The sequence below is a fragment of the Nipponia nippon genome, unplaced genomic scaffold (assembly GCF_047370975.1).
Source record: "Nipponia nippon isolate SJK-2023a ecotype South Korea unplaced genomic scaffold, ASM4737097v1 scaffold_15, whole genome shotgun sequence".
Taxonomy (NCBI): Eukaryota; Metazoa; Chordata; class Aves; order Pelecaniformes; family Threskiornithidae; genus Nipponia; species Nipponia nippon.
In genome coordinates this window covers 11,782,003-11,833,736 of record NW_028262331.1, presented here as the reverse complement: position 1 = coordinate 11,833,736, position 51,734 = coordinate 11,782,003, and the positions used below count along the sequence as shown (strand labels likewise).

At 61.4% G+C, this 51,734-nt stretch overlaps 9 protein-coding genes across 9 annotated transcripts in view; all 9 read left to right on the top strand.

The window, feature by feature from the left end:
- LOC148056345 (C-C motif chemokine 5-like) overlaps positions 1–607 on the top strand; it is a 1,196-nt gene extending 589 nt beyond the window's left edge. The window contains exons 2-3 of the mRNA XM_087751899.1: positions 1–50; positions 225–607. The exon at positions 1–50 is cut by the window's left edge and continues 59 nt beyond it. Coding sequence (XP_087608025.1) covers positions 1–50; positions 225–318 — 144 coding nt within the window. The 3' untranslated portion in view covers positions 319–607. The remainder of the gene's footprint in view (positions 51–224) is intronic.
- Positions 608–4,695: 4,088 nt separating this feature from the next.
- Positions 4,696–6,776, top strand: LOC148056344 (E3 ubiquitin-protein ligase PHF7-like). The gene is made up of 8 exons (XM_087752091.1): positions 4,696–4,807; positions 4,991–5,082; positions 5,203–5,304; positions 5,610–5,734; positions 5,817–5,979; positions 6,099–6,205; positions 6,330–6,443; positions 6,647–6,776. The coding sequence occupies exons 1-8, from the start codon at positions 4,696–4,698 to the stop codon at positions 6,774–6,776; spliced, it is 945 nt and encodes a 314-aa protein (XP_087608217.1).
- Positions 6,777–11,075: 4,299 nt separating this feature from the next.
- Positions 11,076–13,155, top strand: LOC148056343 (E3 ubiquitin-protein ligase PHF7-like). The gene is made up of 8 exons (XM_087752089.1): positions 11,076–11,187; positions 11,371–11,462; positions 11,583–11,684; positions 11,989–12,113; positions 12,196–12,358; positions 12,478–12,584; positions 12,709–12,822; positions 13,026–13,155. The coding sequence occupies exons 1-8, from the start codon at positions 11,076–11,078 to the stop codon at positions 13,153–13,155; spliced, it is 945 nt and encodes a 314-aa protein (XP_087608215.1).
- A 4,306-nt stretch (positions 13,156–17,461) lies between these two features.
- On the top strand, positions 17,462–19,542 carry LOC148056342 (E3 ubiquitin-protein ligase PHF7-like). Its single transcript, XM_087752088.1, has 8 exons — positions 17,462–17,573; positions 17,758–17,849; positions 17,970–18,071; positions 18,377–18,501; positions 18,584–18,746; positions 18,865–18,971; positions 19,096–19,209; positions 19,413–19,542. The coding sequence occupies exons 1-8, from the start codon at positions 17,462–17,464 to the stop codon at positions 19,540–19,542; spliced, it is 945 nt and encodes a 314-aa protein (XP_087608214.1).
- A 4,297-nt stretch (positions 19,543–23,839) lies between these two features.
- LOC148056341 (E3 ubiquitin-protein ligase PHF7-like) lies at positions 23,840–25,920 on the top strand. Its single transcript, XM_087752087.1, has 8 exons — positions 23,840–23,951; positions 24,135–24,226; positions 24,347–24,448; positions 24,754–24,878; positions 24,961–25,123; positions 25,243–25,349; positions 25,474–25,587; positions 25,791–25,920. Exons 1-8 carry the CDS (start codon positions 23,840–23,842, stop codon positions 25,918–25,920), a joined length of 945 nt encoding a protein of 314 aa, XP_087608213.1.
- Positions 25,921–30,218: 4,298 nt separating this feature from the next.
- On the top strand, positions 30,219–32,298 carry LOC148056340 (E3 ubiquitin-protein ligase PHF7-like). Its single transcript, XM_087752086.1, has 8 exons — positions 30,219–30,330; positions 30,514–30,605; positions 30,726–30,827; positions 31,132–31,256; positions 31,339–31,501; positions 31,621–31,727; positions 31,852–31,965; positions 32,169–32,298. Exons 1-8 carry the CDS (start codon positions 30,219–30,221, stop codon positions 32,296–32,298), a joined length of 945 nt encoding a protein of 314 aa, XP_087608212.1.
- A 4,298-nt stretch (positions 32,299–36,596) lies between these two features.
- Positions 36,597–38,678, top strand: LOC148056339 (E3 ubiquitin-protein ligase PHF7-like). Its single transcript, XM_087752085.1, has 8 exons — positions 36,597–36,708; positions 36,893–36,984; positions 37,105–37,206; positions 37,512–37,636; positions 37,719–37,881; positions 38,001–38,107; positions 38,232–38,345; positions 38,549–38,678. Exons 1-8 carry the CDS (start codon positions 36,597–36,599, stop codon positions 38,676–38,678), a joined length of 945 nt encoding a protein of 314 aa, XP_087608211.1.
- A 4,307-nt stretch (positions 38,679–42,985) lies between these two features.
- Positions 42,986–45,066, top strand: LOC148056338 (E3 ubiquitin-protein ligase PHF7-like). The gene is made up of 8 exons (XM_087752084.1): positions 42,986–43,097; positions 43,281–43,372; positions 43,493–43,594; positions 43,900–44,024; positions 44,107–44,269; positions 44,389–44,495; positions 44,620–44,733; positions 44,937–45,066. Exons 1-8 carry the CDS (start codon positions 42,986–42,988, stop codon positions 45,064–45,066), a joined length of 945 nt encoding a protein of 314 aa, XP_087608210.1.
- Positions 45,067–45,968: 902 nt separating this feature from the next.
- On the top strand, positions 45,969–51,376 carry LOC148056337 (uncharacterized). The gene is given in 6 exon segments (XM_087752082.1): positions 45,969–46,556; positions 46,594–47,483; positions 47,485–47,696; positions 50,559–50,695; positions 51,001–51,125; positions 51,214–51,376. Coding segments are annotated over 6 exon segments (1,911 nt in total). The 5' UTR covers positions 45,969–46,172.
- Positions 51,377–51,734: the final 358 nt, after the last annotated feature.

Sequence of the window (51,734 nt, the reverse complement as noted above, 5' to 3'; positions counted from 1 at the left end):
ATCGCCTCCGCCTACATCACCAGCAGCAGCTGCACCCAGCCAGGAGTGATGTGAGTACCCACCGCTGCGGGGGGCTCGGGGTGTGACAGCCAGGGCAGTGCCCTGAGGGTGGCCGGGAGGGGGGCGGGGACATGGCCAGGGACACCCAGGGCGCTGCTGGCAGGACCAACACAGGCACCCCACGGCCCTGGCCGAGCGCCCTAACACGGGTTTTCTCCTGGCAGCCTGGTCACCAAGAAGAAGAAGGAGCTGTGTGCGGACCCCCAGCTGCCCTGGGTGCAGGCGCATCTGAAGTACTTCCAGACCCTGAAGAATTGACCCTTCCCTGCCGCCATCCGCGATGCCCCCAGCGCTACACCCCGCGGGCTTGGCTTCCAGCCCCAGGCACACAAGACAGTACTTGAACTGCAGCCTTCTTCAACGGGAAAAATTATTCTATTTAACTTATTTAAGTTAAACTAAATATTTTTTGCTAAGAGAAAGGAAAATACAAAACTAATTTAAACTATATCAAAATAATAATTTAAAACAAGATAATTTAAACTGTATCAATATTCCTGTTAACGAAGAGTCAGGAGTTTTGATGCCTAAATAAAGTGTTCGTGCTATCAAACCCTTTGGGTGTCTCTGAAGTCCCTGCTGGAGCCCCGTGGTGGGAGAAGGGACCCACGGGGACCCCCTTGCCCTCCCCACGCCCTGGGTTCGCTGCTCCCCCCTGCGCAGGGCGACCTCGGCCCCACGGCAGCTGCTGCGGTGCTTCCCCCTCCCATGTCCGCGTTCAGCTCCGCTGCCACCCAGCACGTCCCCACGGGGTGACACCAGCATCTCACCTGGGGCTGCCAGCGCTGCTCCTATTTGGGAAACGGCCTGGCAGCACCCGTGGTGCCAGCAGCAGGGTCGGGGCCACCACGGAGGCTCTCGCCCTGCAGTGCTCAGTGCTCAGGCACATCAGCAAGCCCATGTGTGAAGTTCCAACGTTTATTAGTGAGGATCTGCAAGGTTCTGGGATAGGGGCTGGAAGGGCAGCTGGGTGCCAGGGTGTCCTGCAAGGATCCTGGCCTCTTCTTCCTCAGCCAATCTTTCGTTATATTCCCACATTCCAGCTCCTCACTCAAGAGACCACTTCTGCTGGGGCAGGCAAAGCTGGAGGTCTCCATTTGGGCTTGCGGGGTGTAGGGCAAGGTAATTTACAGAGGCACGCAATAAAGATACAGAAAAAGGAATAAACATATCCCTACAATAATGCTTTGAATCAGGTGTCCCACCCATCCTGTCAGGGAATTAAACCACAGCCAGCCGGGCATCACCAGTAGATTGTTTCATTTAATGTATTGTCCTGGAGATCTTGAATGCTGTCCTCTGCGCTGGCTGATTCAACACACGCCTTATGTTGACGCAACACACGCCTTCAAAAATTAGAGCAGTGTTTATGGTGTCAAAGAAGGAGATAGTCCACCACCGATGGATTTTATAATATGTTCCTTGGCGTACAGCTGTAACCCACTTGGAAAAATAACAATGAGGAACATTAATATCAAAAGCACTTAGTGTAGTATAATTCTGTAATACAGCTACTGGGGTTGGCACGCCAATGAAACAGGTTGTCAAAAGATCTGCAGCTGTTAATCCTCCCTCGATACAAAAGGCAGATGAGTTAGTTACAGTAGAGGCCTACCAGATCCAAGTATTTACATGTTGAGCTTGCAGAAACATATCCAGGGCACGTGCTTGTGGTACAAGGCTACAAAGCACGACGAGCCAACCTGTGATAAGGGAGGACAACAGGAGTGTCATCTCCTTCCAGTAATACATAGGCCATTGCTCCAGCTCCTTCAGCTAGTACCACTCGGGGTTTGATAACCTGATGTGGGGTAATTGCCCACACAGATGGAAGAGCTATGGCTTGCGCTGTTTCAGATTGAACTTCAATTCAATGTTGGGTTCGTGACACCAATAACACCGTTCCTCTAGATAAGGCACAGGTGTTTGTCGAAGATATCTGAAATACAAGAACTTGAGAATCTGATATCAACAGAGGATGCAAAATAAGAAGAGAAGTTGGGGTACAGAACCATACGGCTTTCTCAGGGTTATTATATGAATCTTCACATCTAGACTAATAGGTCGTGTCCCACCACACAATCTGTCAGTGTAAACGATTCCATTTCCCCTGTAGTTAGTATTTTGGGAGAGAGACCATCTGGAAGAATTTCAGTCCTCACCATGTTTTGTACTGGAGGTGGTGTAATATGATCACAGGGTGTTTGATTATGAATATTCCAGCTGTTTAACAAAAAAACCCCTGCTTTAGAAAGATGTGAACTCCAATATTGTAAAGTTTTAGTACGGCAGTAGTCAGTGGCGGCATGACTTCGTTCAGGCCCCGACAGTCTACTGTTAGTCTCCGCTCTCCATTAGACTTTGGCACTGGCCATATGGGACGTTCCAGGGTGAGCCTTGCTGCTCACTCCTTGGCTCTCCAGTTGACAAACTGGCTTATGGATGGGAATCAGGGAGTCTCGGTTGGTGCGATGTTGCTGCCAATGCACTGTTGTCGTAGTGATTGGCACCGGTTGTTCTTTGACCCTCAGCAACCCCACAACAGAAGGGTCCTTCGAGAGACCGGGCAGGGTAGACAGCTCTTTAGTTTCCTCCGTCTCCAAGGCAGCTATGCCAAAAGCTCCCCGGTACCCTTTTGGGTCCCCGAAATACCCTCTCCGGAGGTAGTCTATGCCAAGGATGCACGGGGCCTCTGGGCCAGTCACAGTGGGGTGCTTCTGCCACTCATTCCCAGTTAAGCTCACTTCAGCCCCCAATAAAGTCAGCTCTTGGGATCCCCCTGTCACTCCAGAAATACAGATGGGTTCTGCCCCTTTACAGCTCGATGGCACGAGGGTACGCTGTGCACCGGTGTCTGCTAAAGCCTTATACTCCTGTGGGGCTGATGTGCCATCGAATCCACACAGTCCGGTAAAGCCGGGTGTCCCTTTCCTCCACCTGGCTGGAGGCAGGGCCCCTCTAGTCCTGGTCATAGCATTCGTTACTCACATCTTGTAAATGCAAATGAAAAGTCCCTTTATTAAGATCGGAAGCAAAATCATTCACCTTAGACAAAACCGAAACAATATTCCCAAGAAATACAAATAGATGTATCAGCTATCCAAGGAAGTTCAAGATAGTGAAAAGTTGTTGTAATGAAGGAGGAAACATCACAGAAGAAGGTAGCGAAGGTGCCAACCTGTATAAAAAACCTCAGAGGGAGAGGTGTAATTGCTAAAGGTCTCCATGAGGTGGTAACCGAAGTACAGAAATGGCTTCAGTACAAAACCCCAGTAACCAGTTACTGCTCCAGGCCACTGCTTCGGTAACAAATCTCCAGGCAAAACATCACCAGTCACTGCAGAGCACAGCAAACTGCACAAACCGCCACCAGTCTTTAACCCGTCCAGCAAAAACAAGAGCATGGTGCAGATCAGGTAAACTAATATCCAGAACAGAAAGATCAATATTGTGCCCGGCAAATGTTAACAGATATAAATTCCTTAATACACTCGGGTTAATCTGTCATTATCCCAAAACCTTTGTGCCCCATGTTGAGAACCAAAAAGGACTGTCGTGGTTTAACACCAGCCAGCAACTGAGCACCACGCAGCCACTCGCTCAGTACCCCCCCGTGGGATGGGAGAGTGAATCGGAAGGGTAGAAGTGAGAAAACCCATGGGTTGAGATGAGAACAGTTTAATAACTGAAATAAAATAAAGTAGTTTTTGGGAAAAAAAAATAATAGTAATAATAATAATATACAAAGCAAGTGATGCCTGATGCCATTGCTCACCACCCGCTGACCGATGCCCAGCCCGTCCCCAAGCAGCGGTCCCCCCTTGGGGGGCCTTGGCCCTTGGGGTTTCCCTGCCCTCTCTGGGGCTCCTGGACTATTCCAAGGTCCCTGCGGCCATCCCCAGCCCTGCTGGGACCCATGGTTTCTCCCGCAGGCTCTTCATTGTCTCACTCCAGCTGCAGGTCAGAACAGGGCCTTTTATTAAACCCATCGAGGGACGTACAGCAGTGTGGAGAGGGCGACAGCAGGGGAGGGGACACAGCCAGCTCCATAACCGAATGAGACGAGAACGTACAGGCAATTATGGCATGCCAATAAATGGGGCTTCTGGGGAAGGCAGCTTCACGTGGAGGCGCTGGTTGGTGCTTCCAGCAGAAGGACCTGTGGGATGGAGACGGCAGTTCAGCCCCAGCCCCGGCAGGCAGCCATGCTCACTTGAACTCCCCGAAGAGTCCAGGGGCCGGAGTCTGGGCCGGCTGCAGCGGGGGGCACCGCAAGGGGCAGGGAGATGATGACCACAACAAGCCCATGCCATGCTCCCTCCCTGCCTGGATCACAGCCCCGCGCCTGGCCCCAGGCCCCAGATGCCGGAAGGTGATGACTGGGCGCGGGGACGTTTGTGACACGGCTCCGCACATGCGGGACTGTGTTTGTGACCATATGCGTGCGCGGACCTGTGTCACAAACGCCCTGGGCTGGATAAATACCCCCGCGCAACTGCCCCCGGCTCTGTGGCGCGTTTGCCACGGACACTGGAGGGTGGGAATGGTCTTTGACCACACCGCTGTCCCCACGCCCAGCCACCCCCTTCGCTGCAGCCACTTGCAGAGATGAAGCTGAGGTCTCGGCGCTGCAAGATGCCACAGTCCCGCCCCGCCAAGCGTCGGGCAGCGCCGCCGGAGGAGCAGGCAGGACCCTCCTGCGCGCCTCCCCCATGCAAAAGGAAGCCTCAGGCCCCCGAGGAGGAAGGTGAGCGCAGAGCATCCCCCGGGCACCTGCCAGAGGGGATTTTGGCCGGGGCCCGGCTGTGCGAGCAGAGGGCCCCCTGCCATGGGAAGGTGCTCCGGCCTCTCCCCCATCCCGCTCCTGGCATTACCGCAACTGGCACCCCGGCGCGGTGCTGGGGGTGACGCTGCTGCTGTCCCCTGGCAGTGTGCGGGCTGTGTCAGCGGGCAGACTGCGACCCCCAAGTCGTTGGGCAGCTGTGCCGTCAGGGTGGGCTATGTGTCCATGAGAACTGCCTGGTGAGTCCCCGGGGCTCGACACCCCCTGGTCCCCAACACCCCCGGTCCCCGACACCCCCGCGTCCCTAGCCCCGCACCGCCGGCAGCCCGTGGCACGCACTTTCTTTTCCCCTCTTGCAGTACCACGCCGGCAGGCTGAGCCAGAGAGGGGCCGATGACGAAGGCTTCTATGGCTTCCTCTTCCCGGACATAGAGCAGGAGCTGCAGCGGGTGGCACAGAAGGTGAGGCCGGGGCGCACGTGTCCCCACCCCGGTCCCCATGCCCCGCGTCCGGTGCTGCACAGCCCGGCAACCCCCAGGGATGCTCTGGCAGCTGGCTGCAAGCAACCCCCCAGATCCTCCTTCATGCAAGGAGGCCCATTTCTGCAGAAACTGGGGATTTGGAGAGGGCCGGTGCCTTTATAAGCAGCCTGGCGTCACCGGCCAGGCGGCCCACCGAAATGTTGCGGGGCTGTGCCGGGTGAGGGCGAACCAGGGTTCCCAGGGGCGTGCGGCGCTGACGCCGTCCACCTCCGTGCTGTCCCCAGAGGTGCTGTGTCTGCCGGCTGCGGGGCGCCTCGGTCACCTGCCGGGGCCGGCGCTGCCACCGAGTATTCCACTTTCCCTGTGGCATCGAGCGAGGCTGCGTCTCCCAGTTCTTTGGGGAGTTCAAGTGAGTGTTGCCGCCCTGCGGGGCCAGGGCCGGGGCCGGGGCGGAGGAGGGCTGGGGCTGAACTGTCACCTCCGTCCCGCAGGTCCTTCTGCTGGAAGCACCGGCCGACGCAGCGGCTGCGGGCGGTCCAGCAGGGCCAGACCCTCTGCCTCATCTGCCAGGAGGCGGTGGCGGAGCGGCCCTGCTATGACACGCTGGTCTGTCCCACCTGCACCAGCGCTTGGTTCCACCGCCGCTGCATCCAGGTGGGCGGCATCGCCCCCGGCCCCTGACATGATCACCCCTCTTGTCACCCCGTGGCCCAGCTCCGGGGGGGCGAGCGGTACCCCCCGCCACTGATGCTGATGCCATCTCTCTGCCCCAGGGCCAGGCGTTGTCCTCTGGCCTGCACCACTTCCGCTGCCCGCTCTGCCAGGACATGGCGTCCTTCCAGGAAGAGATGTTTCGCCTGGGCATCAAAATCCCCGACAGGTCGGTGCTCTCCCCCCGCCTCCCTCCCCCTCTACGATGCTCCGGCCGATCCCCTCCTGTCTCCCTGGGTGCCGGCGGGGTGTCCCCCACGCCCGCGGGGCTGACTGCTCCCCGGCTCCCGCAGGGATGCTGCCTGGGAGGAGGACGGGGCCTTCGCGGACCATTATCAGCGGCACAGCTCCTGTGACGCCAGCCAGTGCCTGTGCCCGGCGGGACGGGAGCAGGCGGAGGCGAATGGGTGAGTGCCGATGACCCTGGTCCCCACAGCCCCGGCGAGGAGACGATGCCTTCGTCTCCTCCTTTGGGCAGGGATGGAGGTTCCCTGGGCTGCTGAGCCGGGCACGGAGGGGAGCAGGGTGGAGCTGGGCTCAGCACAGCGCTGGAGCTGGCAGCCCGCAGCTCAGGGGCCTTTGCTGACAGTGGGTCCTGTTGCTCCCCCAGGCCCTGGAGACTTCTGCTTTGCAGCTCCTGTGGCTCCCAGGGGACACACCAGCGCTGCTCTGCCCTAGGAGAGGGTGCCAGCTCCTGGGAGTGCAACGACTGCAGCGACACGGGCACTGGTGAGCACTGAGCACTGCAGGGCGAGAGCCTCCGCGGTGGCCCCCACCCTGCTGCTGGCACCACGGGTGCTGCCAGGCCGTTTGCCAAATAGGAGCAGCGCTGGCAGCCCCAGGTGAGATGCTGGTGTCACCCCGTGGGGACGTGCTGGGTGGCAGCGGAGCTGAACGCGGACTGGGGAGGGGGAAGCACCGCAGCAGCTGCCGTGGGGCCGAGGTCGCCCTGCGCAGGGGGAGCAGCGAACCCAGGGCGTGGGGAGGGCAAGGGGGTCCCCGTGGGTCCCTTCTCCCACCACGGGGCTCCAGCAGGGACTTCAGAGACACCCAAAGGGTTTGATAGCACAAACACTATTTAGGCATCAAAACTCCTGACTCTTCATTAACAGGACTATTGATAGAGTTTAAATTACTTTGTTTTAAATTATTGTTTTGGTACAGTTTAAATTAGTTTTGTGTTTTCCCTTTTCTTAGCAAAAAAATTTAGTTTAACTAACTTGAATAAGTTAAACAGAATAATGTTTCCCGTTGAAGAAGGCTGCCGTTCAAGTGCTCCCAGCCCTCCCCACAGCCACGAGGGTCCCCGCTGACGGGGATGGGGCTCTCCAGCTGCCCCGGCGGAGCGATGGCACCCCCAGCCCTGGGGAGGACACAGCGACGCCGGTCTCACCGAGATGGGCCTCGCACGGGGAGCAGGTGGCCGCGAGGAGGAGAGCGACCAGGGCGGCTGCGAGGACCTTCATGGCGCCGCGGGGGCCGAGGGATCTGCAAGCGGGGCTGGAGCTGGGGGCTGCAGGGCTCTCCTCTGCACCATGCTCGGCCCCCGTGGCGATGCCCTCCGTTTATGCCCCAGCTGCTGGGTGGGCACGGGGTTTCAAGGAAATAAAAAATAAATGCATCATACTGGGAAAATGTCAGGATTGTGCAGTTTTGTTGAGTTGGAAGAAGGCAAGGAAACTGCCTTGAGGAAGGCTTCCTGCAAGAGGAAGCACCGGCCATGGGGCTGCGACTTTCAGATTCCATCTGCGTGCCTGGCAGGGACCGGCCAGCGCCCAAACCCCCCTGACACCAACCCTGCCGCTGCTGCAAGGACCCCAGCGGCCGTGAGCCACGCTGGGGCACGAAGCCCCATGGCCAGAGCCCTGACGGCAATCCCAAGCAGGCAGCCGTGAAGCAACAGCAGCAAGCTCCAGGCAGGGCTTTGCTTTGCAACGGCCCCAGCAGCACCCCTGTGTCAGGGGGCTGCGGAGTTGCGCCGTGGACAGGCAACTGTCGTGGTTTAACCCCAACCGGCAACTGAGCACCACCCAGCCCCTCGCTCAGTCCCCCACGGTGGGATGCGGGAGACAATTGGAAGAGTAAAACTGAGAAAACCCGTGGGTTGATAAAGACGGTTTAATAACTGACATAAAGTAAAATAGTCGTAGTAATAATAATAATACAAAGCAAGTGATGCCTGATGCCATTGCTCACCACCTGCCAACCGATGCCCAGCCCCAAGCAGCAGTACCCCCTTCCTGGCCAGCTCCCCCAGTTTCCATACTGGGCACGACGCCATAGGTACGGAATGGCCCCGTGGCCAGTCTGGGTCAGCCCCCCTGGCTGTGCCCCCTCCCAGCTCCGTGTGCACGGGCAGAGCAGGGGAAGCTGAGGCGGCCTTGACCGGTGTGAGCACTGCTCAGCGACAGCTGAAACATCAGGGGGTGATCAACAGGATTCTCATCCTAAAGCCAAACCACAGCACTGGAGCAGCTACTGGGGAGAAAATTACCTCTATCCCAGCCGAAACCAGACAGGGATTTGCTTTGCAACAGCCCCAGCAGCATCACTGTGTTGGGGGCTGTGGAGCTGCGCTGTGGACGGGCAGCCCAGCCCAGCTCAGCTGCCGTGGCATGGGCACCCGCAGCCACTGCCGCCATTGCTGGCGGAAAACCACTGCCAGGAATCAAATCCCAACTTATTCCCAGTTTTGCCACAAATACCACTTCTCACCCACTCCACCAGTCACAGCGGGGATGCAGAGTCAGCTCTGAAGCTCCGCGGCCAGAGCCTCGATGGGCACCAGGTGGATGAAGGCTGCTCCAGCCTCCCTGCGCTCGCTGGAAGCCTGCCCCAAAGCACCTGCATTTTCACAGAATCACAGACTGGCTGGGGTTGGAAGGGCCCTCTGGAGATCATCTAGTCCAACCCCCTGCTCAAGCAGGTTCCCCCAGGGCAGGTTGCCCAGGATCGTGTCCAGGCGGGTTATGAATATCTCCAGCGAAGGAGACTCTACAGCCTCTCTGGGCAGCCTGTTCCAGTGCTCTGTCACCCTCAACAAAAAGACGGTTTAGCTCATATTCAGCGGGAACGTCCTGTCGTTCTGGTTGTGCCCGTTGCCCCTTACCCTGTCGCTGGGCAACCCCTGAAGAGAGCCTGGCCCCATCCTCCTGACACCCGCCCTTCAGCTGTTTGTAAGCGTTGATAAGCTCCCCTCTCAGTCTCCGCCAGGCTAAACAGAGCCAGCTCTCTCCGCCTTTCCTCATAAGAGCGGTGCTCCAGTCCCCTAACCATCTTGGCGGCCCTCGCTGGACTCTCTGCAGTACTTCCTTGTCTTTCTTGAAGTGGGGAGCCCGGAACTGGACGCAGCGCTCCAGACGGGGCCTCACCAGGGCACGGCAGAGGGGGAGGATCACCTCCCTCGGCCTGCTGGCCATGCTCTTCCCAATGCAGCCCAGGATACCATTGGCCTTCCTGGCCGCAAGGGCACGTTGCCGGCCTGTGGTTAACCTGTTGTCCACCAGGACTCCCAGGTCCTGCTCCACAGAGCTGCTTTCCAGCAGGTCAACCCTAACCTGTACTGGTGCATGGGGTAATTCCTCCCTAGGTGCAGGACCCTGCCCTTGCCTTTGTTGGACTCCATTAGGTTCCTCTCCCCCCAGCTCTCGAGCCTGCCCAGGTCTCGCTGAACAGCAGCACAGCCTTCTGGTGTATCGGCCACGCCTCCCAGTTTTGTCTCATCAGCCAACTTGCTGAGGGTACGCTCTGTCCCCTTCAACGTCTTCTTGTCGTTAAGGAAATTATTGACACGAGTGACAGGCCTGGTATGGTCCAATTTCCTTCGTTTGTCATCCCCATTGCTGCTGGACGGGCTCCAGGGGCTGCGGGAGGCTTTTCCCCATGAGACGAGGTGATTCCCGGGGACGTGGAGCCCCCCGGCACCAGCAGGGTCACCCCCATGGGTGCCCATCTCTAGGGTCTGGCCAGGGCTGAAGGACAGTGCTAAACCTCCAAGCACCTCTCCTTCTGCAGCCACCCCTGTTTAACCCCTTGACCCATCTGGGATAAAAACCAAACCAACCCCCCAAACCCAGCCTTTCTCCCATTGCGGGGCTGGGCCTGCCCTTATCCCTGCCTCAATCTGCATCCCAGCTGGCGGGCAGCTGCCCAGGGCGCCCTTAAACCCCACGCCCGGGCAGGGGCTGCTTCATCCTGCCGGGGAGCTGGGGGCACCAGCCGTGGCCCTTGGGGGCCGGGGCGGAGGAGGGCTGGGGCTGAACTGTCACCTCCGTCCCGCAGGTCCTTCTGCTGCAAGCACCGGCCGACGCAGCGGGACCCATGGTTTCTCCCGCAGGCTCTTCATTGTCTCACTCCAGCTGCAGGTCAGAACAGGGCCTTTTATTAAACCCATCGAGGGACGTACAGCAGTGTGGAGAGGGCGACAGCAGGGGAGGGGACACAGCCAGCTCCATAACCGAATGAGACGAGAACGTACAGGCAATTATGGCATGCCAATAAATGGGGCTTCTGGGGAAGGCAGCTTCACGTGGAGGCGCTGGTTGGTGCTTCCAGCAGAAGGACCTGTGGGATGGAGACGGCAGTTCAGCCCCAGCCCCGGCAGGCAGCCATGCTCACTTGAACTCCCCGAAGAGTCCAGGGGCCGGAGTCTGGGCCGGCTGCAGCGGGGGGCACCGCAAGGGGCAGGGAGATGATGACCACAACAAGCCCATGCCATGCTCCCTCCCTGCCTGGATCACAGCCCCGCGCCTGGCCCCAGGCCCCAGATGCCGGAAGGTGATGACTGGGCGCGGGGACGTTTGTGACACGGCTCCGCACATGCGGGACTGTGTTTGTGACCATATGCGTGCGCGGACCTGTGTCACAAACGCCCTGGGCTGGATAAATACCCCCGCGCAACTGCCCCCGGCTCTGTGGCGCGTTTGCCACGGACACTGGAGGGTGGGAATGGTCTTTGACCACACCGCTGTCCCCACGCCCAGCCACCCCCTTCGCTGCAGCCACTTGCAGAGATGAAGCTGAGGTCTCGGCGCTGCAAGATGCCACAGTCCCGCCCCGCCAAGCGTCGGGCAGCGCCGCCGGAGGAGCAGGCAGGACCCTCCTGCGCGCCTCCCCCATGCAAAAGGAAGCCTCAGGCCCCCGAGGAGGAAGGTGAGCGCAGAGCATCCCCCGGGCACCTGCCAGAGGGGATTTTGGCCGGGGCCCGGCTGTGCGAGCAGAGGGCCCCCTGCCATGGGAAGGTGCTCCGGCCTCTCCCCCATCCCGCTCCTGGCATTACCGCAACTGGCACCCCGGCGCGGTGCTGGGGGTGACGCTGCTGCTGTCCCCTGGCAGTGTGCGGGCTGTGTCAGCGGGCAGACTGCGACCCCCAAGTCGTTGGGCAGCTGTGCCGTCAGGGTGGGCTATGTGTCCATGAGAACTGCCTGGTGAGTCCCCGGGGCTCGACACCCCCTGGTCCCCAACACCCCCGGTCCCCGACACCCCCGCGTCCCTAGCCCCGCACCGCCGGCAGCCCGTGGCACGCACTTTCTTTTCCCCTCTTGCAGTACCACGCCGGCAGGCTGAGCCAGAGAGGGGCCGATGACGAAGGCTTCTATGGCTTCCTCTTCCCGGACATAGAGCAGGAGCTGCAGCGGGTGGCACAGAAGGTGAGGCCGGGGCGCACGTGTCCCCACCCCGGTCCCCATGCCCCGCGTCCGGTGCTGCACAGCCCGGCAACCCCCAGGGATGCTCTGGCAGCTGGCTGCAAGCAACCCCCAGATCCTCCTTCATGCAAGGAGGCCCATTTCTGCAGAAACTGGGGATTTGGAGAGGGCCGGTGCCTTTATAAGCAGCCTGGCGTCACCGGCCAGGCGGCCCACCGAAATGTTGCGGGGCTGTGCCGGGTGAGGGCGAACCAGGGTTCCCGGGGGCGTGCGGCGCTGACGCCGTCCACCTCCGTGCTGTCCCCAGAGGTGCTGTGTCTGCCGGCTGCGGGGCGCCTCGGTCACCTGCCGGGGCCGGCGCTGCCACCGAGTATTCCACTTTCCCTGTGGCATCGAGCGAGGCTGCGTCTCCCAGTTCTTTGGGGAGTTCAAGTGAGTGTTGCCGCCCTGCGGGGCCAGGGCCGGGGCCGGGGCGGAGGAGGGCTGGGGCTGAACTGTCACCTCCGTCCCGCAGGTCCTTCTGCTGGAAGCACCGGCCGACGCAGCGGCTGCGGGCGGTCCAGCAGGGCCAGACCCTCTGCCTCATCTGCCAGGAGGCGGTGGCGGAGCGGCCCTGCTATGACACGCTGGTCTGTCCCACCTGCACCAGCGCTTGGTTCCACCGCCGCTGCATCCAGGTGGGCGGCATCGCCCCCGGCCCCTGACATGATCACCCCTCTTGTCACCCCGTGGCCCAGCTCCGGGGGGGCGAGCGGTACCCCCCGCCACTGATGCTGATGCCATCTCTCTGCCCCAGGGCCAGGCGTTGTCCTCTGGCCTGCACCACTTCCGCTGCCCGCTCTGCCAGGACATGGCGTCCTTCCAGGAAGAGATGTTTCGCCTGGGCATCAAAATCCCCGACAGGTCGGTGCTCTCCCCCCGCCTCCCTCCCCCTCTACGATGCTCCGGCCGATCCCCTCCTGTCTCCCTGGGTGCCGGCGGGGTGTCCCCCACGCCCGCGGGGCTGACTGCTCCCCGGCTCCCGCAGGGATGCTGCCTGGGAGGAGGACGGGGCCTTCGCGGACCATTATCAGCGGCACAGCTCCTGTGACGCCAGCCAGTGCCTGTGCCCGGCGGGACGGGAGCAGGCGGAGGCGAATGGGTGAGTGCCGATGACCCTGGTCCCCACAGCCCCGGCGAGGAGACGATGCCTTCGTCTCCTCCTTTGGGCAGGGATGGAGGTTCCCTGGGCTGCTGAGCCGGGCACGGAGGGGAGCAGGGTGGAGCTGGGCTCAGCACAGCGCTGGAGCTGGCAGCCCGCAGCTCAGGGGCCTTTGCTGACAGTGGGTCCTGTTGCTCCCCCAGGCCCTGGAGACTTCTGCTTTGCAGCTCCTGTGGCTCCCAGGGGACACACCAGCGCTGCTCTGCCCTAGGAGAGGGTGCCAGCTCCTGGGAGTGCAACGACTGCAGCGACACGGGCACTGGTGAGCACTGAGCACTGCAGGGCGAGAGCCTCCGCGGTGGCCCCCACCCTGCTGCTGGCACCACGGGTGCTGCCAGGCCGTTTGCCAAATAGGAGCAGCGCTGGCAGCCCCAGGTGAGATGCTGGTGTCACCCCGTGGGGACGTGCTGGGTGGCAGCGGAGCTGAACGCGGACTGGGGAGGGGGAAGCACCGCAGCAGCTGCCGTGGGGCCGAGGTCGCCCTGCGCAGGGGAGCAGCGAACCCAGGGCGTGGGGAGGGCAAGGGGGTCCCCGTGGGTCCCTTCTCCCACCACGGGGCTCCAGCAGGGACTTCAGAGACACCCAAAGGGTTTGATAGCACAAACACTATTTAGGCATCAAAACTCCTGACTCTTCATTAACAGGACTATTGATAGAGTTTAAATTACTTTGTTTTAAATTATTGTTTTGGTACAGTTTAAATTAGTTTTGTGTTTTCCCTTTTCTTAGCAAAAAAATTTAGTTTAACTAACTTGAATAAGTTAAACAGAATAATGTTTCCCGTTGAAGAAGGCTGCCGTTCAAGTGCTCCCAGCCCTCCCCACAGCCACGAGGGTCCCCGCTGACGGGGATGGGGCTCTCCAGCTGCCCCGGCGGAGCGATGGCACCCCCAGCCCTGGGGAGGACACAGCGACGCCGGTCTCACCGAGATGGGCCTCGCACGGGGAGCAGGTGGCCGCGAGGAGGAGAGCGACCAGGGCGGCTGCGAGGACCTTCATGGCGCCGCGGGGGCCGAGGGATCTGCAAGCGGGGCTGGAGCTGGGGGCTGCAGGGCTCTCCTCTGCACCATGCTCGGCCCCCGTGGCGATGCCCTCCGTTTATGCCCCAGCTGCTGGGTGGGCACGGGGTTTCAAGGAAATAAAAAATAAATGCATCATACTGGGAAAATGTCAGGATTGTGCAGTTTTGTTGAGTTGGAAGAAGGCAAGGAAACTGCCTTGAGGAAGGCTTCCTGCAAGAGGAAGCACCGGCCATGGGGCTGCGACTTTCAGATTCCATCTGCGTGCCTGGCAGGGACCGGCCAGCGCCCAAACCCCCTGACACCAACCCTGCCGCTGCTGCAAGGACCCCAGCGGCCGTGAGCCACGCTGGGGCACGAAGCCCCATGGCCAGAGCCCTGACGGCAATCCCAAGCAGGCAGCCGTGAAGCAACAGCAGCAAGCTCCAGGCAGGGCTTTGCTTTGCAACGGCCCCAGCAGCACCCCTGTGTCAGGGGGCTGCGGAGTTGCGCCGTGGACAGGCAACTGTCGTGGTTTAACCCCAACCGGCAACTGAGCACCACCCAGCCCCTCGCTCAGTCCCCCACGGTGGGATGCGGGAGACAATTGGAAGAGTAAAACTGAGAAAACCCGTGGGTTGATAAAGACGGTTTAATAACTGACATAAAGTAAAATAGTCGTAGTAATAATAATAATACAAAGCAAGTGATGCCTGATGCCATTGCTCACCACCTGCCAACCGATGCCCAGCCCCAAGCAGCAGTACCCCCTTCCTGGCCAGCTCCCCCCAGTTTCCATACTGGGCACGACGCCATAGGTACGGAATGGCCCCGTGGCCAGTCTGGGTCAGCCCCCTGGCTGTGCCCCCTCCCAGCTCCGTGTGCACGGGCAGAGCAGGGGAAGCTGAGGCGGCCTTGACCGGTGTGAGCACTGCTCAGCGACAGCTGAAACATCAGGGGGTGATCAACAGGATTCTCATCCTAAAGCCAAACCACAGCACTGGAGCAGCTACTGGGGAGAAAATTACCTCTATCCCAGCCGAAACCAGACAGGGATTTGCTTTGCAACAGCCCCAGCAGCATCACTGTGTTGGGGGCTGTGGAGCTGCGCTGTGGACGGGCAGCCCAGCCCAGCTCAGCTGCCGTGGCATGGGCACCCGCAGCCACCGCCGCCATTGCTGGCGGAAAACCACTGCCAGGAATCAAATCCCAACTTATTCCCAGTTTTGCCACAAATACCACTTCTCACCCGCTCCACCAGTCACAGCGGGGATGCAGAGTCAGCTCTGAAGCTCCGCGGCCAGAGCCTCGATGGGCACCAGGCGGATGAAGGCTGCTCCAGCCTCCCTGCGCTCGCTGGAAGCCTGCCCCAAAGCACCTGCATTTTCACAGAATCACAGACTGGCTGGGGTTGGAAGGGCCCTCTGGAGATCATCTAGTCCAACCCCCTGCTCAAGCAGGTTCCCCCAGGGCAGGTTGCCCAGGATCGTGTCCAGGCGGGTTATGAATATCTCCAGCGAAGGAGACTCTACAGCCTCTCTGGGCAGCCTGTTCCAGTGCTCTGTCACCCTCAACAAAAAGACGGTTTAGCTCATATTCAGCGGGAACGTCCTGTCGTTCTGGTTGTGCCCGTTGCCCCTTACCCTGTCGCTGGGCAACCCCTGAAGAGAGCCTGGCCCCATCCTCCTGACACCCGCCCTTCAGCTGTTTGTAAGCGTTGATAAGCTCCCCTCTCAGTCTCCGCCAGGCTAAACAGAGCCAGCTCTCTCCGCCTTTCCTCATAAGAGCGGTGCTCCAGTCCCCTAACCATCTTGGCGGCCCTCGCTGGACTCTCTGCAGTACTTCCTTGTCTTTCTTGAAGTGGGGAGCCCGGAACTGGACGCAGCGCTCCAGACGGGGCCTCACCAGGGCACGGCAGAGGGGGAGGATCACCTCCCTCGGCCTGCTGGCCATGCTCTTCCCAATGCAGCCCAGGATACCATTGGCCTTCCTGGCCGCAAGGGCACGTTGCCGGCCTGTGGTTAACCTGTTGTCCACCAGGACTCCCAGGTCCTGCTCCACAGAGCTGCTTTCCAGCAGGTCAACCCTAACCTGTACTGGTGCATGGGGTAATTCCTCCCTAGGTGCAGGACCCTGCCCTTGCCTTTGTTGGACTCCATTAGGTTCCTCTCCCCCCAGCTCTCGAGCCTGCCCAGGTCTCGCTGAACAGCAGCACAGCCTTCTGGTGTATCGGCCACGCCTCCCAGTTTTGTCTCATCAGCCAACTTGCTGAGGGTACGCTCTGTCCCCTTCAACGTCTTCTTGTCGTTAAGGAAATTATTGACACGAGTGACAGGCCTGGTATGGTCCAATTTCCTTCGTTTGTCATCCCCATTGCTGCTGGACGGGCTCCAGGGGCTGCGGGAGGCTTTTCCCCATGAGACGAGGTGATTCCCGGGGACGTGGAGCCCCCCGGCACCAGCAGGGTCACCCCCATGGGTGCCCATCTCTAGGGTCTGGCCAGGGCTGAAGGACAGTGCTAAACCTCCAAGCACCTCTCCTTCTGCAGCCACCCCTGTTTAACCCCTTGACCCATCTGGGATAAAAACCAAACCAACCCCCCAAACCCCCCAAACCCAGCCTTTCTCCCATTGCGGGGCTGGGCCTGCCCTTATCCCTGCCTCAATCTGCATCCCAGCTGGCGGGCAGCTGCCCAGGGCGCCCTTAAACCCCACGCCCGGGCAGGGGCTGCTTCATCCTGGGGGGGAGCTGGGGGCACCAGCCGTGGCCCTTGGGGGCCGGGGCGGAGGAGGGCTGGGGCTGAACTGTCACCTCCGTCCCGCAGGTCCTTCTGCTGCAAGCACCGGCCGACGCAGCGGGACCCATGGTTTCTCCCGCAGGCTCTTCATTGTCTCACTCCAGCTGCAGGTCAGAACAGGGCCTTTTATTAAACCCATCGAGGGACGTACAGCAGTGTGGAGAGGGCGACAGCAGGGGAGGGGACACAGCCAGCTCCATAACCGAATGAGACGAGAACGTACAGGCAATTATGGCATGCCAATAAATGGGGCTTCTGGGGAAGGCAGCTTCACGTGGAGGCGCTGGTTGGTGCTTCCAGCAGAAGGACCTGTGGGATGGAGACGGCAGTTCAGCCCCAGCCCCGGCAGGCAGCCATGCTCACTTGAACTCCCCGAAGAGTCCAGGGGCCGGAGTCTGGGCCGGCTGCAGCGGGGGGCACCGCAAGGGGCAGGGAGATGATGACCACAACAAGCCCATGCCATGCTCCCTCCCTGCCTGGATCACAGCCCCGCGCCTGGCCCCAGGCCCCAGATGCCGGAAGGTGATGACTGGGCGCGGGGACGTTTGTGACACGGCTCCGCACATGCGGGACTGTGTTTGTGACCATATGCGTGCGCGGACCTGTGTCACAAACGCCCTGGGCTGGATAAATACCCCCGCGCAACTGCCCCCGGCTCTGTGGCGCGTTTGCCACGGACACTGGAGGGTGGGAATGGTCTTTGACCACACCGCTGTCCCCACGCCCAGCCACCCCCTTCGCTGCAGCCACTTGCAGAGATGAAGCTGAGGTCTCGGCGCTGCAAGATGCCACAGTCCCGCCCCGCCAAGCGTCGGGCAGCGCCGCCGGAGGAGCAGGCAGGACCCTCCTGCGCGCCTCCCCCATGCAAAAGGAAGCCTCAGGCCCCCGAGGAGGAAGGTGAGCGCAGAGCATCCCCCCGGGCACCTGCCAGAGGGGATTTTGGCCGGGGCCCGGCTGTGCGAGCAGAGGGCCCCCTGCCATGGGAAGGTGCTCCGGCCTCTCCCCCATCCCGCTCCTGGCATTACCGCAACTGGCACCCCGGCGCGGTGCTGGGGGTGACGCTGCTGCTGTCCCCTGGCAGTGTGCGGGCTGTGTCAGCGGGCAGACTGCGACCCCCAAGTCGTTGGGCAGCTGTGCCGTCAGGGTGGGCTATGTGTCCATGAGAACTGCCTGGTGAGTCCCCGGGGCTCGACACCCCCTGGTCCCCAACACCCCCGGTCCCCGACACCCCCGCGTCCCTAGCCCCGCACCGCCGGCAGCCCGTGGCACGCACTTTCTTTTCCCCTCTTGCAGTACCACGCCGGCAGGCTGAGCCAGAGAGGGGCCGATGACGAAGGCTTCTATGGCTTCCTCTTCCCGGACATAGAGCAGGAGCTGCAGCGGGTGGCACAGAAGGTGAGGCCGGGGCGCACGTGTCCCCACCCCGGTCCCCATGCCCCGCGTCCGGTGCTGCACAGCCCGGCAACCCCCAGGGATGCTCTGGCAGCTGGCTGCAAGCAACCCCCCAGATCCTCCTTCATGCAAGGAGGCCCATTTCTGCAGAAACTGGGGATTTGGAGAGGGCCGGTGCCTTTATAAGCAGCCTGGCGTCACCGGCCAGGCGGCCCACCGAAATGTTGCGGGGCTGTGCCGGGTGAGGGCGAACCAGGGTTCCCGGGGGCGTGCGGCGCTGACGCCGTCCACCTCCGTGCTGTCCCCAGAGGTGCTGTGTCTGCCGGCTGCGGGGCGCCTCGGTCACCTGCCGGGGCCGGCGCTGCCACCGAGTATTCCACTTTCCCTGTGGCATCGAGCGAGGCTGCGTCTCCCAGTTCTTTGGGGAGTTCAAGTGAGTGTTGCCGCCCTGCGGGGCCAGGGCCGGGGCCGGGGCGGAGGAGGGCTGGGGCTGAACTGTCACCTCCGTCCCGCAGGTCCTTCTGCTGGAAGCACCGGCCGACGCAGCGGCTGCGGGCGGTCCAGCAGGGCCAGACCCTCTGCCTCATCTGCCAGGAGGCGGTGGCGGAGCGGCCCTGCTATGACACGCTGGTCTGTCCCACCTGCACCAGCGCTTGGTTCCACCGCCGCTGCATCCAGGTGGGCGGCATCGCCCCCGGCCCCTGACATGATCACCCCTCTTGTCACCCCGTGGCCCAGCTCCGGGGGGGCGAGCGGTACCCCCGCCACTGATGCTGATGCCATCTCTCTGCCCCAGGGCCAGGCGTTGTCCTCTGGCCTGCACCACTTCCGCTGCCCGCTCTGCCAGGACATGGCGTCCTTCCAGGAAGAGATGTTTCGCCTGGGCATCAAAATCCCCGACAGGTCGGTGCTCTCCCCCCGCCTCCCTCCCCCTCTACGATGCTCCGGCCGATCCCCTCCTGTCTCCCTGGGTGCCGGCGGGGTGTCCCCCACGCCCGCGGGGCTGACTGCTCCCCGGCTCCCGCAGGGATGCTGCCTGGGAGGAGGACGGGGCCTTCGCGGACCATTATCAGCGGCACAGCTCCTGTGACGCCAGCCAGTGCCTGTGCCCGGCGGGACGGGAGCAGGCGGAGGCGAATGGGTGAGTGCCGATGACCCTGGTCCCCACAGCCCCGGCGAGGAGACGATGCCTTCGTCTCCTCCTTTGGGCAGGGATGGAGGTTCCCTGGGCTGCTGAGCCGGGCACGGAGGGGAGCAGGGTGGAGCTGGGCTCAGCACAGCGCTGGAGCTGGCAGCCCGCAGCTCAGGGGCCTTTGCTGACAGTGGGTCCTGTTGCTCCCCCAGGCCCTGGAGACTTCTGCTTTGCAGCTCCTGTGGCTCCCAGGGGACACACCAGCGCTGCTCTGCCCTAGGAGAGGGTGCCAGCTCCTGGGAGTGCAACGACTGCAGCGACACGGGCACTGGTGAGCACTGAGCACTGCAGGGCGAGAGCCTCCGCGGTGGCCCCCACCCTGCTGCTGGCACCACGGGTGCTGCCAGGCCGTTTGCCAAATAGGAGCAGCGCTGGCAGCCCCAGGTGAGATGCTGGTGTCACCCCGTGGGGACGTGCTGGGTGGCAGCGGAGCTGAACGCGGACTGGGGAGGGGGAAGCACCGCAGCAGCTGCCGTGGGGCCGAGGTCGCCCTGCGCAGGGGGGAGCAGCGAACCCAGGGCGTGGGGAGGGCAAGGGGGTCCCCGTGGGTCCCTTCTCCCACCACGGGGCTCCAGCAGGGACTTCAGAGACACCCAAAGGGTTTGATAGCACAAACACTATTTAGGCATCAAAACTCCTGACTCTTCATTAACAGGACTATTGATAGAGTTTAAATTACTTTGTTTTAAATTATTGTTTTGGTACAGTTTAAATTAGTTTTGTGTTTTCCCTTTTCTTAGCAAAAAAATTTAGTTTAACTAACTTGAATAAGTTAAACAGAATAATGTTTCCCGTTGAAGAAGGCTGCCGTTCAAGTGCTCCCAGCCCTCCCCACAGCCACGAGGGTCCCCGCTGACGGGGATGGGGCTCTCCAGCTGCCCCGGCGGAGCGATGGCACCCCCAGCCCTGGGGAGGACACAGCGACGCCGGTCTCACCGAGATGGGCCTCGCACGGGGAGCAGGTGGCCGCGAGGAGGAGAGCGACCAGGGCGGCTGCGAGGACCTTCATGGCGCCGCGGGGGCCGAGGGATCTGCAAGCGGGGCTGGAGCTGGGGGCTGCAGGGCTCTCCTCTGCACCATGCTCGGCCCCCGTGGCGATGCCCTCCGTTTATGCCCCAGCTGCTGGGTGGGCACGGGGTTTCAAGGAAATAAAAAATAAATGCATCATACTGGGAAAATGTCAGGATTGTGCAGTTTTGTTGAGTTGGAAGAAGGCAAGGAAACTGCCTTGAGGAAGGCTTCCTGCAAGAGGAAGCACCGGCCATGGGGCTGCGACTTTCAGATTCCATCTGCGTGCCTGGCAGGGACCGGCCAGCGCCCAAACCCCCTGACACCAACCCTGCCGCTGCTGCAAGGACCCCAGCGGCCGTGAGCCACGCTGGGGCACGAAGCCCCATGGCCAGAGCCCTGACGGCAATCCCAAGCAGGCAGCCGTGAAGCAACAGCAGCAAGCTCCAGGCAGGGCTTTGCTTTGCAACGGCCCCAGCAGCACCCCTGTGTCAGGGGGCTGCGGAGTTGCGCCGTGGACAGGCAACTGTCGTGGTTTAACCCCAACCGGCAACTGAGCACCACCCAGCCCCTCGCTCAGTCCCCCACGGTGGGATGCGGGAGACAATTGGAAGAGTAAAACTGAGAAAACCCGTGGGTTGATAAAGACGGTTTAATAACTGACATAAAGTAAAATAGTCGTAGTAATAATAATAATACAAAGCAAGTGATGCCTGATGCCATTGCTCACCACCTGCCAACCGATGCCCAGCCCCAAGCAGCAGTACCCCCTTCCTGGCCAGCTCCCCCAGTTTCCATACTGGGCACGACGCCATAGGTACGGAATGGCCCCGTGGCCAGTCTGGGTCAGCCCCCCTGGCTGTGCCCCCTCCCAGCTCCGTGTGCACGGGCAGAGCAGGGGAAGCTGAGGCGGCCTTGACCGGTGTGAGCACTGCTCAGCGACAGCTGAAACATCAGGGGGTGATCAACAGGATTCTCATCCTAAAGCCAAACCACAGCACTGGAGCAGCTACTGGGGAGAAAATTACCTCTATCCCAGCCGAAACCAGACAGGGATTTGCTTTGCAACAGCCCCAGCAGCATCACTGTGTTGGGGGCTGTGGAGCTGCGCTGTGGACGGGCAGCCCAGCCCAGCTCAGCTGCCGTGGCATGGGCACCCGCAGCCACCGCCGCCATTGCTGGCGGAAAACCACTGCCAGGAATCAAATCCCAACTTATTCCCAGTTTTGCCACAAATACCACTTCTCACCCGCTCCACCAGTCACAGCGGGGATGCAGTCAGCTCTGAAGCTCCGCGGCCAGAGCCTCGATGGGCACCAGGTGGATGAAGGCTGCTCCAGCCTCCATGCGCTCGCTGGAAGCCTGCCCCAAAGCACCTGCATTTTCACAGAATCACAGACTGGCTGGGGTTGGAAGGGCCCTCTGGAGATCATCTAGTCCAACCCCCTGCTCAAGCAGGTTCCCCCAGGGCAGGTTGCCCAGGATCGTGTCCAGGCGGGTTATGAATATCTCCAGCGAAGGAGACTCTACAGCCTCTCTGGGCAGCCTGTTCCAGTGCTCTGTCACCCTCAACAAAAAGACGGTTTAGCTCATATTCAGCGGGAACGTCCTGTCGTTCTGGTTGTGCCCGTTGCCCCTTACCCTGTCGCTGGGCAACCCCTGAAGAGAGCCTGGCCCCATCCTCCTGACACCCGCCCTTCAGCTGTTTGTAAGCGTTGATAAGCTCCCCTCTCAGTCTCCGCCAGGCTAAACAGAGCCAGCTCTCTCCGCCTTTCCTCATAAGAGCGGTGCTCCAGTCCCCTAACCATCTTGGCGGCCCTCGCTGGACTCTCTGCAGTACTTCCTTGTCTTTCTTGAAGTGGGGAGCCCGGAACTGGACGCAGCGCTCCAGACGGGGCCTCACCAGGGCACGGCAGAGGGGGAGGATCACCTCCCTCGGCCTGCTGGCCATGCTCTTCCCAATGCAGCCCAGGATACCATTGGCCTTCCTGGCCGCAAGGGCACGTTGCCGGCCTGTGGTTAACCTGTTGTCCACCAGGACTCCCAGGTCCTGCTCCACAGAGCTGCTTTCCAGCAGGTCAACCCTAACCTGTACTGGTGCATGGGGTAATTCCTCCCTAGGTGCAGGACCCTGCCCTTGCCTTTGTTGGACTCCATTAGGTTCCTCTCCCCCCAGCTCTCGAGCCTGCCCAGGTCTCGCTGAACAGCAGCACAGCCTTCTGGTGTATCGGCCACGCCTCCCAGTTTTGTCTCATCAGCGAACTTGCTGAGGGTACGCTCTGTCCCCTTCAACGTCTTCTTGTCGTTAAGGAAATTATTGACACGAGTGACAGGCCTGGTATGGTCCAATTTCCTTCGTTTGTCATCCCCATTGCTGCTGGACGGGCTCCAGGGGCTGCGGGAGGCTTTTCCCCATGAGACGAGGTGATTCCCGGGGACGTGGAGCCCCCCGGCACCAGCAGGGTCACCCCCATGGGTGCCCATCTCTAGGGTCTGGCCAGGGCTGAAGGACAGTGCTAAACCTCCAAGCACCTCTCCTTCTGCAGCCACCCCTGTTTAACCCCTTGACCCATCTGGGATAAAAACCAAACCAACCCCCCAAACCCAGCCTTTCTCCCATTGCGGGGCTGGGCCTGCCCTTATCCCTGCCTCAATCTGCATCCCAGCTGGCGGGCAGCTGCCCAGGGCGCCCTTAAACCCCACGCCCGGGCAGGGGCTGCTTCATCCTGGGGGGGAGCTGGGGGCACCAGCCGTGGCCCTTGGGGGCCGGGGCGGAGGAGGGCTGGGGCTGAACTGTCACCTCCGTCCCGCAGGTCCTTCTGCTGCAAGCACCGGCCGACGCAGCGGGACCCATGGTTTCTCCCGCAGGCTCTTCATTGTCTCACTCCAGCTGCAGGTCAGAACAGGGCCTTTTATTAAACCCATCGAGGGACGTACAGCAGTGTGGAGAGGGCGACAGCAGGGGAGGGGACACAGCCAGCTCCATAACCGAATGAGACGAGAACGTACAGGCAATTATGGCATGCCAATAAATGGGGCTTCTGGGGAAGGCAGCTTCACGTGGAGGCGCTGGTTGGTGCTTCCAGCAGAAGGACCTGTGGGATGGAGACGGCAGTTCAGCCCCAGCCCCGGCAGGCAGCCATGCTCACTTGAACTCCCCGAAGAGTCCAGGGGCCGGAGTCTGGGCCGGCTGCAGCGGGGGGCACCGCAAGGGGCAGGGAGATGATGACCACAACAAGCCCATGCCATGCTCCCTCCCTGCCTGGATCACAGCCCCGCGCCTGGCCCCAGGCCCCAGATGCCGGAAGGTGATGACTGGGCGCGGGGACGTTTGTGACACGGCTCCGCACATGCGGGACTGTGTTTGTGACCATATGCGTGCGCGGACCTGTGTCACAAACGCCCTGGGCTGGATAAATACCCCCGCGCAACTGCCCCCGGCTCTGTGGCGCGTTTGCCACGGACACTGGAGGGTGGGAATGGTCTTTGACCACACCGCTGTCCCCACGCCCAGCCACCCCCTTCGCTGCAGCCACTTGCAGAGATGAAGCTGAGGTCTCGGCGCTGCAAGATGCCACAGTCCCGCCCCGCCAAGCGTCGGGCAGCGCCGCCGGAGGAGCAGGCAGGACCCTCCTGCGCGCCTCCCCCATGCAAAAGGAAGCCTCAGGCCCCCGAGGAGGAAGGTGAGCGCAGAGCATCCCCCGGGCACCTGCCAGAGGGGATTTTGGCCGGGGCCCGGCTGTGCGAGCAGAGGGCCCCCTGCCATGGGAAGGTGCTCCGGCCTCTCCCCCATCCCGCTCCTGGCATTACCGCAACTGGCACCCCGGCGCGGTGCTGGGGGTGACGCTGCTGCTGTCCCCTGGCAGTGTGCGGGCTGTGTCAGCGGGCAGACTGCGACCCCCAAGTCGTTGGGCAGCTGTGCCGTCAGGGTGGGCTATGTGTCCATGAGAACTGCCTGGTGAGTCCCCGGGGCTCGACACCCCCTGGTCCCCAACACCCCCGGTCCCCGACACCCCCGCGTCCCTAGCCCCGCACCGCCGGCAGCCCGTGGCACGCACTTTCTTTTCCCCTCTTGCAGTACCACGCCGGCAGGCTGAGCCAGAGAGGGGCCGATGACGAAGGCTTCTATGGCTTCCTCTTCCCGGACATAGAGCAGGAGCTGCAGCGGGTGGCACAGAAGGTGAGGCCGGGGCGCACGTGTCCCCACCCCGGTCCCCATGCCCCGCGTCCGGTGCTGCACAGCCCGGCAACCCCCAGGGATGCTCTGGCAGCTGGCTGCAAGCAACCCCCCAGATCCTCCTTCATGCAAGGAGGCCCATTTCTGCAGAAACTGGGGATTTGGAGAGGGCCGGTGCCTTTATAAGCAGCCTGGCGTCACCGGCCAGGCGGCCCACCGAAATGTTGCGGGGCTGTGCCGGGTGAGGGCGAACCAGGGTTCCCGGGGGCGTGCGGCGCTGACGCCGTCCACCTCCGTGCTGTCCCCAGAGGTGCTGTGTCTGCCGGCTGCGGGGCGCCTCGGTCACCTGCCGGGGCCGGCGCTGCCACCGAGTATTCCACTTTCCCTGTGGCATCGAGCGAGGCTGCGTCTCCCAGTTCTTTGGGGAGTTCAAGTGAGTGTTGCCGCCCTGCGGGGCCAGGGCCGGGGCCGGGGCGGAGGAGGGCTGGGGCTGAACTGTCACCTCCGTCCCGCAGGTCCTTCTGCTGGAAGCACCGGCCGACGCAGCGGCTGCGGGCGGTCCAGCAGGGCCAGACCCTCTGCCTCATCTGCCAGGAGGCGGTGGCGGAGCGGCCCTGCTATGACACGCTGGTCTGTCCCACCTGCACCAGCGCTTGGTTCCACCGCCGCTGCATCCAGGTGGGCGGCATCGCCCCCGGCCCCTGACATGATCACCCCTCTTGTCACCCCGTGGCCCAGCTCCGGGGGGGCGAGCGGTACCCCCCGCCACTGATGCTGATGCCATCTCTCTGCCCCAGGGCCAGGCGTTGTCCTCTGGCCTGCACCACTTCCGCTGCCCGCTCTGCCAGGACATGGCGTCCTTCCAGGAAGAGATGTTTCGCCTGGGCATCAAAATCCCCGACAGGTCGGTGCTCTCCCCCCGCCTCCCTCCCCCTCTACGATGCTCCGGCCGATCCCCTCCTGTCTCCCTGGGTGCCGGCGGGGTGTCCCCCACGCCCGCGGGGCTGACTGCTCCCCGGCTCCCGCAGGGATGCTGCCTGGGAGGAGGACGGGGCCTTCGCGGACCATTATCAGCGGCACAGCTCCTGTGACGCCAGCCAGTGCCTGTGCCCGGCGGGACGGGAGCAGGCGGAGGCGAATGGGTGAGTGCCGATGACCCTGGTCCCCACAGCCCCGGCGAGGAGACGATGCCTTCGTCTCCTCCTTTGGGCAGGGATGGAGGTTCCCTGGGCTGCTGAGCCGGGCACGGAGGGGAGCAGGGTGGAGCTGGGCTCAGCACAGCGCTGGAGCTGGCAGCCCGCAGCTCAGGGGCCTTTGCTGACAGTGGGTCCTGTTGCTCCCCCAGGCCCTGGAGACTTCTGCTTTGCAGCTCCTGTGGCTCCCAGGGGACACACCAGCGCTGCTCTGCCCTAGGAGAGGGTGCCAGCTCCTGGGAGTGCAACGACTGCAGCGACACGGGCACTGGTGAGCACTGAGCACTGCAGGGCGAGAGCCTCCGCGGTGGCCCCCACCCTGCTGCTGGCACCACGGGTGCTGCCAGGCCGTTTGCCAAATAGGAGCAGCGCTGGCAGCCCCAGGTGAGATGCTGGTGTCACCCCGTGGGGACGTGCTGGGTGGCAGCGGAGCTGAACGCGGACTGGGGAGGGGGAAGCACCGCAGCAGCTGCCGTGGGGCCGAGGTCGCCCTGCGCAGGGGGGAGCAGCGAACCCAGGGCGTGGGGAGGGCAAGGGGGTCCCCGTGGGTCCCTTCTCCCACCACGGGGCTCCAGCAGGGACTTCAGAGACACCCAAAGGGTTTGATAGCACAAACACTATTTAGGCATCAAAACTCCTGACTCTTCATTAACAGGACTATTGATAGAGTTTAAATTACTTTGTTTTAAATTATTGTTTTGGTACAGTTTAAATTAGTTTTGTGTTTTCCCTTTTCTTAGCAAAAAAATTTAGTTTAACTAACTTGAATAAGTTAAACAGAATAATGTTTCCCGTTGAAGAAGGCTGCCGTTCAAGTGCTCCCAGCCCTCCCCACAGCCACGAGGGTCCCCGCTGACGGGGATGGGGCTCTCCAGCTGCCCCGGCGGAGCGATGGCACCCCCAGCCCTGGGGAGGACACAGCGACGCCGGTCTCACCGAGATGGGCCTCGCACGGGGAGCAGGTGGCCGCGAGGAGGAGAGCGACCAGGGCGGCTGCGAGGACCTTCATGGCGCCGCGGGGGCCGAGGGATCTGCAAGCGGGGCTGGAGCTGGGGGCTGCAGGGCTCTCCTCTGCACCATGCTCGGCCCCCGTGGCGATGCCCTCCGTTTATGCCCCAGCTGCTGGGTGGGCACGGGGTTTCAAGGAAATAAAAAATAAATGCATCATACTGGGAAAATGTCAGGATTGTGCAGTTTTGTTGAGTTGGAAGAAGGCAAGGAAACTGCCTTGAGGAAGGCTTCCTGCAAGAGGAAGCACCGGCCATGGGGCTGCGACTTTCAGATTCCATCTGCGTGCCTGGCAGGGACCGGCCAGCGCCCAAACCCCCTGACACCAACCCTGCCGCTGCTGCAAGGACCCCAGCGGCCGTGAGCCACGCTGGGGCACGAAGCCCCATGGCCAGAGCCCTGACGGCAATCCCAAGCAGGCAGCCGTGAAGCAACAGCAGCAAGCTCCAGGCAGGGCTTTGCTTTGCAACGGCCCCAGCAGCACCCCTGTGTCAGGGGGCTGCGGAGTTGCGCCGTGGACAGGCAACTGTCGTGGTTTAACCCCAACCGGCAACTGAGCACCACCCAGCCCCTCGCTCAGTCCCCCACGGTGGGATGCGGGAGACAATTGGAAGAGTAAAACTGAGAAAACCCGTGGGTTGATAAAGACGGTTTAATAACTGACATAAAGTAAAATAGTCGTAGTAATAATAATAATACAAAGCAAGTGATGCCTGATGCCATTGCTCACCACCTGCCAACCGATGCCCAGCCCCAAGCAGCAGTACCCCCTTCCTGGCCAGCTCCCCCCAGTTTCCATACTGGGCACGACGCCATAGGTACGGAATGGCCCCGTGGCCAGTCTGGGTCAGCCCCCCTGGCTGTGCCCCCTCCCAGCTCCGTGTGCACGGGCAGAGCAGGGGAAGCTGAGGCGGCCTTGACCGGTGTGAGCACTGCTCAGCGACAACTGAAACATCAGGGGGTGATCAACAGGATTCTCATCCTAAAGCCAAACCACAGCACTGGAGCAGCTACTGGGGAGAAAATTACCTCTATCCCAGCCGAAACCAGACAGGGATTTGCTTTGCAACAGCCCCAGCAGCATCACTGTGTTGGGGGCTGTGGAGCTGCGCTGTGGACGGGCAGCCCAGCCCAGCTCAGCTGCCGTGGCATGGGCACCCGCAGCCACCGCCGCCATTGCTGGCGGAAAACCACTGCCAGGAATCAAATCCCAACTTATTCCCAGTTTTGCCACAAATACCACTTCTCACCCGCTCCACCAGTCACAGCGGGGATGCAGAGTCAGCTCTGAAGCTCCGTGGCCAGAGCCTCGATGGGCACCAGGCGGATGAAGGCTGCTCCAGCCTCCCTGCGCTCGCTGGAAGCCTGCCCCAAAGCACCTGCATTTTCACAGAATCACAGACTGGCTGGGGTTGGAAGGGCCCTCTGGAGATCATCTAGTCCAACCCCCTGCTCAAGCAGGTTCCCCCAGGGCAGGTTGCCCAGGATCGTGTCCAGGCGGGTTATGAATATCTCCAGCGAAGGAGACTCTACAGCCTCTCTGGGCAGCCTGTTCCAGTGCTCTGTCACCCTCAACAAAAAGACGGTTTAGCTCATATTCAGCGGGAACGTCCTGTCGTTCTGGTTGTGCCCGTTGCCCCTTACCCTGTCGCTGGGCAACCCCTGAAGAGAGCCTGGCCCCATCCTCCTGACACCCGCCCTTCAGCTGTTTGTAAGCGTTGATAAGCTCCCCTCTCAGTCTCCGCCAGGCTAAACAGAGCCAGCTCTCTCCGCCTTTCCTCATAAGAGCGGTGCTCCAGTCCCCTAACCATCTTGGCGGCCCTCGCTGGACTCTCTGCAGTACTTCCTTGTCTTTCTTGAAGTGGGGAGCCCGGAACTGGACGCAGCGCTCCAGACGGGGCCTCACCAGGGCACGGCAGAGGGGGAGGATCACCTCCCTCGGCCTGCTGGCCATGCTCTTCCCAATGCAGCCCAGGATACCATTGGCCTTCCTGGCCGCAAGGGCACGTTGCCGGCCTGTGGTTAACCTGTTGTCCACCAGGACTCCCAGGTCCTGCTCCACAGAGCTGCTTTCCAGCAGGTCAACCCTAACCTGTACTGGTGCATGGGGTAATTCCTCCCTAGGTGCAGGACCCTGCCCTTGCCTTTGTGGGACTCCATTAGGTTCCTCTCCCCCCAGCTCTCGAGCCTGCCCAGGTCTCGCTGAACAGCAGCACAGCCTTCTGGTGTATCGGCCACGCCTCCCAGTTTTGTCTCATCAGCCAACTTGCTGAGGGTACGCTCTGTCCCCTTCAACGTCTTCTTGTCGTTAAGGAAATTATTGACACGAGTGACAGGCCTGGTATGGTCCAATTTCCTTCGTTTGTCATCCCCATTGCTGCTGGACGGGCTCCAGGGGCTGCGGGAGGCTTTTCCCCATGAGACGAGGTGATTCCCGGGGACGTGGAGCCCCCCGGCACCAGCAGGGTCACCCCCATGGGTGCCCATCTCTAGGGTCTGGCCAGGGCTGAAGGACAGTGCTAAACCTCCAAGCACCTCTCCTTCTGCAGCCACCCCTGTTTAACCCCTTGACCCATCTGGGATAAAAACCAAACCAACCCCCCAAACCCAGCCTTTCTCCCATTGCGGGGCTGGGCCTGCCCTTATCCCTGCCTCAATCTGCATCCCAGCTGGCGGGCAGCTGCCCAGGGCGCCCTTAAACCCCACGCCCGGGCAGGGGCTGCTTCATCCTGGGGGAGCTGGGGGCACCAGCCGTGGCCCTTGGGGGCCGGGGCGGAGGAGGGCTGGGGCTGAACTGTCACCTCCGTCCCGCAGGTCCTTCTGCTGCAAGCACCGGCCGACGCAGCGGGACCCATGGTTTCTCCCGCAGGCTCTTCATTGTCTCACTCCAGCTGCAGGTCAGAACAGGGCCTTTTATTAAACCCATCGAGGGACGTACAGCAGTGTGGAGAGGGCGACAGCAGGGGAGGGGACACAGCCAGCTCCATAACCGAATGAGACGAGAACGTACAGGCAATTATGGCATGCCAATAAATGGGGCTTCTGGGGAAGGCAGCTTCACGTGGAGGCGCTGGTTGGTGCTTCCAGCAGAAGGACCTGTGGGATGGAGACGGCAGTTCAGCCCCAGCCCCGGCAGGCAGCCATGCTCACTTGAACTCCCCGAAGAGTCCAGGGGCCGGAGTCTGGGCCGGCTGCAGCGGGGGGCACCGCAAGGGGCAGGGAGATGATGACCACAACAAGCCCATGCCATGCTCCCTCCCTGCCTGGATCACAGCCCCGCGCCTGGCCCCAGGCCCCAGATGCCGGAAGGTGATGACTGGGCGCGGGGACGTTTGTGACACGGCTCCGCACATGCGGGACTGTGTTTGTGACCATATGCGTGCGCGGACCTGTGTCACAAACGCCCTGGGCTGGATAAATACCCCCGCGCAACTGCCCCCGGCTCTGTGGCGCGTTTGCCACGGACACTGGAGGGTGGGAATGGTCTTTGACCACACCGCTGTCCCCACGCCCAGCCACCCCCTTCGCTGCAGCCACTTGCAGAGATGAAGCTGAGGTCTCGGCGCTGCAAGATGCCACAGTCCCGCCCCGCCAAGCGTCGGGCAGCGCCGCCGGAGGAGCAGGCAGGACCCTCCTGCGCGCCTCCCCCATGCAAAAGGAAGCCTCAGGCCCCCGAGGAGGAAGGTGAGCGCAGAGCATCCCCCGGGCACCTGCCAGAGGGGATTTTGGCCGGGGCCCGGCTGTGCGAGCAGAGGGCCCCCTGCCATGGGAAGGTGCTCCGGCCTCTCCCCCATCCCGCTCCTGGCATTACCGCAACTGGCACCCCGGCGCGGTGCTGGGGGTGACGCTGCTGCTGTCCCCTGGCAGTGTGCGGGCTGTGTCAGCGGGCAGACTGCGACCCCCAAGTCGTTGGGCAGCTGTGCCGTCAGGGTGGGCTATGTGTCCATGAGAACTGCCTGGTGAGTCCCCGGGGCTCGACACCCCCTGGTCCCCAACACCCCCGGTCCCCGACACCCCCGCGTCCCTAGCCCCGCACCGCCGGCAGCCCGTGGCACGCACTTTCTTTTCCCCTCTTGCAGTACCACGCCGGCAGGCTGAGCCAGAGAGGGGCCGATGACGAAGGCTTCTATGGCTTCCTCTTCCCGGACATAGAGCAGGAGCTGCAGCGGGTGGCACAGAAGGTGAGGCCGGGGCGCACGTGTCCCCACCCCGGTCCCCATGCCCCGCGTCCGGTGCTGCACAGCCCGGCAACCCCCAGGGATGCTCTGGCAGCTGGCTGCAAGCAACCCCCAGATCCTCCTTCATGCAAGGAGGCCCATTTCTGCAGAAACTGGGGATTTGGAGAGGGCCGGTGCCTTTATAAGCAGCCTGGCGTCACCGGCCAGGCGGCCCACCGAAATGTTGCGGGGCTGTGCCGGGTGAGGGCGAACCAGGGTTCCCGGGGGCGTGCGGCGCTGACGCCGTCCACCTCCGTGCTGTCCCCAGAGGTGCTGTGTCTGCCGGCTGCGGGGCGCCTCGGTCACCTGCCGGGGCCGGCGCTGCCACCGAGTATTCCACTTTCCCTGTGGCATCGAGCGAGGCTGCGTCTCCCAGTTCTTTGGGGAGTTCAAGTGAGTGTTGCCGCCCTGCGGGGCCAGGGCCGGGGCCGGGGCGGAGGAGGGCTGGGGCTGAACTGTCACCTCCGTCCCGCAGGTCCTTCTGCTGGAAGCACCGGCCGACGCAGCGGCTGCGGGCGGTCCAGCAGGGCCAGACCCTCTGCCTCATCTGCCAGGAGGCGGTGGCGGAGCGGCCCTGCTATGACACGCTGGTCTGTCCCACCTGCACCAGCGCTTGGTTCCACCGCCGCTGCATCCAGGTGGGCGGCATCGCCCCCGGCCCCTGACATGATCACCCCTCTTGTCACCCCGTGGCCCAGCTCCGGGGGGGCGAGCGGTACCCCCCGCCACTGATGCTGATGCCATCTCTCTGCCCCAGGGCCAGGCGTTGTCCTCTGGCCTGCACCACTTCCGCTGCCCGCTCTGCCAGGACATGGCGTCCTTCCAGGAAGAGATGTTTCGCCTGGGCATCAAAATCCCCGACAGGTCGGTGCTCTCCCCCCGCCTCCCTCCCCCTCTACGATGCTCCGGCCGATCCCCTCCTGTCTCCCTGGGTGCCGGCGGGGTGTCCCCCACGCCCGCGGGGCTGACTGCTCCCCGGCTCCCGCAGGGATGCTGCCTGGGAGGAGGACGGGGCCTTCGCGGACCATTATCAGCGGCACAGCTCCTGTGACGCCAGCCAGTGCCTGTGCCCGGCGGGACGGGAGCAGGCGGAGGCGAATGGGTGAGTGCCGATGACCCTGGTCCCCACAGCCCCGGCGAGGAGACGATGCCTTCGTCTCCTCCTTTGGGCAGGGATGGAGGTTCCCTGGGCTGCTGAGCCGGGCACGGAGGGGAGCAGGGTGGAGCTGGGCTCAGCACAGCGCTGGAGCTGGCAGCCCGCAGCTCAGGGGCCTTTGCTGACAGTGGGTCCTGTTGCTCCCCCAGGCCCTGGAGACTTCTGCTTTGCAGCTCCTGTGGCTCCCAGGGGACACACCAGCGCTGCTCTGCCCTAGGAGAGGGTGCCAGCTCCTGGGAGTGCAACGACTGCAGCGACACGGGCACTGGTGAGCACTGAGCACTGCAGGGCGAGAGCCTCCGCGGTGGCCCCCACCCTGCTGCTGGCACCACGGGTGCTGCCAGGCCGTTTGCCAAATAGGAGCAGCGCTGGCAGCCCCAGGTGAGATGCTGGTGTCACCCCGTGGGGACGTGCTGGGTGGCAGCGGAGCTGAACGCGGACTGGGGAGGGGGAAGCACCGCAGCAGCTGCCGTGGGGCCGAGGTCGCCCTGCGCAGGGGGAGCAGCGAACCCAGGGCGTGGGGAGGGCAAGGGGGTCCCCGTGGGTCCCTTCTCCCACCACGGGGCTCCAGCAGGGACTTCAGAGACACCCAAAGGGTTTGATAGCACAAACACTATTTAGGCATCAAAACTCCTGACTCTTCATTAACAGGACTATTGATAGAGTTTAAATTACTTTGTTTTAAATTATTGTTTTGGTACAGTTTAAATTAGTTTTGTGTTTTCCCTTTTCTTAGCAAAAAAATTTAGTTTAACTAACTTGAATAAGTTAAACAGAATAATGTTTCCCGTTGAAGAAGGCTGCCGTTCAAGTGCTCCCAGCCCTCCCCACAGCCACGAGGGTCCCCGCTGACGGGGATGGGGCTCTCCAGCTGCCCCGGCGGAGCGATGGCACCCCCAGCCCTGGGGAGGACACAGCGACGCCGGTCTCACCGAGATGGGCCTCGCACGGGGAGCAGGTGGCCGCGAGGAGGAGAGCGACCAGGGCGGCTGCGAGGACCTTCATGGCGCCGCGGGGGCCGAGGGATCTGCAAGCGGGGCTGGAGCTGGGGGCTGCAGGGCTCTCCTCTGCACCATGCTCGGCCCCCGTGGCGATGCCCTCCGTTTATGCCCCAGCTGCTGGGTGGGCACGGGGTTTCAAGGAAATAAAAAATAAATGCATCATACTGGGAAAATGTCAGGATTGTGCAGTTTTGTTGAGTTGGAAGAAGGCAAGGAAACTGCCTTGAGGAAGGCTTCCTGCAAGAGGAAGCACCGGCCATGGGGCTGCGACTTTCAGATTCCATCTGCGTGCCTGGCAGGGACCGGCCAGCGCCCAAACCCCCTGACACCAACCCTGCCGCTGCTGCAAGGACCCCAGCGGCCGTGAGCCACGCTGGGGCACGAAGCCCCATGGCCAGAGCCCTGACGGCAATCCCAAGCAGGCAGCCGTGAAGCAACAGCAGCAAGCTCCAGGCAGGGCTTTGCTTTGCAACGGCCCCAGCAGCACCCCTGTGTCAGGGGGCTGCGGAGTTGCGCCGTGGACAGGCAACTGTCGTGGTTTAACCCCAACCGGCAACTGAGCACCACCCAGCCCCTCGCTCAGTCCCCCACGGTGGGATGCGGGAGACAATTGGAAGAGTAAAACTGAGAAAACCCGTGGGTTGATAAAGACGGTTTAATAACTGACATAAAGTAAAATAGTCGTAGTAATAATAATAATACAAAGCAAGTGATGCCTGATGCCATTGCTCACCACCTGCCAACCGATGCCCAGCCCCAAGCAGCAGTACCCCCTTCCTGGCCAGCTCCCCCCAGTTTCCATACTGGGCACGACGCCATAGGTACGGAATGGCCCCGTGGCCAGTCTGGGTCAGCACCCCTGGCTGTGCCCCCTCCCAGCTCCGTGTGCACGGGCAGAGCAGGGGAAGCTGAGGCGGCCTTGACCGGTGTGAGCACTGCTCAGCGACAACTGAAACATCAGGGGGTGATCAACAGGATTCTCATCCTAAAGCCAAACCACAGCACTGGAGCAGCTACTGGGGAGAAAATTACCTCTATCCCAGCCGAAACCAGACAGGGATTTGCTTTGCAACAGCCCCAGCAGCATCACTGTGTTGGGGGCTGTGGAGCTGCGCTGTGGACGGGCAGCCCAGCCCAGCTCAGCTGCCGTGGCATGGGCACCCGCAGCCACCGCCGCCATTGCTGGCGGAAAACCACTGCCAGGAATCAAATCCCAACTTATTCCCAGTTTTGCCACAAATACCACTTCTCACCCGCTCCACCAGTCACAGCGGGGATGCAGAGTCAGCTCTGAAGCTCCGTGGCCAGAGCCTCGATGGGCACCAGGCGGATGAAGGCTGCTCCAGCCTCCCTGCGCTCGCTGGAAGCCTGCCCCAAAGCACCTGCATTTTCACAGAATCACAGACTGGCTGGGGTTGGAAGGGCCCTCTGGAGATCATCTAGTCCAACCCCCTGCTCAAGCAGGTTCCCCCAGGGCAGGTTGCCCAGGATCGTGTCCAGGCGGGTTATGAATATCTCCAGCGAAGGAGACTCTACAGCCTCTCTGGGCAGCCTGTTCCAGTGCTCTGTCACCCTCAACAAAAAGACGGTTTAGCTCATATTCAGCGGGAACGTCCTGTCGTTCTGGTTGTGCCCGTTGCCCCTTACCCTGTCGCTGGGCAACCCCTGAAGAGAGCCTGGCCCCATCCTCCTGACACCCGCCCTTCAGCTGTTTGTAAGCGTTGATAAGCTCCCCTCTCAGTCTCCGCCAGGCTAAACAGAGCCAGCTCTCTCCGCCTTTCCTCATAAGAGCGGTGCTCCAGTCCCCTAACCATCTTGGCGGCCCTCGCTGGACTCTCTGCAGTACTTCCTTGTCTTTCTTGAAGTGGGGAGCCCGGAACTGGACGCAGCGCTCCAGACGGGGCCTCACCAGGGCACGGCAGAGGGGGAGGATCACCTCCCTCGGCCTGCTGGCCATGCTCTTCCCAATGCAGCCCAGGATACCATTGGCCTTCCTGGCCGCAAGGGCACGTTGCCGGCCTGTGGTTAACCTGTTGTCCACCAGGACTCCCAGGTCCTGCTCCACAGAGCTGCTTTCCAGCAGGTCAACCCTAACCTGTACTGGTGCATGGGGTAATTCCTCCCTAGGTGCAGGACCCTGCCCTTGCCTTTGTTGGACTCCATTAGGTTCCTCTCCCCCAGCTCTCGAGCCTGCCCAGGTCTCGCTGAACAGCAGCACAGCCTTCTGGTGTATCGGCCACGCCTCCCAGTTTTGTCTCATCAGCCAACTTGCTGAGGGTACGCTCTGTCCCCTTCAACGTCTTCTTGTCGTTAAGGAAATTATTGACACGAGTGACAGGCCTGGTATGGTCCAATTTCCTTCGTTTGTCATCCCCATTGCTGCTGGACGGGCTCCAGGGGCTGCGGGAGGCTTTTCCCCATGAGACGAGGTGATTCCCGGGGACGTGGAGCCCCCCGGCACCAGCAGGGTCACCCCCATGGGTGCCCATCTCTAGGGTCTGGCCAGGGCTGAAGGACAGTGCTAAACCTCCAAGCACCTCTCCTTCTGCAGCCACCCCTGTTTAACCCCTTGACCCATCTGGGATAAAAACCAAACCAACCCCCCAAACCCAGCCTTTCTCCCATTGCGGGGCTGGGCCTGCCCTTATCCCTGCCTCAATCTGCATCCCAGCTGGCGGGCAGCTGCCCAGGGCGCCCTTAAACCCCACGCCCGGGCAGGGGCTGCTTCATCCTGGGGGGGAGCTGGGGGCACCAGCCGTGGCCCTTGGGGGCCGGGGCGGAGGAGGGCTGGGGCTGAACTGTCACCTCCGTCCCGCAGGTCCTTCTGCTGCAAGCACCGGCCGACGCAGCGGGACCCATGGTTTCTCCCGCAGGCTCTTCATTGTCTCACTCCAGCTGCAGGTCAGAACAGGGCCTTTTATTAAACCCATCGAGGGACGTACAGCAGTGTGGAGAGGGCGACAGCAGGGGAGGGGACACAGCCAGCTCCATAACCGAATGAGACGAGAACGTACAGGCAATTATGGCATGCCAATAAATGGGGCTTCTGGGGAAGGCAGCTTCACGTGGAGGCGCTGGTTGGTGCTTCCAGCAGAAGGACCTGTGGGATGGAGACGGCAGTTCAGCCCCAGCCCCGGCAGGCAGCCATGCTCACTTGAACTCCCCGAAGAGTCCAGGGGCCGGAGTCTGGGCCGGCTGCAGCGGGGGGCACCGCAAGGGGCAGGGAGATGATGACCACAACAAGCCCATGCCATGCTCCCTCCCTGCCTGGATCACAGCCCCGCGCCTGGCCCCAGGCCCCAGATGCCGGAAGGTGATGACTGGGCGCGGGGACGTTTGTGACACGGCTCCGCACATGCGGGACTGTGTTTGTGACCATATGCGTGCGCGGACCTGTGTCACAAACGCCCTGGGCTGGATAAATACCCCCGCGCAACTGCCCCCGGCTCTGTGGCGCGTTTGCCACGGACACTGGAGGGTGGGAATGGTCTTTGACCACACCGCTGTCCCCACGCCCAGCCACCCCCTTCGCTGCAGCCACTTGCAGAGATGAAGCTGAGGTCTCGGCGCTGCAAGATGCCACAGTCCCGCCCCGCCAAGCGTCGGGCAGCGCCGCCGGAGGAGCAGGCAGGACCCTCCTGCGCGCCTCCCCCATGCAAAAGGAAGCCTCAGGCCCCCGAGGAGGAAGGTGAGCGCAGAGCATCCCCCCGGGCACCTGCCAGAGGGGATTTTGGCCGGGGCCCGGCTGTGCGAGCAGAGGGCCCCCTGCCATGGGAAGGTGCTCCGGCCTCTCCCCCATCCCGCTCCTGGCATTACCGCAACTGGCACCCCGGCGCGGTGCTGGGGGTGACGCTGCTGCTGTCCCCTGGCAGTGTGCGGGCTGTGTCAGCGGGCAGACTGCGACCCCCAAGTCGTTGGGCAGCTGTGCCGTCAGGGTGGGCTATGTGTCCATGAGAACTGCCTGGTGAGTCCCCGGGGCTCGACACCCCCTGGTCCCCAACACCCCCGGTCCCCGACACCCCCGCGTCCCTAGCCCCGCACCGCCGGCAGCCCGTGGCACGCACTTTCTTTTCCCCTCTTGCAGTACCACGCCGGCAGGCTGAGCCAGAGAGGGGCCGATGACGAAGGCTTCTATGGCTTCCTCTTCCCGGACATAGAGCAGGAGCTGCAGCGGGTGGCACAGAAGGTGAGGCCGGGGCGCACGTGTCCCCACCCCGGTCCCCATGCCCCGCGTCCGGTGCTGCACAGCCCGGCAACCCCCAGGGATGCTCTGGCAGCTGGCTGCAAGCAACCCCCCAGATCCTCCTTCATGCAAGGAGGCCCATTTCTGCAGAAACTGGGGATTTGGAGAGGGCCGGTGCCTTTATAAGCAGCCTGGCGTCACCGGCCAGGCGGCCCACCGAAATGTTGCGGGGCTGTGCCGGGTGAGGGCGAACCAGGGTTCCCGGGGGCGTGCGGCGCTGACGCCGTCCACCTCCGTGCTGTCCCCAGAGGTGCTGTGTCTGCCGGCTGCGGGGCGCCTCGGTCACCTGCCGGGGCCGGCGCTGCCACCGAGTATTCCACTTTCCCTGTGGCATCGAGCGAGGCTGCGTCTCCCAGTTCTTTGGGGAGTTCAAGTGAGTGTTGCCGCCCTGCGGGGCCAGGGCCGGGGCCGGGGCGGAGGAGGGCTGGGGCTGAACTGTCACCTCCGTCCCGCAGGTCCTTCTGCTGGAAGCACCGGCCGACGCAGCGGCTGCGGGCGGTCCAGCAGGGCCAGACCCTCTGCCTCATCTGCCAGGAGGCGGTGGCGGAGCGGCCCTGCTATGACACGCTGGTCTGTCCCACCTGCACCAGCGCTTGGTTCCACCGCCGCTGCATCCAGGTGGGCGGCATCGCCCCCGGCCCCTGACATGATCACCCCTCTTGTCACCCCGTGGCCCAGCTCCGGGGGGGCGAGCGGTACCCCCCGCCACTGATGCTGATGCCATCTCTCTGCCCCAGGGCCAGGCCTTGTCCTCTGGCCTCCACCACTTCCGCTGCCCGCTCTGCCAGGACATGGCGTCCTTCCAGGAAGAGATGTTTCGCCTGGGCATCAAAATCCCCGACAGGTCGGTGCTCTCCCCCCGCCTCCCTCCCCCTCTACGATGCTCCGGCCGATCCCCTCCTGTCTCCCTGGGTGCCGGCGGGGTGTCCCCCACGCCCGCGGGGCTGACTGCTCCCCGGCTCCCGCAGGGATGCTGCCTGGGAGGAGGACGGGGCCTTCGCGGACCATTATCAGCGGCACAGCTCCTGTGACGCCAGCCAGTGCCTGTGCCCGGCGGGACGGGAGCAGGCGGAGGCGAATGGGTGAGTGCCGATGACCCTGGTCCCCACAGCCCCGGCGAGGAGACGATGCCTTCGTCTCCTCCTTTGGGCAGGGATGGAGGTTCCCTGGGCTGCTGAGCCGGGCACGGAGGGGAGCAGGGTGGAGCTGGGCTCAGCACAGCGCTGGAGCTGGCAGCCCGCAGCTCAGGGGCCTTTGCTGACAGTGGGTCCTGTTGCTCCCCCAGGCCCTGGAGACTTCTGCTTTGCAGCTCCTGTGGCTCCCAGGGGACACACCAGCGCTGCTCTGCCCTAGGAGAGGGTGCCAGCTCCTGGGAGTGCAACGACTGCAGCGACACGGGCACTGGTGAGCACTGAGCACTGCAGGGCGAGAGCCTCCGCGGTGGCCCCCACCCTGCTGCTGGCACCACGGGTGCTGCCAGGCCGTTTGCCAAATAGGAGCAGCGCTGGCAGCCCCAGGTGAGATGCTGGTGTCACCCCGTGGGGACGTGCTGGGTGGCAGCGGAGCTGAACGCGGACTGGGGAGGGGGAAGCACCGCAGCAGCTGCCGTGGGGCCGAGGTCGCCCTGCGCAGGGGGGAGCAGCGAGCCCAGGGCGTGGGGAGGGCAAGGGGTCCCCGTGGGTCCCTTCTCCCACCACGGGGCTCCAGCAGGGACTTCAGAGACACCCAAAGGGTTTGATAGCACAAACACTATTTAGGCATCAAAACTCCTGACTCTTCATTAACAGGACTATTGATAGAGTTTAAATTACTTTGTTTTAAATTATTGTTTTGGTACAGTTTAAATTAGTTTTGTGTTTTCCCTTTTCTTAGCAAAAAAATTTAGTTTAACTAACTTGAATAAGTTAAACAGAATAATGTTTCCCGTTGAAGAAGGCTGCCGTTCAAGTGCTCCCAGCCCTCCCCACAGCCACGAGGGTCCCCGCTGACGGGGATGGGGCTCTCCAGCTGCCCCGGCGGAGCGATGGCACCCCCAGCCCTGGGGAGGACACAGCGACGCCGGTCTCACCGAGATGGGCCTCGCACGGGGAGCAGGTGGCCGCGAGGAGGAGAGCGACCAGGGCGGCTGCGAGGACCTTCATGGCGCCGCGGGGGCCGAGGGATCTGCAAGCGGGGCTGGAGCTGGGGGCTGCAGGGCTCTCCTCTGCACCATGCTCGGCCCCCGTGGCGATGCCCTCCGTTTATGCCCCAGCTGCTGGGTGGGCACGGGGTTTCAAGGAAATAAAAAATAAATGCATCATACTGGGAAAATGTCAGGATTGTGCAGTTTTGTTGAGTTGGAAGAAGGCAAGGAAACTGCCTTGAGGAAGGCTTCCTGCAAGAGGAAGCACCGGCCATGGGGCTGCGACTTTCAGATTCCATCTGCGTGCCTGGCAGGGACCGGCCAGCGCCCAAACCCCCTGACACCAACCCTGCCGCTGCTGCAAGGACCCCAGCGGCCGTGAGCCACGCTGGGGCACGAAGCCCCATGGCCAGAGCCCTGACGGCAATCCCAAGCAGGCAGCCGTGAAGCAACAGCAGCAAGCTCCAGGCAGGGCTTTGCTTTGCAACGGCCCCAGCAGCACCCCTGTGTCAGGGGGCTGCGGAGTTGCGCCGTGGACAGGCAACTGTCGTGGTTTAACCCCAACCGGCAACTGAGCACCACCCAGCCCCTCGCTCAGTCCCCCACGGTGGGATGCGGGAGACAATTGGAAGAGTAAAACTGAGAAAACCCGTGGGTTGATAAAGACGGTTTAATAACTGACATAAAGTAAAATAGTCGTAGTAATAATAATAATACAAAGCAAGTGATGCCTGATGCCATTGCTCACCACCTGCCAACCGATGCCCAGCCCCAAGCAGCAGTACCCCCTTCCTGGCCAGCTCCCCCCAGTTTCCATACTGGGCACGACGCCATAGGTACGGAATGGCCCCGTGGCCAGTCTGGGTCAGTCTCCCTGGCTGTGCCCCCTCCCAGCTCCGTGTGCACGGGCAGAGCAGGGGAAGCTGAGGCGGCCTTGACCGGTGTGAGCACTGCTCAGCGACAGCTGAAACATCAGGGGGTGATCAACAGGATTCTCATCCTAAAGCCAAACCACAGCACTGGAGCAGCTACTGGGGAGAAAATTACCTCTATCCCAGCCGAAACCAGACAGGGATTTGCTTTGCAACAGCCCCAGCAGCATCACTGTGTTGGGGGCTGTGGAGCTGCGCTGTGGACGGGCAGCCCAGCCCAGCTCAGCTGCCGTGGCATGGGCACCCGCAGCCACCGCCGCCATTGCTGGCGGAAAACCACTGCCAGGAATCAAATCCCAACTTATTCCCAGTTTTGCCACAAATACCACTTCTCACCCGCTCCACCAGTCACAGCGGGGATGCAGAGTCAGCTCTGAAGCTCCGCGGCCAGAGCCTCGATGGGCACCAGGCGGATGAAGGCTGCTCCAGCCTCCCTGCGCTCGCTGGAAGCCTGCCCCAAAGCACCTGCATTTTCACAGAATCACAGACTGGCTGGGGTTGGAAGGGCCCTCTGGAGATCATCTAGTCCAACCCCCTGCTCAAGCAGGTTCCCCCAGGGCAGGTTGCCCAGGATCGTGTCCAGGCGGGTTATGAATATCTCCAGCGAAGGAGACTCTACAGCCTCTCTGGGCAGCCTGTTCCAGTGCTCTGTCACCCTCAACAAAAAGACGGTTTAGCTCATATTCAGCGGGAACGTCCTGTCGTTCTGGTTGTGCCCGTTGCCCCTTACCCTGTCGCTGGGCAACCCCTGAAGAGAGCCTGGCCCCATCCTCCTGACACCCGCCCTTCAGCTGTTTGTAAGCGTTGATAAGCTCCCCTCTCAGTCTCCGCCAGGCTAAACAGAGCCAGCTCTCTCCGCCTTTCCTCATAAGAGCGGTGCTCCAGTCCCCTAACCATCTTGGCGGCCCTCGCTGGACTCTCTGCAGTACTTCCTTGTCTTTCTTGAAGTGGGGAGCCCGGAACTGGACGCAGCGCTCCAGACGGGGCCTCACCAGGGCACGGCAGAGGGGGAGGATCACCTCCCTCGGCCTGCTGGCCATGCTCTTCCCAATGCAGCCCAGGATACCATTGGCCTTCCTGGCCGCAAGGGCACGTTGCCGGCCTGTGGTTAACCTGTTGTCCACCAGGACTCCCAGGTCCTGCTCCACAGAGCTGCTTTCCAGCAGGTCAACCCTAACCTGTACTGGTGCATGGGGTAATTCCTCCCTAGGTGCAGGACCCTGCCCTTGCCTTTGTTGGACTCCATTAGGTTCCTCTCCCCCAGCTCTCGAGCCTGCCCAGGTCTCGCTGAACAGCAGCACAGCCTTCTGGTGTATCGGCCACGCCTCCCAGTTTTGTCTCATCAGCGAACTTGCTGAGGGTACGCTCTGTCCCCTTCAACGTCTTCTTGTCGTTAAGGAAATTATTGACACGAGTGACAGGCCTGGTATGGTCCAATTTCCTTCGTTTGTCATCCCCATTGCTGCTGGACGGGCTCCAGGGGCTGCGGGAGGCTTTTCCCCATGAGACGAGGTGATTCCCGGGGACGTGGAGCCCCCCGGCACCAGCAGGGTCACCCCCATGGGTGCCCATCTCTAGGGTCTGGCCAGGGCTGAAGGACAGTGCTAAACCTCCAAGCACCTCTCCTTCTGCAGCCACCCCTGTTTAACCCCTTGACCCATCTGGGATAAAAACCAAACCAACCCCCCAAACCCCCCAAACCCAGCCTTTCTCCCATTGCGGGGCTGGGCCTGCCCTTATCCCTGCCTCAATCTGCATCCCAGCTGGCGGGCAGCTGCCCGGGGCGCCCTTAAACCCCACGCCCGGGCAGGGGCTGCTTCATCCTGGGGGGGAGCTGGGGGCACCAGCCTTGGCCCTTGGGGGCCGGGGCGGAGGAGGGCTGGGGCTGAACTGTCACCTCCGTCCCGCAGGTCCTTCTGCTGCAAGCACCGGCCGACGCAGCGGGACCCATGGTTTCTCCCGCAGGCTCTTCATTGTCTCACTCCAGCTGCAGGTCAGAACAGGGCCTTTTATTAAACCCATCGAGGGACGTACAGCAGTGTGGAGAGGGCGACAGCAGGGGAGGGGACACAGCCAGCTCCATAACCGAATGAGACGAGAACGTACAGGCAATTATGGCATGCCAATAAATGGGGCTTCTGGGGAAGGCAGCTTCACGTGGAGGCGCTGGTTGGTGCTTCCAGCAGAAGGACCTGTGGGATGGAGACGGCAGTTCAGCCCCAGCCCCGGCAGGCAGCCATGCTCACTTGAACTCCCCGAAGAGTCCAGGGGCCGGAGTCTGGGCCGGCTGCAGCGGGGGGCACCGCAAGGGGCAGGGAGATGATGACCACAACAAGCCCATGCCATGCTCCCTCCCTGCCTGGATCACAGCCCCGCGCCTGGCCCCAGGCCCCAGATGCCGGAAGGTGATGACTGGGCGCGGGGACGTTTGTGACACGGCTCCGCACATGCGGGACTGTGTTTGTGACCATATGCGTGCGCGGACCTGTGTCACAAACGCCCTGGGCTGGATAAATACCCCCGCGCAACTGCCCCCGGCTCTGTGGCGCGTTTGCCACGGACACTGGAGGGTGGGAATGGTCTTTGACCACACCGCTGTCCCCACGCCCAGCCACCCCCTTCGCTGCAGCCACTTGCAGAGATGAAGCTGAGGTCTCGGCGCTGCAAGATGCCACAGTCCCGCCCCGCCAAGCGTCGGGCAGCGCCGCCGGAGGAGCAGGCAGGACCCTCCTGCGCGCCTCCCCCATGCAAAAGGAAGCCTCAGGCCCCCGAGGAGGAAGGTGAGCGCAGAGCATCCCCCGGGCACCTGCCAGAGGGGATTTTGGCCGGGGCCCGGCTGTGCGAGCAGAGGGCCCCCTGCCATGGGAAGGTGCTCCGGCCTCTCCCCCATCCCGCTCCTGGCATTACCGCAACTGGCACCCCGGCGCGGTGCTGGGGGTGACGCTGCTGCTGTCCCCTGGCAGTGTGCGGGCTGTGTCAGCGGGCAGACTGCGACCCCCAAGTCGTTGGGCAGCTGTGCCGTCAGGGTGGGCTATGTGTCCATGAGAACTGCCTGGTGAGTCCCCGGGGCTCGACACCCCCTGGTCCCCAACACCCCCGGTCCCCGACACCCCCGCGTCCCTAGCCCCGCACCGCCGGCAGCCCCTGGCACGCACTTTCTTTTCCCCTCTTGCAGTACCACGCCGGCAGGCTGAGCCAGAGAGGGGCCGATGACGAAGGCTTCTATGGCTTCCTCTTCCCGGACATAGAGCAGGAGCTGCAGCGGGTGGCACAGAAGGTGAGGCCGGGGCGCACGTGTCCCCACCCCGGTCCCCATGCCCCGCGTCCGGTGCTGCACAGCCCGGCAACCCCCAGGGATGCTCTGGCAGCTGGCTGCAAGCAACCCCCCAGATCCTCCTTCATGCAAGGAGGCCCATTTCTGCAGAAACTGGGGATTTGGAGAGGGCCGGTGCCTTTATAAGCAGCCTGGCGTCACCGGCCAGGCGGCCCACCGAAATGTTGCGGGGCTGTGCCGGGTGAGGGCGAAGCAGGGTTCCCGGGGGCGTGCGGCGCTGACGCCGTCCACCTCCGTGCTGTCCCCAGAGGTGCTGTGTCTGCCGGCTGCGGGGCGCCTCGGTCACCTGCCGGGGCCGGCGCTGCCACCGAGTATTCCACTTTCCCTGTGGCATCGAGCGAGGCTGCGTCTCCCAGTTCTTTGGGGAGTTCAAGTGAGTGTTGCCGCCCTGCGGGGCCAGGGCCGGGGCCGGGGCGGAGGAGGGCTGGGGCTGAACTGTCACCTCCGTCCCGCAGGTCCTTCTGCTGGAAGCACCGGCCGACGCAGCGGCTGCGGGCGGTCCAGCAGGGCCAGACCCTCTGCCTCATCTGCCAGGAGGCGGTGGCGGAGCGGCCCTGCTATGACACGCTGGTCTGTCCCACCTGCACCAGCGCTTGGTTCCACCGCCGCTGCATCCAGGTGGGCGGCATCGCCCCCGGCCCCTGACATGATCACCCCTCTTGTCACCCCGTGGCCCAGCTCCGGGGGGGCGAGCGGTACCCCCCGCCACTGATGCTGATGCCATCTCTCTGCCCCAGGGCCAGGCGTTGTCCTCTGGCCTGCACCACTTCCGCTGCCCGCTCTGCCAGGACATGGCGTCCTTCCAGGAAGAGATGTTTCGCCTGGGCATCAAAATCCCCGACAGGTCGGTGCTCTCCCCCCGCCTCCCTCCCCCTCTACGATGCTCCGGCCGATCCCCTCCTGTCTCCCTGGGTGCCGGCGGGGTGTCCCCCACGCCCGCGGGGCTGACTGCTCCCCGGCTCCCGCAGGGATGCTGCCTGGGAGGAGGACGGGGCCTTCGCGGACCATTATCAGCGGCACAGCTCCTGTGACGCCAGCCAGTGCCTGTGCCCGGCGGGACGGGAGCAGGCGGAGGCGAATGGGTGAGTGCCGATGACCCTGGTCCCCACAGCCCCGGCGAGGAGACGATGCCTTCGTCTCCTCCTTTGGGCAGGGATGGAGGTTCCCTGGGCTGCTGAGCCGGGCACGGAGGGGAGCAGGGTGGAGCTGGGCTCAGCACAGCGCTGGAGCTGGCAGCCCGCAGCTCAGGGGCCTTTGCTGACAGTGGGTCCTGTTGCTCCCCCAGGCCCTGGAGACTTCTGCTTTGCAGCTCCTGTGGCTCCCAGGGGACACACCAGCGCTGCTCTGCCCTAGGAGAGGGTGCCAGCTCCTGGGAGTGCAACGACTGCAGCGACACGGGCACTGGTGAGCACTGAGCACTGCAGGGCGAGAGCCTCCGCGCTGGCCCTGTAGAGAACTGGTACCAAATGCGGTTTTGTCTCGACATTCCCGCTGTATCGCCATCCTGCGTCACGCTTCGAGAAAACCCTCTTCGCCACAGTTTTGAGAAAAGCAACCTCGTGCACCTGCGCAGGGACTAAAGGCGTGAAAAGAGCAGAGGCCGGGTCAGCACGTCCGTGACAAAACCGCATGCACACATTTGCGATCTGCGCATGCGCGAGAGCCCCTATATAGGGAGCACACAGGCTCCTCGGTGGGGGCGGTGCGTGCGACCACTCTTCCATTCCTGCACCCTCACGGCCCCCCCCTTCGGTCCCCGATGAAGCCTGAGGCCACCGAAGACCCAGCAGAAGATCATGGGACTCGGAGTGGTGGTGATAAACTCCTCCTTGTCTCTGTCTCTCCCCCCCCTATTCTTTTCCTCTCCTCCCTTGTCCTCCCTCCTCCCTCCATTCTCTTCTCCCCTCAAATAAAAGTGAAAGGTTGTACAACATCTGACCGATTCCAGTGTCTTAATCTCGTCCTTGGGATCGTATAGAAACCTCCCCCGACATTGGATCGGGACATTTAATTGGCGTCACGGACAGGATCCCTTGAGACGAGAGTGTCATGCAACCTTACGGTGTGCTGAGCGATTGCGTGTGAACAAGACGTACAAATAAGTACGAAGCGAGTGCGGAGTTCCGATCCGCAGCTCTGCTCTCCCACGAGGGAAGCAGCCGGAGGTGAACGAAGCGCAAGGAAGGAGTGGGTGTTGAGACCTTTGCACTGAAACGCACGTACTACTTTGTGATTTGAGCTCCTGAGGGAATATAGGGGGAAGCTTGAATTTTACGGTGTGACCCCCTCAGGACGATATCCCCTTTGTAGGCTCTCCTCTGTCTTGTAGTAGTGTACGGTCTGGCCTCCTGGGAGCGTATAGGGGGAACTTGGATACTGAAGCGTGACCCTCTCGGGACGACACCCCCCTTTGGAGGAACTTTTTGGTATTAGTTTGTGTTTTGGCCTCCTGGGAGTGCATAGGGGAAACTTGGTTTTTCTAAGGTTTGACCCTCCCAGGACGAACTCCCCTTTGTAGGACATGGCCGCCCAAAAGGCAGGCGATTCCTGTGAAGAGACAGAGAAATTATATGAGTTTTTAGAAACATACCACTCTCGCCCCTCACCCCCGGGACGAGATTGGGCACAGGACCACTGGTTCCAACTGCAAAGTGTTATGGACCGAATAGCGGTCTTGCGTAAAGAAGCTGGAGTGAAGAAGGGGAAAGGGAAAGCCATCGTTTGTGCTGTGTTAGGAGCATGTCTGGCAGTGGCGGTGGAGGACAAGAAACGAGCGCCCTGCCAATTGGAGGCTGTGGACGCTTCGTTGCAAGCGGCGATAACACCGCTGCGAGAGCAATTACTAGAGACCGAACGGGCGCTAGAGGAGAAGCACCAAGCTATGATTTTGAAGGAGGAGCTAAGGGTTCAGCTCCTGAGGGAGGTAGACACCCCCCGCTGAGGCGGAGGTAATGCTGGAGGAGAAAGGGGTACACCAAATTTATCCCCAGAAAGATTTAAAGCAATTAAGAGAGACTGTGGATAACCCCCCCCATACGTGCCCGCTGGTAAAGACAGAATACATATATGAGGACGATAGCGACAACCGTCCCCAAGTTGCCACCAAAGAAATCCCTTCTACCGCCACCGAATTGGCTAAACTCCAAAAGGATTTTGCTAGAACAGCAAGGGAGTCCGAAACTGAATATGTGTGGAGGGTATCCCTGTCGGGGGGGGACAGGGTCATGCTATCGGAAAAGGAAGCAGAGGGGTATTGGGGCCCCGGCGTCTTCCTCACAACGGGCGATCGCCGAGCCCCATGGTCTCTGACCCAGAGGGCCGCATATTGGGCGGGGGGGCTGCACCCATTGGAGAGGGGGCATCCCCTAGCTATAACTGGTTCGGTCGATCAACTACTAGAAAACGTACAGAAGGCAGCATGCCTGCAAATGATGTATGACCGGGAACTTAAACCAAACCTAAGCTCTCCGATGTTACTACCAGTAGACCCCGAGCGGCTGACGCCGCTAATAAGAGGACTCCCCGACTCGCTAAAACCTATCGGGATCCAGTTACAGGGGAGAATTCAAACTGTGCCTCGCGAGGAGCGAATCGCAGCTGCCCTGGAGGGAACGGTAACCCCCGAACAGCGGCAGTGGGGGAGGAAGGTGTGGACCTGGGGGGAGATAGCTCAGGAACTGATAAACTACGGGAGGAAATATGGACCAGTGGGCAGGACTTACCAAAAGGTAGAAACTAGGGCTGTGCGGGCAGCGGAGCCGGCAAATAAATTGCTGGCTTCTTCGCGGGGAAGCCCCGACCTAACAGAAAGGGAGAAACCCCCCGTTCCAACAAGGATTGTGGCAAAAGGGACTGCAAAAGGGTGTGCCCCGAGACTTGATGGACGGGCTCCTCACCAAAAAGTTAGAGCTCCTGGTGCGGAGGTGGTCCGGGCAAGGACCCCCTCCCAAACCGAACCTGCCTTCTGCGCTGGCATTGGACAGGGAGGAAGGGTTTAAGAAGGACGAAAAGAGTGGTGGGAAACTAAAACCTCCCCCCCCTCAGGGTGAGGAGGGAGGCTGAGGGTGGATGTTTATCAGACAACTCACCCGCAATAATAAAGATCTACTAAACCCCACCAACCGGGATGGGCTGAGCGGGTGGGGGAGGCAGTGGCCAATGTCAGTAATTGCTGGGGTACAAACAGGTGCCTGAAAATTGCGGCATTTTGTCCACAAGCCCCAACCATGGTACCTGTCTCTCGAAACCCCAATTCCCCCAGTGCATCATCTTACTCTCCTGGCCAGCCGGTTCTGGTCAAGCTTCCCACCGTGGGAGCTGTGCCTGTCATGTTAGATACCCCCTAAACAAATATACATGGAAAGCAAAAGATACCAGTGGGAGAAGCCACAAAATCCACACCAAATGGATTATTCCCTCCTTCTAACCCAAGGAGCGAGTTTTGTTCCTGTTTCTGTTTTTTAAGGGCAGCAATATGACCACAATGCACCTGCTACTTTGGATCATTTTAACTCGGGGACACCAACCCATTAGAATATTCCACTGTGTAGATCAGGTTTTATAATTGGTGGTACATATGTGTGCATACATGTTTGTACTTCATTGCAGCTCTATGAATAATTCAAGATTTAATATTTATGGCAAACAGGCTAAATATTAGATGTTTCAGTGCACTACAGTCTTTATGCAATAGTACAACGACATCTAATTGTCTGGTGCATGTTTAAGCATATATATGTGTGTGTGTGCTTATTTAAGAAAAAATACCCAATAATTTTCCAATGATACCTCTGTATGTTAGACATTTCAAGAATTTCAACCTATGATTTACTATATACATAATTCTTACTTTTTTGATCTTCCTCTGTTTTCATCATTAAATAGTCCTGTATATGGGAAAATTTAATAGCCAAGTAACATGAAATGTTGTACTTGCTTAGAAAATTAATTGTTTAGTTTTCTTTGTAAAAAGTAAATATTAAATGTTCGCTACTTATGGGGCTTGGTATTGTACCAGCTGAATAAGGGATGGGGCAACCACCTTTTCAGCCCTCTGGGCGACAAAGACACAACTTGCTTTCAGTTTCCACCGAGGAAAGATGGGCCATTTGCTCAGGGAAATAAAGCCAAAAAAGGGCATTATTGGATCTGTGGGAATACGGCATATAAATTCTTAACCCGCGGGGTGGTCGGGAGTTTGTCATATAGGGATCATAAGGCCCCTGTTTTTCCTCTTGCCAGAAACTGGTGGACCCCAACTAGGCGTAAAACTGTATGATAACCTCGGGGATAGAAGTATTGCCCGTAAGCCGCGGTCTACCAAGGTAAATTTAGGTGGGACACAAAAATGGGGAAATGACGAATGGCCCCCCGAGCGAATAATTGAACACTATGGGCCAGCAACCTGGAATCCTAATGAGCCCATTGCAGGGGCGAGAGAACCAATCTATAATCTAAATCGAATAATCAGACTACAACAGCCCTAGAAATTATCACCAACAAAACTGCTGACACCATAGACCTATTAACTCGACAATCTCATCAAATGCGCACGACAATCCTTCAACACTGTATGATTTTAGATTATTTATTGGCTGAGGAGGGAGGGGTGTGTGGAAAATTAAATATCTCTAACTGCTGTCTAGAAATAGATGACGTGGGAGAAGTAGTTCTCCAACTGACCAAAGATATCAGGAAAACAGCCCACATCCCTGTTCAAACCTGGAGTGGCTGGAGTGGCAATTTGTGGTCCTGGTTACCAGGAGCACCATGGGTCAAACGATTAATATTGTATTTTCCATGTGCAACTGCCACCTTACTGTTCCTACCCTGTATAATTCCATGTTTTATTCAATTAATTTGACACATGGTGTCAAATATGCAATTTGTTCCTAGTTCTCCACCTGACGATGTAACAAAAATGCATACCATCCAGCCACAACCAACCTCAGTACCTACGTTGATACCCATCATTTAAACCTGTTCCCAATTCCTCCTAAAGGAAGAAATTGCATATTGCCAGTTATTTTACCTTTATTGTAGGTGTCACCTGCCTTGTTAACCCCATTTCTAATGTTTACCCTTCAAAGCTGAGGAATTGTTAAAGTCGTTTGAGAATGAGCTTGCATTGAGCAATACCTCAGTTAATCTATGTTAAGGCATTCCTTCACCCGAAACCATGTTGTTCCCTTTTTCCTTCCCACAATTTTCCTCCACCCTTATCCCCAACTCTCTCAACTCCGTGTTTTCTTTCTTTCTCCCTTGTTTTCTGTTTCTCTCTCTCCCTTATAGCACCAAGCTGCAATGTCGAGCCACGGGGTGGTGTAGAAAACCGGTACCAAATGCGGTTGTGTCTCGACATTGCCGCTGTGGCGCCATCCAGCGTCACGCTTCGAGAACACCCTCTTCGCCACAGTTTTGAGAAAAACAACGTCGTGCGCCTGCGCAGGGGCTAAAGGCGCGAAGAGAGCCGAGGCGGGGACAGCACGGCCGTGGCGAACGGCACGTACGCATTTGTGGTCTGCGCATGCGTGAGCCCCTATATAAGGAGCACACGTGCTTCTCGGCGGGGGCGGTGACGGCGCGCGGGGCCACTCCTTCCGATCTGATTCCCGCCCCCCCCCGACCCCGACCCCGACCCAACAACGGCTGAGGCCACTGAAGACCCAGCGGCAGATCATCGGACCTGGAGTGGTGGTGATAAACTCCTCCTTCTCTCTCCCTCCTATTCTTTTCCTCTCCTCCCTTGCCCTCCATCCTCCCTCCATTCTCTTCTCCCCTCAAATAAAAGTGAAAGGTTTAAGACATCTGACCGATACCACCATCTTAATCTCGTCCTTAGGATAGTATAGAAACCTCCCATGACATTGGATCAGGACAGACCCCAACGCTGCTGTTACCAATGCAGGTGCTACCAGGCCGGTTCCCAAATCTGGGTGGCAGTACCACGCCGGCAGGCTGAGCCAGAGAGGGGCTGATGACGAAGGCTTCTACGGCTTCCTCTTCCCAAACATACAGGAGGAGCTGAAGCAGGTGACACAGAAGGTGAGGCTGCGGTGCACGTGTCCCCACCCCGGTCCCCATGCCCCGCGTCCGGTGCTGCACAGCCCAGCAACCCCCAGGGATGCTCTGGCAGCTGGCTGCAAGCAACCCCCCAGATCCTCCTTCATGCAAGGAGGCCCATTTCTGCAGAAACTGGGGATTTGGAGAGGGCCGGTGCCTTTATAAGCAGCCTGGCGTCACCGGCCAGGCGGCCCACCGAAATGTTGCGGGGCTGTGCCGGGTGAGGGCGAAGCAGGGTTCCCGGGGGCGTGCGGCGCTGACGCCGTCCACCTCCGTGCTGTCCCCAGAGGTGCTGTGTCTGCCGGCTGCGGGGCGCCTCAGTCACCTGCCGGGGCCGGCGCTGCCACCGAGTATTCCACTTTCCCTGTGGCATCGAGCGAGGCTGCGTCTCCCAGTTCTTTGGGGAGTTCAAGTGAGTGTTGCCGCCCTGCGGGGCCAGGGCCGGGGCCGGGGCCGGGGCGGAGGAGGGCTGGGGCTGAACTGTCACCTCCGTCCCGCAGGTCCTTCTGCTGGAAGCACCGGCCGACGCAGCGGCTGCGGGCGGTCCAGCAGGGCCAGACCCTCTGCCTCATCTGCCAGGAGGCGGTGGCGGAGCGGCCCTGCTATGACACGCTGGTCTGTCCCACCTGCACCAGCGCTTGGTTCCACCGCCGCTGCATTTAGGTGGGCGGCATCGCCCCCGGCCCCTGACATGATCACCCCTCTTGTCACCCCGTGGCCCAGCTCCGGGGGGGCGAGCGGTACCCCCCGCCACTGATGCTGATGCCATCTGTCTGCCCCAGGGCCAGGCGTTTTCCTCTGCCCTGCACCACTTCCACTGCCCGCTCTGCCAGGACATGGCGTCCTTCCAGGAGGAGATGTTTCGCCTGGGCAGTAAAATCCCCGACAGGTCGGTGCTCTCCCCCCGCCTCCCTCCCCCTCTACGATGCTCCGGCCGATCCCCTCCTGTCTCCCTGGGTGCCGGCGGGGTGTCCCCCACGCCCGCGGGGCTGACTGCTCCCCGGCTCCCGCAGGGATGCTG

Excerpts from the sequence above, each read along its gene's own strand:
- LOC148056341 (XM_087752087.1), top strand. The coding sequence starts at position 23,840 with ATGCCACAGTCCCGCCCCGCCAAGCGTCGGGCAGCGCCGCCGGAGGAG. Across the intron at positions 24,879-24,960 it reads CAGTTCTTTGGGGAGTTCAA|GTCCTTCTGCTGGAAGCACC; the intron begins GTGAGTGTTGCC and ends TCCGTCCCGCAG. Across the intron at positions 25,124-25,242 it reads TCCACCGCCGCTGCATCCAG|GGCCAGGCGTTGTCCTCTGG; the intron begins GTGGGCGGCATC and ends TCTCTGCCCCAG.
- LOC148056340 (XM_087752086.1), top strand. The coding sequence starts at position 30,219 with ATGCCACAGTCCCGCCCCGCCAAGCGTCGGGCAGCGCCGCCGGAGGAG. Across the intron at positions 31,257-31,338 it reads CAGTTCTTTGGGGAGTTCAA|GTCCTTCTGCTGGAAGCACC; the intron begins GTGAGTGTTGCC and ends TCCGTCCCGCAG. Across the intron at positions 31,502-31,620 it reads TCCACCGCCGCTGCATCCAG|GGCCAGGCGTTGTCCTCTGG; the intron begins GTGGGCGGCATC and ends TCTCTGCCCCAG.
- LOC148056344 (XM_087752091.1), top strand. The coding sequence starts at position 4,696 with ATGCCACAGTCCCGCCCCGCCAAGCGTCGGGCAGCGCCGCCGGAGGAG. Across the intron at positions 5,083-5,202 it reads GTGTCCATGAGAACTGCCTG|TACCACGCCGGCAGGCTGAG; the intron begins GTGAGTCCCCGG and ends CCCCTCTTGCAG. Across the intron at positions 5,980-6,098 it reads TCCACCGCCGCTGCATCCAG|GGCCAGGCGTTGTCCTCTGG; the intron begins GTGGGCGGCATC and ends TCTCTGCCCCAG.
- LOC148056339 (XM_087752085.1), top strand. The coding sequence starts at position 36,597 with ATGCCACAGTCCCGCCCCGCCAAGCGTCGGGCAGCGCCGCCGGAGGAG. Across the intron at positions 37,207-37,511 it reads TGCAGCGGGTGGCACAGAAG|AGGTGCTGTGTCTGCCGGCT; the intron begins GTGAGGCCGGGG and ends TGCTGTCCCCAG. Across the intron at positions 37,882-38,000 it reads TCCACCGCCGCTGCATCCAG|GGCCAGGCCTTGTCCTCTGG; the intron begins GTGGGCGGCATC and ends TCTCTGCCCCAG.
- LOC148056343 (XM_087752089.1), top strand. The coding sequence starts at position 11,076 with ATGCCACAGTCCCGCCCCGCCAAGCGTCGGGCAGCGCCGCCGGAGGAG. Across the intron at positions 12,114-12,195 it reads CAGTTCTTTGGGGAGTTCAA|GTCCTTCTGCTGGAAGCACC; the intron begins GTGAGTGTTGCC and ends TCCGTCCCGCAG. Across the intron at positions 12,585-12,708 it reads GGCATCAAAATCCCCGACAG|GGATGCTGCCTGGGAGGAGG; the intron begins GTCGGTGCTCTC and ends CGGCTCCCGCAG.
- LOC148056338 (XM_087752084.1), top strand. The coding sequence starts at position 42,986 with ATGCCACAGTCCCGCCCCGCCAAGCGTCGGGCAGCGCCGCCGGAGGAG. Across the intron at positions 43,098-43,280 it reads TCAGGCCCCCGAGGAGGAAG|TGTGCGGGCTGTGTCAGCGG; the intron begins GTGAGCGCAGAG and ends GTCCCCTGGCAG. Across the intron at positions 44,496-44,619 it reads GGCATCAAAATCCCCGACAG|GGATGCTGCCTGGGAGGAGG; the intron begins GTCGGTGCTCTC and ends CGGCTCCCGCAG.
- LOC148056342 (XM_087752088.1), top strand. The coding sequence starts at position 17,462 with ATGCCACAGTCCCGCCCCGCCAAGCGTCGGGCAGCGCCGCCGGAGGAG. Across the intron at positions 17,574-17,757 it reads TCAGGCCCCCGAGGAGGAAG|TGTGCGGGCTGTGTCAGCGG; the intron begins GTGAGCGCAGAG and ends GTCCCCTGGCAG. Across the intron at positions 18,072-18,376 it reads TGCAGCGGGTGGCACAGAAG|AGGTGCTGTGTCTGCCGGCT; the intron begins GTGAGGCCGGGG and ends TGCTGTCCCCAG.